Genomic DNA, 72,089 nt, shown 5'->3' on the forward strand with positions numbered 1-72,089 from the left:
AAAAGATAGAAGGTTTTGGGACAATAACTCATTATGGGACCAAAACTGTTGGGAAAAATGGAAAGTAGTATGGTAGAAACTGGGGATAGACCAACATCTCACACTGTATGCCAAGATAAGGTCAAATGGTTACATGATTTAGAGATATCATAACCAAATTAATGGGGTATGGAATAGTTTACATTAGCTCTGTGGCTAAGGGAAGAATTTATAACCAAATAAGAGAGAGAGCATTCTAAGATATGAAATGGATAATTTTTATTATATTAATTTTTTCTATTTGTTAATTTCTCTTTATAGTTTTATTTAAGCATTCTTTAAATTTTTTTTGTTTCCAATTCTTTTTGTCCCCCAAATCCCTCCCCTAGACATCAAGAAGAAAAGTAATATATTGATTATAGAAAGAAGTCATGCAAAATGTATTAATTTTGATTATATTAAAGTAAAAATTTGTGTACAAACAAAATCAGTGCAACCAAAATTAGAAGGAAAGCAGAAAGATAGGAAAAACTTTTTATAGCAAATATCTCTGAGAAAGGTCTAATTTCTCAAATACATAGAGAACCAATCTCCAATTGATAAATGGTCAGAGGATATGAACAGGCAATTTTCAGATGTAGAAATCAAAGCTCTCTATAATCATATGCTAAATGTTGGAGGGGATATGGAAAAATTGGGACACTAATGTACTATTGTTGGAGAGCAATTTGGAACTCTGCCCAAAGGGCTCTAAAACTGTGCACAATCCTTGATCCAGCAATACTAGTACTAGGTCTGTATCCCAAAGAAAATTTTTTTAAAAAAGGAAAAGGACCTATTTATATATAAAAAATTATCACAGCTCTTTTTATGGTAGCAAAGAATTGGAAATCAAGGGGTTATTCATCAATTGGGGAATAGCTGAACAAGATGTGGTATATGATTGTAATGGAATATTATTGTGTTATAAGGAATGATGAACAGGATGATTTCAAAAAACCTGGAAAGACTTAACATGAACAGATGCAAAACAAAGTGAGCAGACCAGAAGAACATCGTATACAGTGTCAGCAGTAGTTATTCTCAGTAATACAGTCGTCCAAGACAATCCCAGACACTGATGAAAAATGCCATCTACCTTTAGAGAAAGAACTGATGGCATATGAATGTAGACCAAAACATATTTTTTTCTTTTTCTTTTTCTTTTTCTTTTTTTTTGCAATCTCTTCCACAAAATATCAGTGAAGGGAGAGGTTTGGGAGGAAGAGAGAGTGAGAAAATAGGAGAGAACTTGGAAATAACATTTTTAAAGTTTATTCACTTAATTAATTTAGAATATTTTCCCATAGTTACATGAATCATGTTCTTTCCCTCCCCTCCTGCCATCCCCTTCCTATAGTGAACAAGCAATTCCACTGGGTTTTACATGTGTCATTGATCAAGACTTATTTCCATATTACTAGTATTTGCATTGGGGTGATCATTTAGAGTCTACATCTCCAATCATATCCCCGTTGAACTATGTGATCAAGCAGTTGTTTTTCTTCTGTGTTTCTACTCCCACAGTTCTTCCTCTGGATGTGGATAGTTTTCTTTCTCATAAGTCCCTCAGAATTATCCTGGGTCATTGCATTGCTGCTAATAGAGAAGTCTGTTATATTCAATTGTGCTACAAAGTCTCTGTGTCTAATGTTTTCCTGGTTCTGCTCCTTTCACTTGGCATCAGTTCCTGGAGGTCTTTCCAGTTCACATGGAATTCCTCCAGTTCATTATTCTTTTCAGCACAATAGTATTCCATCACCAACAGATACCACAATTTGTTCAGCCATTCCCCAATTGAAGGGCATCCCCTCATGGAAATGAAAATTTTAAAAAGAATGTAAAAAACATTTTTACATGTAATTGAGGAAAATAAAATATTAAAAAAATAAATGCATCTTGGGCTAAGAAAAAAACCACCTCTCTCATAGGACAGTTGGGAGGATCAAAATAAATAATAAAAATAGCATTTTGCCAACCCTCAGGCATTACAGAAATGCTGGTTATTATTAGCAATAATAACTATGTAGCAGAAATCTACAAATCTTGATGCAAAGGAGACACAGGTTTAGGGGAAGAGTATCCATACCTGGGCTCATTCACCTTTTACCCCAATCCCACACTTCTTTGGGACTCAGGAAGAGGGATTCTCTCTGTCATGTTCTTTGCTCAGAGTTCACAATGGCGAGGTCTAACCCTCTCATTGTCCACAATCTCCCTAAAAACATCTGTTTGGAAGCCACAGGTACCCTTGGTATCCTGTGTCCCTGTGACAGTCTGCATTTTATGGTTAGCCAGAAGGTCACATATAAAGACTTCTCAAATTTGTGCAATACAAACAGTGCAATAGAGCAACCAAAATAATCTAAGGTGATATCATCTTGCATCCAGAGGGACGTCTGTCTTTGTCCCCTCCCCTAATCTCAAGGAAAGAAAGGTGAGAGTCCTTTAGCCTGACTGTGTTCTGTCTGGGGGGGACCCTCCTGGGTGCTGTTTTTGGGGAAGGACATTGACAGAGGAGGAGGACAACCAAGAGAGTGAAGGCTTAAGGATTCCTTGAAAGAACTGCTAAAGTGTTTGAGGTGGGAAAGGAATCAGATTTTATCTAGCTGGGCTCTGAGACCAGCTAGAAAAAGGGTGGAGTTTGCAGAGAGAGGTTTTAGCCCCATCTAAGGAAAAATATTTTTACTCTTAGAGTTGTCCTAAAATGGAACTAGCTGGGTCTGGAGGAAATCGGTTCTGTTTCACTGGAGATCCTCATTAGGGCTCTTGTGGAGGGTACTGGAGTGGATTCCTGTACGGGCACAGATTGGACTAGATAGGTTAGGGTTGGCTCAGTGGTGCTTGTGTTCACAGCCTCCTCACTCCTTTTCTTCCTTCTACCCTCTCCTCTTTTTTTCACTTAAAACAAAACGAAACCCTAACCAGTACTGTGCATTGGCTCCAAGGCCGAAGAGCTGTAAGGCAGTGGGGGCTTGCTAAGTGACTTGCCCAGGGTCACACAGCTGGGATGAGTCTGAGGTCACATTTGAACCCAGGGCCTCCTGTCTCTAGGCCTGGCTCTCCGTCCATTGAGCCCCCCTAGTTGCCCCCTTGTCCCTTTCCTATTCCACAGACCTCCTCTCTCTCGGCAGCCCAGCTCCCTAGGGGACAAAGCCCCAGGCTGGCCCCCAGTTTAGTGGCAGGGGCCACAGAGATCCTGGCAGGCTGGTTCCCGCTCGTTTTGTTTTCTCGGGGAGGAGGGGGAGCCCTGGCTACCAGAGCAGTCTGGGGAGTGGGGGCTTGCCTGGAAGCCTGCTTCTTTCCTAGGAAAGCCCGGTCCTGTGTCAGGGTAAGCTAGGGCCCAGGCGAACTCGGAGGAGGACGGGACTGGGGAAGGATGCTTGGAACCCAGGGACCAGGGAGGGAGCTGACCAGACCTTCTAGGGAGCTTGGAAGTTGGTGTGGGGGGTGGGGGACGAAGGGAAGGGCTGAGAGGGAGCAAAAAAAGGTCAAGGCTTAGAAAGAGCGACAAACCGAGGAGAAGGAGGGGCAGGAGGAGGAAGAGAAGGACACGAGGAGAGGGAGGAGCAGGAGGAGGGGAGGAGGAGGAAGAGAAGGAACTAGGCGGAGAGGGAGGAGCAAGGGGAGGAGGAGCAAAGGGTGGAGTAAGGCGAGGAGGCGGCCGAAGAGAAGGAGCGGGAGGAGCCGGGCGGCCGGAGGAGGAGAGAGAAGGAGGGGCCTCGGCGGATCCTCCCGCTTGACCCTGGGCCTGGAGCTGCGCCTCCTCCCTCCCCTCCACTTCTCTCCCCTCCCCCCGGGCGGAGCCAAAGCCGCGGAGCCCTTCCCCGCCCCATCCCGGCCGGGCCGGTGCGGGGAGGGCTGTGGCCCGTGGCTGCCCCGTGCGGGCGCTCGGCCATGTCGGCGGAGGAGACGGTGCAGATCGTGCTGGAGGGCCGCTGTTACCCCGTGAGCAAGAAGAAGCTCCTCGAGCAGAGTGACTACTTTCGCGCCCTGTACCGCTCCGGCATGCGGGAGGCCGGACGCCCGGCCTCGGGGGGCCCCGAGGTGCAGCAGCTGCGGGGGCTCAGCGCCCCCGGCCTGCAGCTCGTGTTGGATTTCATCAACAGCGGAGGGGCTGGGTCCGGCTGGGTCCTGGGCCGGCCCGGAGAGGAGGAGGCCGACGAAGGCAGCCTGCTGGAGGAGCTGGTGGAAGCGGCCTCCTTCCTGCAGGTCACCCCTTTGCTGCAGCTGCTGCTCTCCCAGGTGCGGCTGGAGAACTGCCTGGAGCTGCACCGCCTGGCCCAGGTGTACGGGCTGCCGGACCTCCAGGGGGCCTGCCTGAGCTTCATGGCCGCCCACTACCACCAGGTGCTGCGCAGCCCCCAGTTCCCCCTGTTGGCCGCCCCTCCGCAGGCTCCGGGGGAGGCCAGCCTCCAGCAGAAGCTGAGGGAGGGCAGGATGAAGGGGAAGGCCGTCCTCCTGGCCCTGGGAGACTTCCTGGGTGGGCCCCTGGCCCCGCACCCACACCAGGGAGAGCCCAGGTCCATGCTTCGGTATGACGAGGCCGCCCAGCGCTGGCTGCCTCTGGCCAACCAGCTGCCCCCCGACCTGGTGAACGTGCGGGGCTATGGGTCTGCCATCCTGGACAACTACCTGTTCATAGTGGGAGGTTATAGGATCACGAGCCAGGAGATCTCTGCCGCCCACTGCTATAACCCTTGCAGAAATGAGTGGAGTCAGGTGGCCTCCATGAACCAGAAGAGGTAAGCACCGATGCACGCGTGCCCATCCTCCACTCGGGGCAGTGCCCAGAGTGGGGGGCCCGGAGAGGCGCCCCCTCCCCGCCCCCCCACCCCCCAGGACATGGCACCGACTCCTCAGGCCCAAGATGATCCCACCCAGGAGGCCTCAGAAAGGCCTTCTAGGGATGTCAGAAGGAGGGACTCATTTCATAAAAAAAGTTTAGTTTTTCCCTTTGGTTTAGGTTCTTAGAGCCACTGCAGCCACCCATCAGGGCCTGAACTTTCTGCCTTTCCCCTTCTGAGACCTCTAAAGGCCTGCAGTCAAAGCCTTCCTCCTTAGGCCTCTAGATCCCCATCCTGGCCAGGTAGCTGGAGAAAGCTTGGACCGGGCTGGAGGGAGAGCACCAGCCCCGCCCTCCAGGGGGTTCCCCCAATAGAGGGAGGTAGAACCCTTTAGGGCTCCCAAGACATGTTGGGACAAGGAGGAGGAGGGAGAGAAGGGAAGGTGGGGCCTCCTCCTCGTGGGGTCTTTGCAGGCTGGGACTCACCCACTGGTGAGTGGGCCTCGTCATCCTCCAGTGGGACGGAAGGGACTAAAGGAAAAGGAGCCCTTTTTACCGAGGATGGCCAGCTTGGGCCTGGAGAGGTTTACTGCCTTCCCCAAGTAAGTGGCCCAAGAGATTGAAGTCCAGGTCGTCTCACTCACTGCCACAGGCCACACTGTTGTTCTGTCCCCAAATTCCTCCTTGGAGTTTTCTCAACGAAGATACTACAGTGGTTTGTCACTTCCTTCTCCAGGCATTTTACTCCTAAGGAAACTGAGGCAGACAGGGTTAAGGGACTTGCCCAGGGTCACACAGGTAGGAAGTGTCAGAGGCTAGATTGGAACTGAGGAAGATGAGTCTTTTTGACATCTAGGCCTGTGCCACCAAACTGCTCCACATATACCTCGCTGCTTTCTAGGAAATACGTTGGGAATTTTATTACTGTTACCTATAAGTGAACTTAAAAAAATTAAGTTTATATGGATGGCTTTGGTTTTTTATATCATTATAGTTATCCCTAAGATTTCTCCTCAGAGAGCCACCCCTTAGGAAAAATAGTCATTTTTGAGAAAGAGAGAGAAGAGAGAATCAGAAAAACATCAGCAGAATGGATGAATAAATTGAAAAAGTCCCCAAACATGTGCGATGTGTAATACCTATGGACCCCCCCCCCCCCATCTCCATCAAGCGGCCTGTTGGGGATGGTTTCACATCTCATTGGAATCTTGCTTAGTGTTTATAATTTTGTTATATTCACATTGGCTTTGTGTGTATGTGTGTGTGTTTCTTTTCTTTTATATTGTAGTCATATATGTTGCTTTCTTGACTCTTCTTACTTGGCATTAGTTTTTGTATTTCTTAACATATTTCACTGTTTTCATCACATACATCATTTCTTAGAGCACAGTAATATTCCATTACATCCATGTACCACAGTTTATTTAGCCTTTCAGTAAACCCAGTAATGGAGTCTTTGGTTCATAGCATTTAGACATTTTAATCCTTTTATTTGCATTTTGCATTCTAAATGACTTTCCAAAATAAATGTACCATTTCATAGCTCCACTAACAATGCATTAGTTTGCCAATCATTCTGTGACTTTTTAACATGGACTATTGCCATTTACTTAAGATCTTTGCCAATTTGCTAAGTGTAAATTGAAACCTCATGGTTGTTTTGATTTGCCTTTCTCTTAATATTAATGATCTGGAGGATTCTTTCAAATAGTTGTGAATACTTCTCAATCAAAAAAAAGCCGCTTATTGCCTTTGACCATTTATCTATCCGGGAATGGCTGTTAGTCTCATATGTATTTATTAAATATCTTGGATACCAAAGCCTTAGAGGAGAAATTTTATACAAAGATTTTTTTTAATTTGACCTCTTCCTTTCTTATCCTAAGTACATTAATTTTGTTCATACAAAAGCTTTTCAGTTTCATATAATCAAGGTTTCTATTTTATCCTGTAATTGCTTCTGACTTAGTTGTGAGAAGTATATGTTCCCACTTCTCTTCTAATTTTTATGGTGTGATCTTTAATAATATTGCGTATTCACTCAGAATGTATTGTGGAATATGGTGTAAAAGTATTGGTCTCAGCCTAATTTTTGCCAGCTTGCTTTCCAGTTTTCTTAGTGATTTTTATCAAATGAGAATTTTTTCCTAGTTAATTTATGTTTTCCACTATATCAGACACTAGAGTTCTTTTGAGCTATTTCTCCATTTTTAAGCTAATACTAAATGATTTCCATGTGTATTATTTTATAATAATAGTTTGAGGTGGGAAAGTGCTTAACCTCCCCGTATCTCTACTTTTTTTCCCCCTTAATATTCTAGATCTTTTATTTTTTCAAATGAGTTTCATTATTTTATTAAGTTCTTTAAGATGTCCCTATGGTACTTGATTGGATAGCATTAAAGATATAGATGAACTGTGGTTGTTTTGTTATTTATGTGTTGACACAAGCTAGCCATGAGTACTGAATCTTCCTCCAGCTATTTAGATTGTTTTCTTTTGTACTTTATTTCTTTTTGAAAAATAACCCTTACTTTCTATCTCAGTAACAATTATAAGACAGAAGGACAAGGGTTAGGCAACTGGAGTTAGGTGATTTGCCCAGAGTTGCACGACTAGGACCTCTCTGAGACTAGATTTGAACCAAGGTCCTCCCAATTCCAGGCCTGGTGTGTCCTTTTTTTATTTAAGGAGAAGGTTATAATTGAATCTATATAAATCGTTTGTATACTTTGATAGATCAAATTCCCAGAGATTTTACTAATTTTTTAGTTCTTTAGAATGAAATTTCCCTGTATGTTATTGCTTCTGGTGCCTTGTTATCATATGGAAATGCTGTTAATTTTGGGGAGCTTATTCTGTATTCAGCTTTTATTTTGGCCGAAGTTATTGTCTCAATCAGTCTCTTTCTGGGTTCTCAAGGATTGCCCAAGTATACTGGCATATCAGCAGGTAAGGATAGTTTTGTCTATTTTTTGCTTTATTTTTATTTCTTTAATTTCTTTCTCTTATTGCTATTGCTAGCGTTTCCTGAACTTTAGCAAACAATAGTGGGGAGAATGGGTACCCTTACCTTACTCCCATATTTATTGGGAAAGGTTCTAGTGTATTCTCATTGTATATGATACTTTTGGTTTTACAAAGGTACTTTTTATGTTGTTAAAAAAATAATATTTATACCTATATTTTGTGGTTTTTTAAAAAACAGAAATCAGTATTGCACATTGTCTATGGCTGTTTTTGTATCTATTGAGATAATGATGTGGTTTGGGGTGTTTTGGTTTTTAATATGATTAATTATATTGATTGTATTCCTAATGTTGAATCCTCTTTGCTTCTCTGGTACAAATCCCATTTCATCCTAATGAATGATGTCCTACATGAATATCTATAGTTTGTTTAATGGGATTTTGAGTTAAAAAATTGAGTTAAATTTTGAGTCAATATTCATTAATAATACTGACCTATAGTTTTTCTTATATGTTTTATCTTTCCCTATTATTTTAATTTCCTACCCTTTTAAACCAAATTAGCTAAAGGCTTATCAGTTTTCATTAATGTTTTAAAAGAACCAGCTTTTAGTATTATTTATTATTTCTAAGTTTTAAAAAATAGTTTATTTCTTTTCTAATTTCAATACTTCCTCTTTTATGCTTATTTTAGGTTTGTTTCTCTGTTTGCTTTCTAATTTAAAGAAATGCATTGGGGACATAGCTAGGTGGCTCAGTAGATTGAGGTCTAGGCCTAGAGATGGGCGGCCCTAGGTTCAAATTTGACCTCAGACATTTCTCAGCTGTGTGACCTTGGGCAAGTCACTTAACTCCCATTGCTTAGCCCTTACTGCTCTTCTGCCTTGGAAGCAATATTGGAAACAAGTATTGATTCTAAGATGGAAGGTAAGGGTTTAAAAAAATAAAAAAGAAATGCATTAATTCAGTTCATTAATTACTTTTTCATAAATTTTGTTATGTTTGGTCTATTGCTTCATCATTATATTTTCTTTCACATAATGTTTAATTATTCCTATGATTTGTTCTTTGGTTTACTCATTATTAAGTCTCCTTTTGGGTCTGTGTGTTTTGTTTGTGATCCCTAAACCAATGACTATTTTTATTGGCTTATGGTCTGTAAAGGAAGCATTTACTGATTCTGCCTTTTCACATTCGTTTGCAACATCTCTATGGCCTAATATGTCAGATTTGGTGAAAGTTCCATATAGTCCTGAGAAATATTTATATTCTTTTGCAGTTCCATTTAGAATATGCCATAAGTCTTTTAGCTCTAGTTTTCTATCAATATATTTATTTTCATATTTTCCCTTTTGTTTATCTTTCTGTTAGGTTTCCAAAACTGAGAGAGGTATATTGAAGCCTCCCCTCACTATTGTTATTTGTTTTATGTCTTATTCATTTAATGTTTCCTTTATGACTTTTGTTGCTAAGATGTTTGCAGCATATATATTTATTTCTGATATTGGTTTGCTCTCTGTGGCTTTTTTTAGTGTAATGTTATTTCCTTGTTTATTCCTTGATATATTTTTGAATTTTTTTTGGCTTTGTCATATAGCATGAGCGCAACTTCTGCTTTTTTGGAATCATCTAATATTCCATACAGTTTTATTTGAGGATGTATTTATTTTAAAAAGTATTTTTTGTAAACAAATGATTATAGGGTTTAAAGATTTTTAATCCAATCTGTCACTTAAAAAAATGGATTATTGTATTCATTCACATTTAAAGTTATGAGAATTTAAATTTATATGTAAATATATATGTTATTATTTTAGATATGTTATACTTATTTATTTACTTTTATAAGTACATATTTATATTTGTCTATATTTATACATATATTGTAATATAATATCATTTATATTTATTCCTAATATTGGTTTTTCCAAGATGTTTTTTTCTCTCTTCCACTATAGAGTACTATGTCTTTTCAGTAACTTTAGCTTAATCTTTTTTAAGGTGGCTTTATTTTCACTAATACGGTTCATTATCTGCCCCACTCCCCACTCCCCTTCTCCTGGACTTTCATTTGTTTCCCTCTTCCCTTTGGAGTTTTGCGTTTTAGTTCCTTTTCCTTTCTTGCTATTACCTGGTTAATTCTTCCCTTCTTTTTCCCTTTTCAATCAGGTAGATACCTCTTTTTCTCTTCAACTTCAACTAGTCTTGTTCATTAGTTTAACATTTTTTTATGTGTGTGCCCCTTTCCAAAGAGGACTCTCACTCTCTATTTCCTATCTTCTGTCTACTCTATGCTTTCATTCTCAGGTTCATGCCCTGTGCATAATTATTTAGTCTCTGTATTTTCTACATTCCTCCTGTAACTAGAGTTTCTGAGATATCCAGTCTAGTCTTTCTTCTCTAGACAGTTGCTGCCCTTGCCTGATTTTTAGAGCTTGCCCCATAGGTTCCCCTTTTTCATTGTACCTCATTTTCAGACCCTTGCATATTCCTGCAGTGGACTGAGAGGACCCTAACTGCCTGATTATACTATCTACCATTATTGATATCTTCCTTTTGGTTACTTTCTTTCTCCATTTGCTTCCAAATAACACCCCCCACGCCAACAGCTCCATTCCATCCTATTCTCCCAGGTGCCATTACCCCCAGGAATCCCAGCTTCTTCCCCTCCTACCAAATCTAGACAGCGTTCATGAACTCCCTTAATCAAGAACATCTCTTTTTACCCATTGGAGCCTTCATCAATGGCGCCTCCTACCACCATTCCTTTTTACCTGCCCTCCCCTTTGGATTCTTCCCCTTTCTCCTTACCCATTCCCTTGAGTGCCCTTCTCTTCTTAAAAGACCCCAAGGATGCTCTTCCCTTTATTGCTATGTTCCAGGCACATCCTCCTCCCCGCTTTCCTGCACTCTTCCATTTCATAATATGGCCCCTTAAAAAGCAGTGATTCACCTGTAGGGAGGGCATCACTAGGTTCTGTCCCAATTGTCCCAGGCCTGCCTCTGTCATCTCCACCTGTCTTCTGCCTTCACCCATGTCTCCTTGGACGCATTTAGAAAGAAGTCTCTTACCAGTCTCTTTGCTCTCTCTTTCTGCGCCTGACTGCTGCATTAGTGTTCTTCTGTTGGCTTTATTTTCTATATTCCTCCTGTAGCCAGAGTTTCTGAGACATTTTGTCCAAGTGTTGGATCATTTCCCTTAGTCTTGTAGTATTTATTCATGGATCCCTGAACTCATTGAATAGATCTGGAGGCCATATTTTCTTCTGTAGTTAATGTTTTTCCCTTGAGAAGCAAATGTCTTCAGATCTGATTTTCTTTCTAAGAGATTTTCAAATGCTCATTTCAGGGTAGGCCTCCCCCCGGCTCCATTGCCCTTTAAAACACATTTGTTCCTTATTGCATTTTTTGTTAAGTGCACATTATTTGAATGTTCTTTCCTTTATATTTTGAAGGCCTTTATTCTGGTTGCTTACAGAACTTTGTTTCTGAATTGAATTGTTAAATTTAACCACTAGTGTGTCTTGGAGTTTTGCAGTCTTGGTTTTTTTCTGGAGTTGACAAATGATTCTTTGAATTGATAATTCATTTCCTGTGTTTAGAAGTTCTAGACAGTTGTCTTCTATTATTTCCTGCATTATAATGTTAAGGTTTTTGTCCTGCCATGTTCTTCTAGGAGAGTTATAATTCTTAGGTTGTGTCTACACAAACTCTCTTTGAGCTCAGTATGCTTTGCTTGCATAGTGAACATATTTTTTCCCCAATGTTATTATTTTTTGCCTCTCTTCCTTTTGTGATAGTCCTTTACTTCTGTATTTTCATTCCCAATCAATTGTTCTCCATTTTGTTTTTTTTGGGGGGGGGGGTAAACTTGCTAGCATAGATTCAAGTTTTAAAATTCTGCTAATTATTTTTACTGTTGAAGTTATAAATTCTCCTTCCTCTCTCTGTTCCTCCATCCCTCTTTCCCTCCCTCCCTCTCTCCCTCTCTCTCTCCCCTATTTCTCCCTCTCACCTTCTCTCTCTCCCCCCTCTCTCTTTCTCCCTCTCTCCTCTCTCCCTCTCTCTCCTTCTCTCTCTCCCTCTCCCCCCCTTCTCCTCTTCTCTCCCTCCTTCTGTCTTAGAATTGATATAGGTATGGGTTATAAGGCAGAAGAGTGGTAAGGGTTAGGCTGGTGTCACACAGCTAGGAAGTGTCTAAGGCCGGATTTGAACCCTGGTTCCCTATTCACTGAGCCATCCAACTGCTCCTCTCATTTTTTTTTTTAAACCACTGAGAAATATTGTGATGTGGTTTCTTTCAGGTTCTCCTCAAATTTCCCAGAGTCCTTTGTCTCTTCAAGAGTAGGATCTTTTTCCTTTGTTTTTTGGTATTTATTGATAGATTCCTGAACTCATTTAACAGATTTGGAGGCCATGTTTTCTTCTGTTGTTAATGTTTTTCCTTTTGACTGATCCACTTAAAAAAACCCCAATAAACCCTTACCTTCTGTCTTAGAAGTTCTATTAGTTCCAAAGCGGAAGAAGAGCCATAAGGGCTGGACAATGAGGGTTAAATGACTTGCCCAAGATCACCCAGCTATGGAAGTCTCTGAGGAACCCAGGACCTTTCATCTCCAGGCCTGGTGTTCCATCCCTGAGCCACCTCACTGACCCTATCCACTGATTTTTAAGGTCCTTGAGTTTTCTTCTTCCCAAGATCTTTAGTAATTTCATTCCCCCCCCCCACCCTTTGATTTTTCCCAGGGGCACATTTTCTGAGTCCTTTCCCAGCTCAGTGATTTTCCTGGGGGCTGAATCTTGAAGCATCTCAGCTTCCTCTGATGCTGGACAGTTCACCAGTCTAGGTTTCTGCCCAGGAAGAGGCAACAAAGTAGGAAAAATAGAAATAAGAGAGTGGAGTGAAGCGAAAGGCACATACAATTGATGAGCAGAAGAGAGGGCAGAAAAGGGCCTGCCTCAAAGGAGAGAATTCAGGCCATCAGAGTCGTTTGGCCGGTGGCACCCATCCTTGGTGACCCCTTCGTCCTTCCTGGAAGCCGGGGGTGTGAGTGTGGCAGGAGTCGGGGAGCCTTCTGCCCTCTCAGTGTCCTTGGGCAGGCCCCACTTGGAACAGGGTTTCTTTCTGTCAAACTACAAATTAGACCCTTTGAAGAGTTCTCTTTAAACTTACGTGCTAATACCTCAGTGGAAGCAATAAAAATGCATGAAATAGTCTCATGTTTTGAGTCTAGAGTTCTACTCCCAAACAAAGGTAATGGACTACAAAGGTATTTTCTTGATGATGAAGGTCTATATTGAGTAGAGCTTGGATCCTCGTTAACCAATAATTCAATAATTCAATAGGTCAATAACTCAAAGAAGCAAGAAATCACTTGGTGCTTTATCATTATCTTGGTGTGGAGGGTTAGCGAACTCGAGAGTGGCTGCTTTTCCCAGGTGTTGGACATGTTGCCGAAATCCTAGGAATCTTAGAGTGACCAGGTTGGTTGGGCCATAAAATAAAGTGACTTTCATCAACTCCTTTGCACCCTGGAAAAAAAGTTAGTAGGAAGCATACTTTTGCAGGCATGCTTGGCCAATTCCTTGATTTGTTTTGCTTGTACTTAATATGTCACGAGGAGGGAGGGCTTCCTGTCAGAGGGGGAAAGACAGCAGCTTATTGGGAAGTGACAGTGGAAAGAAAGAATATCCACCAAACAAAAATGTGTCACGTAACTAGCAATGAAGAAAGGTTTCTGGGCTACGGAAATTCACGTTCAAAATCGGGATTGTAAGTGTGGGGCTCCCTTGGAAAAGAATAAAAGAATTCTGTTCTAGCTGAAAGCTTCAGAGAATAGGGAGGCAGCGCAGCCTAGTGGCCTGAATGTGGATCCAAACTCAGAAAAGCAGAGACTTTTGTGTTTGCTTTGTGATCACCAAGCTTTCCTTCTTACTGCTTTAATTGGGAATAATAACCTTCGCAGCTGGTGTCATTTCCACACCACCACAGAATCTCAGAGCTGTACCTGTTCCTGGATCTGAAACCTCTCTGCAACGTCACCAGCCTTGACTTGAATCCGCCCATTGAGGGGGATCCTACTCTCTCCCAGGATAGAAAACTGTCCTAGGGACACTGAGGTGGCTCAGTGGATAGAGCACCAGGCTTAGAAATGGAAGACCTCAGACACTTTCTAGCTGTGTGATTCTGTGCAAGTCACTTAACCCCCAACTGCCCAGTTCTTACTACTCTTCTTTTTTCTTTTCTTTTCTTTTTTTAAACCCTTAACTTCTGTGTATTGGCTCCTTGGTGGAAGAGTGGTAAGGGTGGGCAATGAGGCTCAAACCCTAACCCTGACTCTCAATCCACTGAGCTACCCAGCTGCCCCCTACTTACTACTCTTTTGAAATTGGAATTCTTTGGAAATTGATATAGTATTTTGATTCCAAAGACAGAAGATAATGGCTTTAAAAAAAAAAAAGAAAACTTCTTGCTTAAAATACGCCTTTCTGCAACTTCCACTCATTGTCATGGTTGCAGTTCTTGGGGCCAAATCCTCATGCTGGCCCTTCAGATAATAGGAGACAGTTGTCCTGGGCCACTTAAATCCTCTCTGGGTTGAGCATCTCTAGTTATTTCAAATGATACTGGAAAAGCATGGTCACTATCCGCATTGTCCTGGTCATCTTCCGCTAATGAATATACAACTTTTTTTAAGATTAATTTTTTAAAATAAAAAGCGTTTATTTTCTTTCTTTCCTTCACTTCTTCTGACTGACAAAAACAAAACAAAGAAAACCAAAACCTTTTAAAAATAAATATTCATATTCAAGCAAACTAAATTAACTAAATTCCTACATTGGTTATTTCTAAAAACGTGCCTCATTTACCCCCTCCTTTCTCCGTCAGGAAAGGTGATCTTTTGTGTTCATCAGTTATGAATCAGGAAAACATACACACTGTTTTTTAATTCTTTATCCCTGGGGCTTTGACCTTGCTAGGCCATCACTATCATTATTATTGCCAAGAACATTTGACCTCAGACACTTTCTAGCTGTGTGATTCTGGGCAAGTCACTTAACCCCAGCTGCCCAGCTCTTACTGCTCTTCTGTTTTGGAAATGGATAGTATTTTGATTCTAAAGAGAAGATATTACACGGTTCTTCAGATATATTATGCTAAAAAATGAAAGCACGCACATATAATCCTTGCCTTATTGTCTAAGACCCCAGACCCCAAGGGACTGAGAATTCCTATTGCATCTCCAATTTTTCCCGTTATTCTGCACTGTAATGTTTTTGGTATTAGGGTCAGAGCTCAGTAAATAAATTTAGGCATACTCTTACTCTCCCCATTAGAGAATGACTGCCTAATTATACAGACTATTTTCATACGGTGAAGTTCATCTTAAATCAAATTTGACAACTTGAAAAAACATTTCATAAGAGGCCAAAGTGCATTTGAGCATTTTAGGGGCTAGGCAGAAAGATTGTTTACCTTTTGGCTGCCTTTTAGTTCGGCTTTGAAAATAACTACTTACCTGTTTGCCCAGGGCAAGTGATTCTGCTGGATGAGTAATAAAATGTCTGCTAATTTTATTTACTTTACTGCCAGTGTACCTTTGGGGAGCAGAGAGTAAAAACAAATTGTGGGCTGGTAAAGTCTTAAGCTTATTTACAAGACTGCCTTAATTCTTTCAGTTCACTATTTTTCATGGGCAAAAATGACATCATGATCAGGTTTTATGAATCACTGGTATTAGAAAAATATGACCAAAATGATGCCAAGGGACCCCCTACTAACTCAACCACCCAGGTGAAGTCTGATGACATGCAAAATTGTTCTTGGGGTCTAAAGTACAATATGCAGTTCCCAATTAAGGAAATGTTCTCACTGATTTCTAGGAAACTTAACCCTATTTACATTTCAACATTAACTGTCCCTAAGTCTACTTAATAATTTTCAACAGTGCCCTTTTACCCACATGCCTAGTTGAGAGCTAGTTCGGCTGCGTGTGTTTGTGTGTATATACACACACATCTATAAAAATGAATGTGTCTATATATTTATATGTCTATATATTTAAACTGGTCTGAATAAAGACAATGGTTTGAAGAGGAAAGAAATTTTTTCCCTTCTGACACATGCACTAGTGGGAATGGGGAGAACTTAGCTCAGTTAGTTCTAAAATGTTAATGAGAGTGTGCCTTCAGTGGAGCAGAAAGACTGCCAAATTTAGAGGCAGAAGACCAGGGTTCAGCTTCTGACTATTTCTTACCATGTATGTGACACTGGGAAAATCATTTAAATTCTTAGTATCATGTAGATGACAGGTAGGCATCAAGGTGGTGCCTTGATAGAGTGTGGGATTTAGCGTTAGGAAGATTGGAGGTCCAATATTGCCTCAGATACTTATTTGCTGTGCCACAATCCAGGGCAAATTACTTAACTTTGCCCCAATGTCCTCATCTGTAAAATAGGGATAATAATAGCATCTACTTTACAGATTTTTGCAAGGATCAAATGAGTTAACATGTGTAAAGCACTGTGTAAATATCTCTCAGTAGTTTCCTCTTCTCTTTTTCTTTCTTTCTTTTTGATTATACATATGTATGTTTGTATATAATTGCATATTATTATTTGTAAAATGTCAGAGAAAGAATAGATGTCCTCTAAGGTCACTTCCATCTCTAAATTTATGACATTATGGCCCCACAATTCTAGTACAGTGCTGAAGACATACAAATGTTCAATAAATTCTTGTTGAAATGATGTCTTCAAATGTTATCTTGTTCAATGTTTTCAGAACCATTACTTTGGAAATGTTCCTTTCCTGTAGAAATAGAGGACAGGAAAGGAGCATAAGAAAGCATCCAGTTCTCCTTTCTCTTTTGAGGTAGGATGATCCTCAATCCATGGCAAGAAAAATATCCTTTTCTTAAAATCCCAAGAGGAGATCGCAGATTTTTCTTAGCCAAACGTAGATGCCTGTGTATCATAGGTCTTTCATGTCTCTTTTCAGGTCCAGCTTCAAGCTTCTGGCTGTGAGTGGAAAACTGTATGCCATTGGTGGGCAGTCTGTTTCCAACGTGGAGTGTTACAATCCTGAGCAGGACTGGTGGAACTTTGTGGCCCCTTTACCCAACCCTCTGGCCGAATTCTCTGCCTGTGAGTGTAAGGGAAAAATTTATGTCATAGGAGGATACACCACCAGAGGTAAGTCAACTGAGCCAGGTGGTTTAAAATAAAAATCATGTGTAAGAAACTGCAGCTTAGAGAGGGACAAAGGATGCTAGCAAGAAGTGTCCGCATGTGCCCAAATGTTTGGGCCAGTCAGATACAAAGCAGAAAGAATTAATCAAAAAGTATCGATTACAGAGAGTCGGACTCATAAAATCTCTGAGTTTGAGACCCAACTCTATATTTCATCTTTTCCTTTCATCCTTCATCAGAAGACTAAATATATTTTGTATTTAAGTTCCCAAAAGTGGATGTCCCCCTGAGGCTCTGTCCTGTGCCCTCTTTTCTTCTTCTTCTCCCTCTAGGTGACTTCATATGTCTCCATGGGTTTAATAATCCCCTAATGCCCATGATTCCCTTTAAATCCTTCTCTAGTTTCCCTCCTTCTAGTGATTGATTGCTCATTGGACATTTTGAACTGGATGATCCATAGGCATTTCAAATTCACCATGTCCAAAACAAACATTATCTTTCTTCCAAATCTACCCTTCTTTAGAACTTCTTTCTCATTGCTTGGCATTGGAAGACAAAGCTCATTGAAAACGAACAAATGGACTGAAAGGGCATTCAGAATTCTGGACACAGAGGCGAGAGAACAGAACCCCTTCTTCAGTGTATAGAATAGGCGGAAGAGAAATGCCATCTTCGTGGCTTATCTTGGTGTTGGGTATGTGATGTGATGTGAGTGACTTGGTTAATTTGCAGTCTTCTTGGTGGGTCGTTAGCAAGTACTTATTGAGCCTTCTGTGTGTAGAATACGGTCTTATGTATTTATATTTCACTAAATAGGTGGGAGAAATTATGCTGCTTGCCTTAGGAAGTAAAATTTTTTGTGGGGGTGTTGTTTTTTTTTAAAGAGGAAAAAATATCTATTTTGTGAGTTTCTTTTCTGAGCTGGATTGCCATTTCTCGGTTATGGAGAAGTAATCCTCTGAAGTAAGATTCCTGGAAGAGCTTAAAATGGTTTAGTTGTGTGAATATGCAAATGTTTGTGTGTCTTGGGGAGGAGAGTGGGATGTGTATATGTGTATTTGTGTACTGCAGGGAGGTGGGTGTCAAAGGCAGTATATTAGCTGCAAAATTGTTTCCTCTCTAGTTTATCAACAGTGTGGTCCAGGTGTGTTGCATTAGAGGGAGTGTGTCTGCACTGTAGAGGAGAAAATTTCCAGTTTTCCCTTTATATTTAATTCTAAAAGATGATGCCCAGCACTCAGTCATTTTATTTTAATAGAGCTTTAGTTAGGGGTTAAAGTTGCCAGTAGTCATCTCTGTATTCTAAAAACAGTCCATAGCTCCCAAAGGGTTCCTGCAGATGTGTTTTCATGGGAAAGGGAATACTCAGAATCATGCATGTAAGTGAATTTCCAAGAATTCTAATTCCTTTCAAGCTGGGCACCAGCCGGCAGTGCATCATATGTGAATTGGAAGAATGCAAACATTGACACTTAATCTACATTTTCCTAAAGTGATGTCAAATAATCTTCTTTCCTTTGGCTCAATATGCCCATAAAAATATAAGATGGTAGGCTAGCACTAAAAGTAGGCAAATGATCCACTGAGAAATTTTCTTTTCTTTCTTTTTTTTTTTTTTCCACCACCCTGGCTGAGCAAATGTCCTTTAAATTTGACCTGGAAAACACTTGCTAGTGTGTTTCTAGCTTCACACTGCTCCTGCCAATGTACCTTTAGCTTCCCCTGGGCCACCCACTATGATTTTGGTTTTGGAAATTCCAAGCCAGAACACCCATTGTGGGCTGGTTTGGTACTGCGGATAAATATGTGGGGGTTTGAATACCAGTTTGCAAAGATGACAGAGTGGGGGGTATATTCTTATACTCCTTCAGAAATCCCTTTGTTTGGTTGTTCTTCCTAGCAGTTGCTGATAGTTATGTGCATTTAAACAAGAATTATCTTAATTCACTTAAGTCCTTCATACGAGATCAAAACTATTAGACTCTGGGAGTTTGGTTAATGACTGTCTGTCTTCTTAAGTTAAGATTTTTCAGCAAATAATCAATAAATAATCCAGTCTCTTTTACAATATGTGTTTAATTTTTTCAAAACATCTTTTTGGAGACTCCACATTTTGCCAGGTCAGATCTCTTTTTCAGACTAACATTAAGTTCTACAAGTGACATGCATGATGTTCCTTTGGGATCGTCCTTCTTCTGAGAAACAATTTTATTAATTAAGGAGACCTTTTGGGTACATTAACGTAATCTACTTAACATGAGCTCCCAGAGAGAGCTATTTTATACTGAATTTTAAAATTATATACTCAGAAGTAGGCAGGAAAGATAGCTATAGTTTAAAAAGCTGGATCCACTGGAAAGTTTCCACATTGAATTTTATCTAATTCCTGACATCATCGAAACACTTATTCAATGACTTGGTCTCTTTTTGTTTCTCTCTCTACCATTTTAGGATATACTTCCCTGGAGTCTGGAACTCAGAGAGTTCTAGAAGGATCTATCTATCTGTCTGTCTGTCTGTCTCTATCCCTCTATGTGTATATCCCTCTCTCTATGTATATACTATAATATGTATATACTATTTTCTAATAGTTGGAGGGATTACCATATCTCAGAAGTAAGCCCTAGTATAATTTCCACACACATTGTTACCCATTGAATCAACAAGCACATAGAAATGTGCTTATTTTAGGCAGCAGGAATACAAAAGAAAGAAACAGTTTCCACCTTCAAGAAGCTTACATTTGATCAGGATATAAATAACATACACAGATAAATGCATACAAAAATAAATCCAAATTCAAGCTAAGTTTTTTTTGGAGTGGGGAAGGCACTAGCTGCTCGGATAAGGGCATCTGTAAACACGCTTGATTCTGAGTATTGAAGGAAGCTAGTGATTCTGGGAGACGGAGACAAAGAGGGTATGCACCAGTGCTTTCCAGACAGGAGAGGTAGCCAGTGCAGAAGTACCGAGACAGAAGATGGAACGCTGTGCCAGTGAAGGCCAGTTTGGCCGCACCGTGGAATGCATGAAGGGGACTAATGTATAACAAGGCTGGAAAGGTTAAGCTAGAGCCAGGTAGTGAAGGGATTTTAATGCCCAAACAGAAGAATTTGTCTTTGTTCCATTTGGAATAGGGAGCCAGTGGCATTTATTGAGCAGGGGAATTGTAGTTGTCATAGAAGGCATGTGAATAGTGAGAAGACCCAAGAGATTTTGTGGAGGTGGAATGGACAAGACCAGGGAATTGATTGATTGTATGGGTCGAAAGAGAGGGAATCATTCTAGGAGTGTCCTGCCTGAGGTTATAAACTTTTGTGAACTTGAAGGAGAGCGATGCCCATGATCGAAATAGGGAAGGTCATCGGAGGAAATAGCACATAAAGAAAGGCTTCACGGTCCTTAGGAAGCACTGGCAAAGAAGTGCAAAAATTAGTATTACAACTAATTCCTTGGAGTCGGGAGGCCCTGGGTTCATATCTGACCTCAGATACTTCCTAGCTTGGGCAAGTCACTTAACCCTGATGGCCTAGCCCTTGCCATTCTTCTGTCTTAGAACTGAAACTAAGACAGGAGGTATGGGTTTAAAAAAAAAAAAAAACTCCTTTGATGTGCACCTGAGGTTTAAAAGTTGGCTTCTTTTTTCTTTTTCTTTTTTTATTTTCAAGTAATTAGTTCAAGTAAGCCTCCACTAAAGCCCTACTCTGATAACTCATCTTGGCATGGAAGTGTCCCTGGGTTCTTGGAAAGTGTGTCAGAAGGGTTCAAAGTCTGGTACGGCCCATCCTGCAGTTGTGGGTGCTAGGCTGGTAACAGGAACAGTAATCTTGGGGGAGAGGTTAGGGGAGGAAAGACTGGTTTTCCCAGGGCTCTTGGGCTCAGGGTCCTTGGCTGTTTACATTGGAATCTAAGAAGTAGTAGTCAAAGTGGTGGTGTCGTGCCCCCAACTTTAGATGAACCCCTAAACTCTATCCTCGACTCTCTTCTTTTTCTCTCCCTGGGTGAATTCATCTGCTCCCATGGGTTTAATTTTTAAAATTTATTTAATTTAATTAATTTTAATTAAATTTAATTAATTTTAATTAATTTAAGCAAAGTACTCTTAGAATCTCTCCTGAGCTGTAGAGCACTGTGCAAAGGCTGGATGGTGAGAGAGGCGAGAAGGGATTGGACCCTTCCTTAAAGTGGTAGTTCTGGGAGAAACTCACCAATGGGAGAATTGAGTGCTTTGAGCCTTGCTTTATTGTTTGTACCCCCGGTGCTTCAGAGGGCAAGTGCTTATTAATACAAGCTTTTCATTCATTCATAATATGGATGATGGCTGGCCAAAGGAGACTGAGGAGTCTTCAGACAGTGTCAGAAAAATATAGAGAGGAAAAAGTCTCCAGAAAAGGGAGGTCCACATTGCAGAGAGATCAAGAAGACATAAGTATTGGGAAAAGGGTATATTGGGCTTGGTATAAAGAACTATTTACATTAATTGAGATCAGAAGTCCATGGGTTCAGAAGTAAATAAGAGGGGGCAGCTAAGTGGCTTAGTGGATAGAGAGCAAGGTCTGGTGATGGAGGTCCAGGGTTCAAAACTGGCCTCAGACACATCCTAGCTGTGGGATGAGAAGAGAAATGGACGTCAGTTGGTAAATGGAGATCTCACCTCCATTTACATCCTTTTTTTGGGGGAGAATAATAAATCTTTAAACTTATCCAGTGTCTTCGTAAGTACTTGTGATTTCTTTGTCATCATATAAATCTTAACATCCATCTCTTGTGAGATAGGCAATGGTTATGGGATGTATCCAAAGTTTTACAATCAGTTTTGTGAAAATCATCTTCTGATTTCTCATCAAGTGCTCTTCCTCTGTCTAAATCACTGAAAGCTGTGCTTCGCATGCTGTCCCCATCACGGGAGACTGACTCTCTTAGAAGAATAACTCTAGGCAGTCTAAGCTTGCCTTAAGTGAGAAGTCTTCTGATCCAAAGAGACTTAAATGAAAAGAATATAATAGCTATTTTCAAGTGATTGAAGGGGTATTTGTAGAAGAGGGGTTAGATTTTTTTCCCCCCTGCTTGGTCTAGAGGTAGAATTGTAGAGAGCAGATTTATATTTAGTTTAAAAAATATTTCCTAACAATTTTGTGGTTATTGTTCAGTGCTTCCAGCCCTTTAGAGCTCAGAGAGTTGTTTTTATCTCTGTGTCCAGCAGGAAGGAAAGAGTCCATTTCTCCTCTGAGCCCTTTTGTGTTTGCCTCTAATCACTTGGCAGCCAACCAAAAAACCTTTTCTTCACCATTGTTGTAAGAGGACACAAACAAGTCACAGAATACCCATTGTGCTTTGAATTGGAGAGCTTGGACCTTCCATTCCAAGTTGTTTCACATTTCCAGAACTAGATGTGTGTGCTCCTAGGAATTAGCTCGGATGTCCAGACTTCTCCCCTCTTCCCCTTACAGCCATCCATCCATAAGATATATTCCCCAGTTTATGAAATGATCAAATATTACAAACAGGCAGTTTTCAAAAGAAGTGCAGGCTGTTAAGTAATTGAAAGCCTTCTTCAAATCACTGAAAACAAGAAGAAGGTGAGAAATGCGGTTCAGTCCTTCTCAGCAACTAGTCTTTGAGATTGCCTAGAGTGTTGAGAAGTTAAGAGATTTGCCCAGGGTCAAACAGCCAGTGTGTGTCAGAGGCAGAACTGGAATCCAGGTCATCTATCATTTTGCTATACTTCCTCTAAGTTATAAAACAAATGCAAATTAAAATAGCTGAGGTTTTATCTAATGTCTATTAAACGAGCAAAGATGAGAATAGCAAATATTGGAGGGCCTGTGGCAGGACAGATAAACTAATTAGTTGTTGATAGAGTTGTGAATTGGTTCAGCTGTTTTGGAAAACAATTTGGAGCAATGCCCAAAGAACCCCTAAATTGTATGTGCCCTTTAGCCTAGTGATACAGCTGCCCAGTACACAAGGAACTCAAAGATTGAGGGAAAGAACACATGTACAAACATTTTTTGTGGTAGCAAAGAACTGGAAATAAAGTGGGTGCCCATAATTTGGGGAATGACTGAATAAATTTGGTATGTGAATTTAATGGAATATTAAGAGAATGTTAAGAAATGATGACTGTAGAGGCAGGGCCAAGATGGCAGATTAGGGGCAGCCCTCCAAACAACTTTAAAATAGTACCCTAGATAAAATTTTGGAATGGCAGAGGCAACAAAAAGTCAGAGTGAGACATTTTTCCAGCCTAAAAAACTTAAAGAGATGGCAGGAGAAGTCTCTGATACTGGAGTAGAGGCCTGTCTGGAACCCACACACAACCATTGTGAAGAATAATTTGGAGGTATGCTCAGAGGATTACAATATCCTTTGAACTCACATCCCAAAGAGATCAAAGAAGGAAAAGGACCTATATAGTTAAAAATATTAATAGCTCTTTTTGTGGTGGCAAAGAATTGGAAATTGAGGATTGGAATTGGCTGAACAAATTGTGGCATATGATTGTGAAGGATGCTGTTTATTGTACTATAAGAAATGACAGTGTGGAAGATGTCAGAAAACTGTGATAAGACTTATATGAACTGATGCAAAGTGAAGTGAGAAGAACCAGGATATCTTTTTGCCCGTTAACAGCATTATTGTAATGATGATCAACTTTGACTACTCTAAGCAATACAATGATCCAAGGCAATTCCAAGAGACTCAAGATGAAAAAAATACTATCTACTTCTAGGGAGAGAACTAATAAACTCTGAATTGCAAATTGAAGTATAATTTTTTGTCTTTATTTTTCTTGATATTTTGGGGGAAATATGGCTAATATGGAAATGTGTTCTGTGTGATTTCCCATTCATAGGTATCATGCCTTTTTAGTAGGTTGGAAGGGAAAAAGGGAGAGAATTTGGAATTCTGTGAAGATTAAAATTAATATATAAGAACTATTATAACACCAGAGTTGCCAAAATGTGGGTTTCAAATTAATATCCAATAACTATTATATTTTATAAATGTTATTAATAATAACTAAGGTAAAAAAAGCTAAATAAAAAGGTGATAACCCAGCCTGGTCCTGAGAGAAGATGGCGAGAGGGAAGAGTTACAGAGCTTATAAACAATTATGTGAAGATGCAAATGTGGACAAAGGGAAAAGTATTCTGGGTAATACAGAAAGGAGTTTCGGGTAATGTAGTTTCAGGGGTTCAACATATTTCTAACTATACAGGGAGAGAATTTGGAATTCAAATTTTAAAAATAAAAGAGAATTTAAAAAGATAATAAAACTTAAAAACTTAAAATATAAATTATGAATTTGATTAAGAGCCATCCAGGAAAACATGAACTCATGCAGAATGCAGTAAGTGGAATCAAGGGAACCATTAGAAGAGGGCCACAATAATATAGATAGTATCTTTGAAGGACTTCAGAACTCTGAACCTCATAGTGATCAGTCATGATTTCACATGACCAGAAATGCAGGATGAGACATCCAGTTCATATTCCCAATGCACTGATATCTTTTCCTTGACTTGACTTATTCGAGACAAAGAAGGGTTCCTATGGGGATTGATGAAAAGAGTATCAAGAAAAAAGAAAAAAAGTACCTAGAAAAAAACTCAAAAATTCAGAAAGGAACACAAACGCCAATTTTGTTACTAGTTTAATGGTTTAAAAAAACAATGCAATAATAGTACGTAACAAATTCAAAAAGTTTCAAGTAAAACCCTCTTTTTACATATAAAATATTGAAATGCTTATGCTGATCATGTTCATAATGAAAAGAAAAAAATAGAATTCTTGGTCTCATTTCTTCTGGGCATTGCAGTTCTCAACTATCTAGGGATATGGCTATTCCTTTCTGAAAATCAGATCTTTCAGAGAAACACAGTCATTCCAATTCCAAATTGCTTATTTAAACTTATTTTCATTGAGAGGCAGAGGCAGGCTTATACTCTCTCGCAAATACAGAGAGCAAAGTGGCTGGAATTAGTGCAGTTATACTCCAGCTCTCCATGGAGGCCCCAGAAATCAATGCCATTGTCTTCAGGGTGCTTCCCTTCTGCCCCCCAACTCTGCTCCCCTAACTAGCCCTTTAGTACTGGGCATTAGTGATGCTCTGGATGGATGCTCTTCCCAGACCAGTGGCTCTTCTAGGTGGAGTAATTGACAAAGCTCCATGATTGAGGGGATTTGGGGTACCTGTATTCTATGCTAAGCAGCCAAATTTGAATTTAGCTACTTCAAACCTTGGAAAAAAAAGAAAAATTGCTCTTGGAGATTTTTGAGCAGCACAAAGGAGTAGCTTTACAGTAATGGGCCCAGAGGGTTTGTTCCTGGCACTTGTTTGTGCTTTATAGAAATGGCAATAACTTTATGGAATTATTTTTATATTCAGCCACTTTACTGAATTGAATTTCTTCCTGATTGCTAACATTTTCAAAATATGTAAGTATATCATATAAGAATAATCTTACGCAGTGCTTATGCCTTTAATATTTTTCTCCATATGTTCAATACTAATGGTGAGTAGACAGCCTTACTTTACTGCTGTTTATACTAGTAAAACATTTAATGTTTCTGCATCACAAATAATGCTAGTTCTTGGTATTATATGTGTGCTTTTGATCATTATTACAGAAGGTTCCTTATATGTTTATGCTTTGGGGGGGCTTTTAAGCTAAATATTATATTGTGTTAAAGGTCTTTCCTGGATCTATTAAAATAATCATGGTTTTTGTTATTTTTATAGATTATATGATGAATTATGATTGCTAATTAATGTTGAACCACTTGTAAATCCATCTGTTTCAGAGTTTGTGCCCTGGGTAGTTCATAAATAGCTTGCTTTATTTCCTTTTCTAAGTTTGAGTTAAGATTTATATTTCTTGTTTTGTTACTTTGAGTATTCAACACATAATAATTTCCTTTGAATTTTGAGTTTTGTTGGCATATAATTGTATATAATGCTTTCTGATGATTTTCTTTATTGTTTCTTTGTTCTGAATTCACATTTTTATTTATTTTTTTAAATTTGGTTTTCCTTTTTCTTAATCATAAGTTTAATTGGTTAGATCTGGTCTTTCCTTGTCAAGTTTTTCTAGTTCTCTGATTTTCAAAATTCCTTTCTTTGTGATTACTTTAGGGTTGCTAATTTATTTATTTTTGGTCTTTAAAACTATATGCTAGGGGGCAGCTGAGTGGCTCAGTGGATTGAGAACCAGGCCTAGTGATGGGAGGTCCTAGGTTCAAATCTTGGCCGCTGACACTTACTGGCTGTGTGACCCTGGGCAAGTCACTTGATCCCCATTGCCTAGCCCTTACCACTCTTCTGCCTTGGAACCAATACACAGTATTGATTCTAAGATGGAAGGTAAGGGTTTTTAAAAAACAAATGAACAAAAAACTATATGCAGGGAGTAACTAGGTGACTCAGTGGATTGAGGGCCAGGCTTAGAGATGGGAAGTTCTGGGTTCAAATCTGCACTCAGATACTTCCTAGCTGTGTGTCCATGGGCAAGTTACTTGACCCTAATTGCCTACCCCTTATCACTCTTCTGCTTTTGAACAAGTGCACAGTATTGATTTTAAGATGAAAGGTAAGGCTTTTTAAAAAAATGTATGTTGAGTTAATTGATGCTTTCTTTTATTGGTAAATAAGTTTTCAGAGAAACAAGGTTTCTTCTGAACACTGCTGTAGCTATGAACCATAAATTTCAGTGTGCTGTCTCATAGTTTAAGTTATCTCTAATATAATATCATTCCTTGTTACCTATTCATAATTCAGGATGTCTTTATTTAGTCTCCAAGTTCATCTTTTGTTCATCTTTCCTTTTTATTTTTCTTTTTATTGTCTCTAAAAACATTTTATTTATGCCTTTTTTTTTTACATTTGCTAATGATTCCTTTTTGCTCTATCTTGTGGTCAGGTTTTGTAAAGGTACTATGGGTTTCTGAGTAATATATGTATTTTGAAAAATGTTTCTATTCATTAATCACCATAAATCAGTCAAATCTAATTTTACCATTATATTCTACTCTATAAATTTCTTTATCTTATAGATTTGTCTAGTTCTGAGAAATAGAGTTTCTTTTACTTTTAAAACTTATGATCCATTGGGGAGACTGGTCTCCCAAAGGATCACAGGGGGGAAAATGAATAAATACTCCTGATATTTTAAATTAAAGAATTTAATAATAACAAAAAAAATGAAAGGGAAAGGGATTTCTTCAGCCAAGTGAGCAGAGCACAGAGCCAGAGACCCACACCTGCCACACTTTAACCAAAGCAAAGCCCCAAAAGAGGCCCACAGGGTGGGTCTCAGCCAAATTTATTTCCCAAGCCCCTGTACATCAAATGAGGATGTACTTAAAAGGATGCTGGGAATGCAGCTCAGGTGTGGCAAATTTTCCACCTGCACAAACTGGAGGTATATTTAGACTCAATAAACTTACCTATAATTACTTTAAGTGGGGAAATGGGGATATGTCGTGGGTGGTGAGCCATACCTATAGTGTTTACAATGTTGCTCATTTTTTAAATTTTAGACAGGAATATGAACATTTTGCAGTACTGTCCCACCTCTGACGCCTGGACTATTTTTGAAGTCTGCGAGGTCCACATTCGCAAACAACAGATGCTGTCCGTGGAGGAGACCATCTACTTGGTGGGAGGTTGTCTCCATGAATTTGGACCCAACAAAAGGACCAACCCAAGCGAGGACCTGCTAACCGTGCAGTCTTATAATACCATTACCCGGGAATGGCTCTATCTCAAGGAGAACACGTCCAAATCAGGTCTTAACTTGACTTGCACACTTCATAACGATGGAATCTATATTATGAGCAGAGACATTACTCTCTCCACTAGCCTGGAACACAGGGTTTTTCTCAAGTATAATATCTTTTCAGAGAGTTGGGAGCCATTTAGACGTTTTCCGGCCTTTGGACAGAACTTACTGATTTGTTCTCTGTATCTGCCAAGTGAAACAGAAATATAACTGCATTTAATTTAGGATATTGAAAGAGCCCAATTAGACAGAAGAAGTAAAGTCCCATTATAAGAATGATTGGCATTGGCCCAGTTTGCCAATATGTTAGGCCACGTATTTAGCCTTTATAAATAACCTTACTACTCGCTCAAATTTATTTCACTATTTCAAAAGATTTGTGACTTTCATGATACTGGTACTCTCTCAACCCATACCAATAATCCACACCTTAGTAAATAAGTTTTTCATGAGTTGCTGTGGCCAAAAAAATTTGATCAGCAGCCCCTAAAAAGTTTAAGTGGCAAAATATGAGTCACTCTGAACTGAACTGGAGTATTGGGCTGCTACCTTCCTGGTACTCCACGCTGTGGGACCATCCTGGAGATTCCAAAGTGAGTTGGAGATGCCTTGGGCTCCCTTCAACATTTTTTAAGCGCTTACTGTGTGTTAGGCACTGTGCTGGTCTCTGGGAATCTAATACAAAAGATGTAACAATGCCCTCATGGCACGGTGAGCTTCTTGGGGAAAGGAACTTTCTTTGTTATCCATATCAGTGCCTGGCACAAAGTAAGTGCTTAACTTGATTAACTGAGGGGGAAATAAAAAAGATTCCAGGAGTTCTCCTGTCTAGAATTTCATTCTAGGTCTTTTATTTGTTAATAAATGACATCAATCCCTTTTATGAAGGGATAGGAAGAAGAAGGAAAGACAGTGGGGACAGTACAAGAGTATGAACATAAGCATGAGGGAAGAAAGTGTCCAAGCCTGTACAATAGTTTTTTCCCCTAGAAAAGGGTTACCCAGAATTATAAGGGGCCCCTGGGTGGGGGGGGGACGCCAATATCTCCATCTGCCACAATTAGGTGCCAAGAGCTTTAGATTCAGACTTTGTTAAAGGATGCTTTAGGGGCATCATTCTTCCTGGTCAATAATAGTTTTTGCTGGTCTACCAGTGCCAAGTTTACAAACCAGAGAAGATCACTGTTAAAAGATGAGAAGTTCAGAGGTTAGCTGAAAGGCAGAACAATTAATTCAGATCATTAAATCTGCGCCTTATTGGGTTTTGCTTTTTGGTAATGGGAAGGGGGCATGTTTTAGTTTTCAAACAGTGAAAGGAATAGTAAGACCTTAGTTGTGAGGATCAGGAAAAGAAAGAGCACTTTTCACATATTTATATATGAAGACATTAATTATATTGACCTAATACATATCCTTTGTGGGGGCATTGCCATGCTTGTGTCCAGAGTCTTTCCTGAAGGATGGGACCCACCAGACTTTGAATCCTTCTGACATAGCTTCCAAGAACCCAGGGACACTTCCATGCCAAGATGAGTTATCAGAGTAGGGCTTTAGTGGAGGCTTACTTGAACTAATTACTTGAAAATGAAAAAGAAAAAGAAAAAAAAAGAGGCCAACGTTTTAAACCTCAGGCGCACATTTCCTGAAAGTATTTTTTATCCAAACATGACACCTGTCATCCAATATATTTTAAGGAATGGGACTAACCAACAATGACTAGCTGCATGTTTTTTGCTTGATTAAGGACCAAAGTCAATAAATAATACAAATGACATGATATTTAGATTCTTCTTAAGGCATCTAAAATATTACTAGTATCTATGAATAATAATTTTTTGACATTTTAAATATTTAAATAATTTAATTCAATAGGAAATTATTGCCTCCTTTGTACCTGGGAACTTTGCTAAGTGCTAGGAATACAAACACTTAAGAGAAATAGTCCCAGTTTTCAAGCAGCTTTAAATGAAAAATGTATTTGTAGTCCCTCAAACATTAAGTCCACCTAAAAGCTTGCCTTTAAAATTCTTGGCTCTATTCTTTGGGTTGTTTTTCCCTTCCTTCCTTCCTTCCTTCCTTCCTTCCTTCCTTCCTTCCTTCCTTCCTTCCTTCCTTCCTTCCTTCCTTCCTTCCTTCCTTCCTTCCTTCCTTTCTTTCTAAAATGATGTAAATTTTGGTTTAATTCACATAGCAAAACCCTGTCTGTCAGAGAAACTGTATCATAAGGTGATTTTTATTATAAAATAAAAATGGATTTATTAAAGAAGGGTTTGTGTGTTTGAACTTTGCCCTTAAACTTAACATGAGAAGTGGGTAAAAAAATCCTCCAAATAGAAAAAAAACTTGCCTTGAAATCTTATCATTTTACTTAGTGTATTTGATGTGGTTTTTATTTTAAAGTTAAAAAAAAAACCCTGATGTGTAATTCAGGCAGCTTGATGATTTGACCTTTTCCTTCTTAATTGATTCTTTATTCTTGTTGGCTAAAGTGAGGACAGCTGCAAAACACATGTGCTATTGAAAAGTAGAAAGGAAACTGTTGCATAAAAATAATAGTCTCTAATGGAGTTTTCAGTAATAGGAAAGGTGCTAAATTCTTTCCTTGGTTATCTCAGATGGAACATATCTTAATTTAATCAGATTCCTAGACAGTCATTTATTTTTCCTGTGAGAATTCAATTATAAGTTCAAACTTCAGCCAAAGATAGCATCATGTTCTCAAAAATTAGACCACACATAAGTTTTATGTAAACTGGATTTTGATTGACTAAAGGTCTTCAGGAAGATTGTCCTTTGACATGCTCTAAGGGAAACAATAAATTAATAATAGTGATTGAACAGCTAACCGCTATCCCTTGCCTTCACAGATGAAACTGTTCTAACAGCTGTGGCTTACTTTTAAGAAAACCCAATTATGTCTGTTAAAATATTGTGAGTCAATCTATCTACCAGGGTACATTCTAGACCTGTACAGATACAATTAATCTTTAAAGAAATAAAGTATGACAAGTAAGTGGAGAGATATTTAGTGTTCATGGCTTGACCGCAGTAATGTAATGAAAGTGACAAACTGCTTAAATTAATTTACAGCTGTAGTGCAATAGCCATCAAAATACCAAGGGAATACTTAATAGTGTTAAAGGAAAAAAACTTCATTTTGAGAAACAAAAAATCTAAAATTTCAAGGGAAATTTTTTTAAAAAGTAAAAATGAAGGGGTAACAGCACTTCTAAATCTCAAATTGTACCATAAAACAGCAGTAATTGCAAAAAAAAACCCCAGTTTGATACTGATAAAAAAATAGAAAAGTAGTTCAGTAGAACAGTTTTGAGAAGGAAGAATTAGAAACAATTGAATTCAACCCAGTTTTTGATAAACCAGAGAACATAAACTGGGGAAGAATTCTCCATTTGATAACTGCTGGGAAAGATAGAAGTAGTCTGGCAAAGTATTTTTAGACCAATGCTTTTACCATATATCACAATAAGTTAAAATGGATATATGGCCAAAATTAAAGAACACATCAGTAAATAAGTTAGAAGAGAATTAGATCAGATATCTTTCAGAACTGTGATTAGGATGGAAATTCTTAACCAAACAGAGATGGAGGCCATCACAAAATATAAAACAGCTTATTCTGGGGCATGAAATGGAAAAGCTTTTGTATGAACAAAATCGATACAACTAGAATAAGATGGAAAATGGCCAATTGGGGGTGGAAATCTTTACATCAAACATCTCTGATAAGAGACTACCAAGATACATATACATAGGACTAAAAATTATTCCCTAATGGATAACTGGACAAAAGGTGTGAACAAATAATTTTCAGAAGAATTGCAAATTATTAACAACCAATCTGAAAGATTATTCCAAATCACTAATAAAAAGAAAATGCAAATGAAAAACTGGCAAAAATGATAGAAGATAGAAATAGTGTTGCAGCGTTTATGCGAACGACAAGGACAGTGTTGGTAGAGTTGTGAATTGGTCTAGCAGTTTTGGAATGTAATGCTAAGAAAGTTACTAAAATTTACATATCTTTTGACCTAGAGATAGATACCTCTGCTTGTATACTTTGAAGAGATCAAAAAAAGAAAAAAAAAAGACTCGGCACACACCAAAGTATTTGTAGCAGTACTTTTTGCAAGATGTTGGCAATAAAGAAGTTTACCCATTGATTAGTGAAATATATAAGTTAAATTGAGAACTGATAGTTAATAAATATTTAGTAAATGCTACTGTGTGCCAAACACTGTGCTGAGTGCTGGATAAATGAATGTAATGGAATATTATTGCACTAGAAAAATGACCAATATGAAGACTAGAGAGAGAAGCATGGGAAAACTTATATGAACTCATGGAAAGCCCAAGCAGGGAAACAATATGTACAGGGACTACAATAATGTAAATTGAAATAACAACAAAAATTCAAAACTGAATTTTGTGTAATTATAATGATCAACCTTGGTTCCAAAGGAGAGATCTGGCAATGTCTTCCTCTCTTCTTTGTAGAGGTGAGAATCTCTTAATATGAAACATTTCATGTAATGTTGAATTTGCTTGAGATAGTAACTAAGTACGTTTTTCTTCTTATGATAGTCTTATGAGGGATGGCCCACTTGCTAGATAATATAAAAACAAAATAAAAAAACAAAAACCTTGTGCCATTATAAATTTACAAAACCACAGGAAGTGTAAGAGGGGGCTGTTTACATTATAAAATGATTTTTTCATTATGTAAAAGGTTTTACTGCATATTTTTTTATTTAAAAAAGTTCTAGAATGCTTAGAGTATCACTCATAAAATTCAGTATTCAAGAAGTGATGTATTTATATATTTATTTTAGAAGTTGCATCATTGTAATTTATTGTCTGAGAAATCCCATTTGTAGCCTGTTTCTGATATTTGTTGAAGGTTTTTTTTAATTGCTTTTATTTCTAATAGCTGTTCTTTCTTTTCTTAAATTAGCAAAGATACATCATTATGAAACCTTCCTTGAAATGCATTTTAATAATGGATATGGGTGTGTGTGTTTATCCATCCACTGGAGAATCAAATTCCCTGTAATTTGTCATAGATAGTATTCTATTTAATAATCTAATGTACCATCATTATTATAATTTTATTAATAACAATAATAGTAATAGTTACCTTGCTATAAAGTCTATCTATTTCTGTCCTTCAAGTAAGATATTGAATATCCTCAAAGAATCTGAGTAGTGGAGAACTAGTCTTGGAAAACAAATCAGAGAGTAAATTATAAGTACTAATGTGAGGATAAAATTCAGTAGCATCCTTTTAAATTGTTTCTCATCCTTTGTTGCATTGAAATTTCTATTTTTTGGTGGTAATTCTACCAATATTGAGAATTAGTTGGTGCTACAAGGCAAAGATGTATGTAGAATTGACTTGTTTTGATCTCATCCCACTTTACAAACAATGTTTGATTATAATAATGTGTTTGTAATAGAACAATGTGTATACTTATGTGTTTATATACCTACATATGTATATTTCTAGGCATTTATATAGACATTCACTAATATGACTTTTTTATGACTGAACCATCCAATGTGTATGAATTCATGTTTGTGAATTTAGATATAGATTCTCAGATTTTGCTATAATTGAGATATATTTTGGGGTAAAATTAATTTAGCTGTGATTTACTGTTCACCTCGCTGAAGGAAGATATTTGATTAACCATATACTTTCCTATTTCGTGAAATCTGCTTCTCCTGTTGAGTAGAACTCTTATAATCTTTCTATGAATCTATATCTATATCTAAATTCTATATCTATATCTAATATAATCAAACATTTTCATCACGGTATTTTTCTGTACTGCTCTAGCATTTCTGAAAAGGGATCTCCTGCCAGTCACGTTCTTACCATGTTAGGGACAATTGATGAAAGAGCCTCCTTTGGAGGCTGGGTTTTCTTTTCTGAAGATTCAGATCATTTTACTCAGACTACCTGGAGAAGGATACCGTGACTAGTGTTGGAGATAGAATTGGGAGGTTCTTCTGTATGTCTCCGTTTAATGGAACAATTCCATTTAGGGAACATTAAGTGCCAGTGATGTTCTAGTCCCTAGAGATAGCAAGACAAAAACAGAACGGTCTCTGCTGTCAAGGAACTTGCAGTCTCCTGGGGGGACAAAACACACACATAGAGAAGTAAATACAAAGTATTGAGTTATATATACATAATGTGTATATAAAACTATATATATACATATATATACACATATATATAAACATATATAATATATACATCAATATAAAAACATTAAATCTATTGTTAATCATTTTCATTATTAAATAACAAAATGACTGATTAAATAATAAATCAAACCAACCAAATAACTAATTAAATAATGATTGGATTAATCATTTATTAAGAAAATAAAAATATGATATATAATATATAATATAAATATATGTGATATAAATATATATACATATGCATAATGGATAATAAATGAAAAAGTATTTATGAAGCACTTACTTTGTAGCAAGCTCTAGAAAAGACATATATATGCCCTAAACCACATACTGAGCGGAATATATAACCTGGAGCCAGGGCCCAAAACTCATCTGTGTAAGCGGGAAAAGGGGGGCTTTTTTTGGGTTCAGTATATTAAAAGGTGGTCGCCAGGGAAAATCTCCCCCATTTAGGAATAACCTCAAGTCAAAATTGACTTTATGGAAGTTTATTTACAATTGAGAAGAGAGAGAGGAAATAAGGAAATAAGATTCTAACACAGTAGGTAAATTACTACAATCCTCTAATTAATCCAGGTAGATCTAATTAACCCTTAGCAGAGAGTCAGAGGGCCAGAGGCCCGGAGGTGAATGAAGCAAAGTCTATTAAAAGAAGTTCCTTAAGAGAAGTTTAGGAAGATTCAGTCTTTAAACTCACTACTTCCATGGACCAGAAGAGCTGGAAGACTTCCTTCCCCAGCCACCCTCTTCACCAGAAGCCTCTCACTCACTCAACTCCCTCTTTTTAAAGGGGTCACTTATGCGTCACTTCCTGTGCCTCCCTCCTACTTTACATGTCCAATCACAATAGACACTTCTTATTAGGACTCCTAGGGGGCGATCAGTTGATTCTGATTTATCACCCACTCTAGCACTCGTGGGTTAAGAACCTCCCAGAATTGGAAGGTGCTCTCACCTTTGGTGACTAATTCTAAAGATGGGCAGTGTAGACTTAATCTAATTATCACATCTGTGAAAGTAGAAGTTGAGATATGGGTCTTCAGGGCTTATATGTGATCCATACATTTTAAATTCTTTTTTACTTCCCATGTACCTGCCTTGCTTCTCTAACTTGCAGGCTACCTGAGGGTAAGAACCATATTTTACACTTCTTTTTTTATTCCTCATAAGAGGGTTTATCACAATTCTAGTTAAAGCACAAGGATGCTGCCTTCTTATGACTGATAGAAAAAACCATCTGGGGCCATTTTGGTGGAGATTTTTCATTTAGTTTTATCTGCAGAAACAAGGAGATGTGTTTATACAACATGATCTTATTTTTAGTTCATTATGTCTTACTAGATAATGAATGAAAAAGTATTTATGAAGCACTTATTTTGTAGCAAGCTCTAGGAAAGATGTTCTAGTGGGGGAGATAACACTCAAAGGGGAATGGTGACTAGGTTGGGGTTCTTTGCCAAGCATGGACTCATAGGGTTGTAGATGGACAGACACATCCAAGAACATTGGTGGAATAGATGTGACTATGGTTCGTGGTTCTAGAACTGGGGGATGTGGATGGTCGGGGTTAGCAGGGGGAATGGTATAGCATGGGGAAGATAACTACAGCAGGGAGTAAATTAAGTAAAGCATGGCTGGGATTTTTCCTGAGATTGTGATCCAGGAGAGTAGTCACTCATTAAAGTGTGTTTCTAAGGCAGAAGAAAGGAAATACCCATACAAGGAAGTGACAGTTAATAGGAAAATAGAAGCCATTTTAGGAATAATTAAAGAGCTCCTGGTTGCTGGAAGTCTTTTTCTTCAATTTTTCTGGGAGCTCAGTTTTTTTCTCCTTATATAGGATGGATTTGTATCCAGGCTTTCCTTTGTTTCTAGTTCAGATACTGCTACCAGATGATGTTTTCCTGAGGAGTCAATGCTAGAAGGCTAATGGGAAGTCCATAATTCTTCAGATCCTTTGAATGTGGAAAGGTCTTCCTCTAGTCAAAAGGGGTTGGGGTGAGAAAGAAGACTCAAAGAAGAAACCAAGAACTCTTCTTCCCTAACAAATTGTTCATTTCAGTGGTTTTAGTTAGAACACGACACTCGTTCTACTCTCTGAAACTTCCCAATTCCAGCTAACTTAATATATTTATATACAAAAGATCCAGAGGACATAAAATCTCTCAGCCATTTAGAATAAACTTCCTATCCAGGTGCATTTCATTTTATCCAATGGCTTTAAAAGATTTTTCATACGTGGTTTAAAGCCTATGTTTGAATAAGTAATTTCTCATCTCGTTAAGCAAGGTTAAAATAAAGTGGGGTTGGTTTTAGTGGTATTTAATAAGTAGAGGGTGATACAACCTATATCATATTACCTGCCTTCTTGGGGAAGAGAAGAAGAGGGGAGGAAAAAGAATGAGACATGGGCTTTTGCACATAGCTAATGTGAGAATTTGTTTCTCTTGGATAAACAAATTTAATATAATTTATTACACATTTATAATAAAACCCTATGAATACTGCAAAATTATAATAATCCAGTATGGCCCCAAAAAAAGAAATGTGAGAAGGCATCCCTAATTCTTTGCAGAGGTAGGGGGATATAGGCAGGGAATACTGTATATAATGTTGTATAATGTTAGAATTTTTCAACATGTTGTTTAATTTTGCTAAATGGTTTCCTCTTTTTCATTCTTTGTTGTAAGGGATGACTCTGGGAAGAAGAGAAAAGTTATACTGGGAAATATAGATGATATAAAAATAAAAGATATCAATTCCAACACCCCGTCTCCCAAATAAGTAGTAGGTGATTTAGAGCATAGTTGGAGGGAGAGGGAGGGGAGAAGTAGCAAGGAGAGGCAATTGATTAAAAACGAAATTATTTGGGAGAAGTGGATAGGACATCTTCTCTTGCTTTCTGATCAATTTTTCTCTCATACCCAAAGTCCTAGTTGTGGACTAGATTTCTAGTGAAGATGGTGACATGAAAGGTCTTAGAGAAGGCCAATTTTCCCACAAAACACTCTCAAAATATTTGAGAAGAGCCACAGAAACACTAATGGTAAAGAAATCTGAAAAAAAAAAACCACCACCCCAAACTAAAAACATGTAAATTCTTTAATTCAGAACTACACAAAAGATGGTCAGAAGATGTCAGAGTCTGGTAGAACATTCATAGTAAGGAAAATGGTGCCAATTTAGGTAAATGAGAGGGGCAGAGGAAAGAAGTGAGGGGGAGTGCCTGCAACTACATCTGAAGACAACCACTATTCAAAAGCCAGTGTTTTGAACAAGATCAGTCAGTATCAGCTCCACTAACTGGAAAGAATATAAACAGAAAATAGAACCAGTGCCCTCAATTCGCAGGGAGGCAAGGGCTGACTAGGTATTTCCCAGAGCACTGGGAGTAATGGCAGGAGATAAGGACAACTCAGTGTCTGGGTGCAACTGCTGTAAAAACTCAAGTCTCCTCCAAGACTAATAAAATCTCCCATGTTGGCCTTTTGGGGCATAGTGGACCTTTAACCAACTCCTGATTGAGGATCATGATCAAAGATAAGGGGGAGACCAGTTGAGGCCCAAACTCTTGGTAATCCATCAGGAAACTGGGGCAGAAACCAAGGATGGAATACTAGCCACCCCATCCAAGAATGGCAGTGGCTATAACATCCAGATTATAAGGGATAAAACTAAACACTGCCCACCCAAAGCATCCAAGAATGCCAGAATTGACTCCAGAAAAAATAAATCCCAACCCAAGAATTTAGACTGAAAATATGAGTAAACAAAAAATAACAAATATAATGAATCTCAGAGTAAGAGAAACTTGAGAGGTGAACCCAGAAGAACAGAGGAACCTCAAAATAACTGAGCAGGAGCCTCAGAGAGAAAAAGTGTCTTGACAATAAGGACCATAAGAGTGGTTGGAAGGAATTAAGCAGGGGATTTTAAAAAGTGAAGCTAGTAATAAAATGATAGTGATAGAGAAAAAAATTGAAAGGAGGATAAAATGATTAGAATAGAAGTGGAAAAAAGACAAGTAACAGACTTTCTGAAAAATTGAGCAAACTGAACTCAGTGATACTGTGATTAAACAAGAAATGTCAAAACAAAATTAAAAGATTGAAAAAATGTAGGATACCTGCTATCAAAAACAATTGACTTGGAAACTAATCATGGAGAGATGATTTAGGACTTAAAAAAAATATGACCAAACAAAAGTCCTGGACACAATATATGAAGAAATCATCAAAGAAAACTGCCTAGATCTATGAGAACCTGAGAGTTAAGTGAGGGCAGAAAGAATTTACCTGTCACTTCATGAAATTAAAATCAAACTGAAACCACCCTGGAATATGACAGCTAAAATCCAGAAATTCCAAGATAAAATAAAAAGTATGGCAGGCAACCAGAAAGAAAGAGTTCAAGTACCAAAGAGACACATAATCAGAATTTTGCAAAACTTAACAGGAATAAAGGAAGCAGTCTCTTAAAAGGTTTAAAACCAGCAATTACCTTGCAAAACTGAATAGTCATGTAAAGGGGGGAAATGGATCTTTCATCAAACAGAGGACTTTCAAGAATTTCTGGTGGACATAATAAAGTGCAAATAGATCAAGGCAAGAGAAAGGAGAAGAGGTAAGTTCTTTTTAATCATAATGCTTTCCAAAGTCACAGGAGTTAAATAGGGCAAACACAATGTCTGGATGTGGATTTGTTTTTTTGCTGGCCTAAAGATAGAAAAGAAAAGAAAAAGGAATATACTAGGAAAGATATTAGGAAAATAGGGAAGAACTTAATATTTCTCAATTCCTCATCAATGCCCTAAGGAGCAAGGATTTATCTTCAAGAGTAATAGGCCAATGGATAGGCTAATTGGTAGGACCTAGACCAATGGAAGCCAAGAAAAGGACTGAGACAAATGGTAATGCCACATCAGTAGGAGTAATGCCACAAAGGGACTGAGTTAAGTGTAACCTACTTTCCTCAGAGACTGACGTGTTTTAGGGGAGACTTTTACCTCTGAAGAATTTTGAGAAATGCTTGTATTTTTATTCTTGCTATATCTTTGAAGTAAATATCTCTTTGTAAAAGCTAATCTATGTTTAAATTGTTTAATGGAATTGATGTGTTAGTCTTTGGTCTGTAATGTGGGGGGAGGTTTGGGGAAAGCATACACACAGTCTTTGGGAGTTTAAGCCAGTGACAGTAGAGAAGAAATACATAGCTCCTCAGGATATTATCATTTTGGGATAAATATAGCCTATCTGGCTGTAGGAGAATGAGTGAGAACATACTTGCTGTTATGTATATGTAAAGAATTTAAGATAGATGTACAACAAATTCAGCAGAGAAAGGAGAGAGGAAAGCATAAGAGGGAGAGAAGAGGTGATGAAGGAATAGTCCTGAGAAAAATGAACTTCACCTTTGAAGGGAAGAGTATAAGAGAGGGTATTAAAAAGAAAGTATTAGAAAAAGATTGGGGGGGGGTCAGCTGGGTAGCTCAATGGATTGAGAGTCAGGCCTAGAGACGGGAGGTCCTAGGTTCAAATCCGGCCTCAGACACTTCCGAGCTGTGTGACCCTGGGCAAGTCACTTGACCCTCATTGTCCACCCTTACCACTCTTCCACCTAGGAACCAATACACAGAAGTTAAGGGTTTAAAAAAAAAGAAAGAAAAAGATTGGTGCGTGGGTTTGTTGAAGAAAAGAGGGGCAAAGGAGTAGAACAGACCACTTTAATTATACATTTTGTATTGTTCTCATTCCTTTTCTAAAACTAAAGAACAAAAGTAAATTAGAATAGCATCCATTAAAAAAGTACCAAATAAACACAAAAAATAAATTCTATAAGAAATTATCCAAGAAAACTGCACTCAGATCATAATGAAATAAAAATAATAATTAGTAAGAGTGCATAGAGAGGCAAATAAAAAATTAATTGGAAATTAAATAATATGATTCTCCAAAGTTGGTTGGTTAGAGAACAAATCATAGAAACAATAATTTAATTGAAAAGAATGACAATGATGAGATATATCAAAAATTTATGGGATGCAGCCAAAGCAGTACTCTGGGAAAAATTTATATTAACAAATCAGGGAGGGAAGAGGGCAATGAATTGGGCATACAAATTAAAAAACTAAAAAGAACAAACTAAAAATCCCCAGATGAAAACTAAATTAGAAATCCTAAAAATTAAAGGAGAAATTAATAAAATTGAAAGTGAAAGAACTATCAGATCAATAAAAAAGACTAGAAGCTGGCACTTTGAAAAAATAAAAGAGATAAAGTACTGGTTAATCTAATAAAAAAAAGGAAAGAAGAAAACCAAATCAGCAATATCAAAGATAAAAAGGGTGACCTCACCTCTAATGAAGAGGAAATTAAGGTAATTATTAAGAACTATTTTGCCCAACTATATGGCAAACTAGGTGATATGGATGATTATTTACAAAAATAGAAATCTCCTAGATTAACAGAAGAAATAGAATACTTAAATAATCCAATATCAGAAAAAGAAATTGAACAAGCCATCAAAGAACTCCCTAAGGAAAAAAATCGCCAGGGCCTCATGGATTCACGAGTGAATTCTATCAGACATTCAAAGAGCAACTAATCCCAATACTATACAAATTATTTGATATTATAAGCAAAGAAGGAGCCCTACCAAATTCCTTTTATGAAACAAATATGGTACTGATTCCAAAGCCAGGCAGATCAAAAACAGATAAAGAAAACTACAGACCAATCTCCTTAATGAACATAGATGCAAAAATCTTAACTAGAATACTAGCAAAAAGACTCCAACAAATGATCACGAGGATTATTCACTATGATCAGGTGGGATTTACACCAGGAATGAGAGGATGGTTTAATATTAGGAAAACCATCCACATAAATGACCATATTAACAACTAAACCAACAGTAATCACATGATTATCTCAATAGATGCAGAAAAAGCCTTTGACGACATACAACACTCATTCCTATTGAAAACATTAGAAAGTATAGGAATAGAAGGGCTTTTCCTAAAAATAATAAACAGTATATATTTAAAAACATCAGCAAGCATCATCTGCAATGAGGATAAATTAGAAGCCTTCCCAATAAGATCAGGTGGGAAACAAAACATTATTATCTTTATTATTTAACACTGTACTAGAAACACTAGCAGTAGCAATCAGAGAAGAAAAAGAAATTGAAGGTATTAAAATAGGCAACGAGGAGACTAAACTATCACTCTTTACAGATGATATGATGGTCCACTTAAAGAATCCTAAAGAACTGACAAAGATAGTGGAAATAATGAACAAGTTTAGCAAAGTTGCAGGATACAAAATAAACCCACATAAATCATAAGCATTTCTATATATTTCCAACACATCTCAGCAGCAAGAGTTAGAAAGAAAAATTCCATTTAAATTACCCTATGTAATATAAAATATTTTTGAATCTATTTGCTAAGACAAACATAGGAACTATATGAACACAACTACAAAGCACATACCACACAATTAAAACTAGATCTAAACAATTGGAAAAACATTAATTGCTCACGGGTAGGATGAGCTAACTATTATGTTAATTTACTTATTCAGTGATATACCTATCAAGCTACCAAGAAACTTCTTTACTGAATTAGAAATTATAACAAAGTTCATTTGGAAGAACAAAAGATCAAAAATATAAAGGGAAATAATGAAAAAAATGTGAAGGGGGGTGCCTACCAGTACCAGATCTTAAACTATACTATAAAGCAGCGGTCATCAAAACAATATGGTACTGGCTAAGAGATAGAAGGGAGGATCAGTGGAATAGGCTTGGGGTAAATGACCTCAGCAAGATAGTATTCAATAAACTCAAAGATCCCAGCTTTTGAGACAAAAACACACTATTTGACAAAAACTGCTGGGAAAACTGGAAAACAGTATGGGAGAAATTAGGTTTAGATCAACATCTTATACTCTATACCAAGATAAATTTAGAATGGGTGAATGACTTAAGTATAAAGAAGGAACCTATAAATAAATTAGGTGAACATAGAATAGTTTACCTGTCAGATCTATGGGAAAGGAAAGATTTTAAGGCTAAGCAAGAGATAAAAAATGTTACATAATGTAAAATGAATAAGTTTGATTCTGTTAAATTAAAAAAGGTTTTGGGGGCAGCTGGGTAGCTCAGTGGATTGAGAGCCAGGCCTAGAGACAGGAGGTCCTAGGTTCAAATCTGGCCTCAGACACTTCCCAGCTGTGTGACCCTGGGCAAGTCACTTGACCCCCATTGCCTACCCTTACCACTCTTCCACCAAGGAACTAATACACAGAAGTTAAGGGTTTAAAAATATATATTAAAAAAAAGGTTTTGTACAAACAAAACCAGTACAACCAAAATTAGAAGGGAAGCAACAAATTGGGAAAAAAAATCTTTATAACAAAAACCTCTGACAAAGGTCTAATTACTCAAATTTATAAGGAGCTAAATCAGTTGTACAAAAAATCAAACTATTCCCCAATTGATAGATGGGCAAGGGACACGAATAGGCAATTTTCAGATAAAGAAATCCAAACTATCAATAAACACATAAAATCAGAGAAATGCAAATCAAAACAACTCTGAGATACCACCTCACACCTAGCAGATTGGCTAATATGGCAGCAAAGGAAAGTAATAAATCTTGGAGGGGTTGTTGCAAAATTGGGACATTGATGCACTGCTGGTGGAGTTGGGAACTGATGCAACCATTCTGGCTGGCAATTTAGCTATAAAAGGATGCCTGCCCTTTGATCCAACCATACCATTGCTGGGCTTATACCTCAAAGAGATCATAGGGGAAAAGACATGTACAGAAATATTTATAGCTGTGCTCTTTGTGGTGGCAAAAATCTGGAAAACGAGGTTATGCCCTTCAATTGGAGAATGGCTGAACAAATTGTGGTATCTGATGGTGATGGAATACTGTTGTGCTAAAAGGAATAATAAACTGGAGGAATTCCATGTGAACTGGGACGACCTCCAGGAACTGATGCAGAGCGAAAGGAGCAGAACCAGAACATTGTACAGAGATGGATACATTGTGGCACAATAGAATGTAATGGACTTCTGTACTAGCAGCAACACAATGATCCAGGACAATTCTGAGGAACTTATGAGAAAAAACACTATCCACATCCAGAGAAGGAACTGTGGGAGCAGAAACACAAAAGTAAAACAACTGCTTGATCATATGGGTTGATGGGGATATAGACTCTATGATCACCCTAGTGCAAATATTAACAATATGGAAATAGGTCTTGATCAATGATTCACGTAAAACCCAGTGGAATTGCTTGTTTGTTATGGGAGGTGGGTTGGAGGAAGGGAGGGAAAGAACATGAATCATGGAACCATGAAAAACATTCTAAATTAATTAAATAAATACTTAAATTCTTAAAAAAAAATAAAAATAAAAATACAAAGAAGAGGGTGCAGCCAAGAGATAGAGCCAGAGATGGGAGGTCTTAGGTTCAAATTGCACTTCAATTACTTCCTAGCTAGGTGACTCTGGGCAAGTCAAAACTCCCATTTCCTAATCCTTGTCACTCTTCTGCCTTGGAATCCATTGATTCTAAGATAGAAGGTAAGGGTTTTAAAAAATACATAGAAGAAAGCAGAAGGAGGTTCAGGAGGAAATACAGACAGGTATGTGATGGGGGTACTGTTATGTTAATGTTAACATTAAACATTTAAATTTAAATCCAAGGTGCATGTATTACAGGGGTCGGCAACCTTTTTGGCCGTGAGAGCCATAAATGCCACATTTTTTAAAATGTAATTTCGTGAGAGCCATACAGTGCTCACAGTGCAGCTCCTGTAATAGCACCTGAAAAAAAAAAAGGACTTTATGGCTCCTGCAGAAAGAGCCATATCTGGCCCTCAAAAGAGCCAGATATGGCTCGAGAGCCATACATTGTCGACCTCTAATGTATTAGATTCATACTGTCAATTTATCTTCTCTACAGTTATTTGTTTTCCTTTGTAAGGAAAAGGGTTATATACCCTCACTGCAGCCGATCAACAAAGTTAAGTTCTTTTAAATGTATAAAGAAGTATTTATTAAGTTCTTACTATTCTCCAGGCACTCTGCTAGGCATTGGGAAGTGACTTCACAAGTGACATCCTTTTCTTTTCTTTTTTGAACATGGAAACATTTCTATTTGTTGGCAATTTTCTAGATCATCTTTTTTACTCTCCAGGTCACCCGAAGCAGAGGATCCAAACATGGGATCCTGTAGGGATTCTGGGGAGTGTTTCCAAGGCTGAGTTTTTGTATTAATTAGAAATTTTGTACTTTTAGACTCCATCTCCCAGAATTCTTTCCCTGTCCCCAAATTCCTTTTTCTCTTTCCGTTTATGTGTGTCTTTATTCTTACTTTTTATAGAGTTCTGTAAATTCTTCTCTCACCCTCTCTTCCACATGTGTGGCTTTGGGTGAGCTCCCTCTTGACTCTAGCCTCTTAGTTTCCCTTTTGCTTCAAGTTAATATTTAATAAATCTTATTAACTATAATACACGGACCATTTAGAATATTAATTTTTAATCTACTGTTTCTATAAGGCTGCTTTCAATTATTACTATTATTTTCCATCTTAGAACCAACATTGGGTATTGGTTCCAAGGCAGAAGAGTGGTAAAGATTAAGCAATGGCAGTTAAGGAAATTTTGTTTGAGAAACTTGTCTAGCAGAAACTGCTTGGAAGTGTCTGAGACCAGATTTAAACCCAGGACGTCCCGTCTCCAGGCTTAATTCTCGATTCCCTGGATCACTTAGCCGCCCCCCAATTTCAGTTATTTGAAACCCAACTTGCTTTTTAGACTTGTCTCATCTCCCTTTCCTTTTATATTTAGTTTCTACAGACACTTGTGTTGGTAGGGAAACTCGAGCATTCCGTATTGGCAAACCACCTTGGGAGGCTTTGGATGGAGGGGTGACAGGTTCCATCGAGGCTGTCATTGAGGACAGAGGCCTGTGTTATTTGGGCTCCTCTGCCTCTGGTGAGTCCAAATTTGTCCCAGATCAACTGATTTAACAGAATTTAGGTAAAAGATTTGACTGCTTTCTGGGAGAAAAGTGCCGTGTACTTTATCTCGACTTCCAAATAAAGGCCCTTGACAGAGCCTTGAAAGGCAGGCAGAATCCCAGCTTGGGAGCATTAAAGAGGAGCCAGGACGCGGATTGTGTTGTATAAGGGATTTCTGTTCAGGTGTGGGCTCCACGGGATGGCCTCAGACTGTGAGTCCACAAACAACATGTCTGTGGGTACCTCTCTCTCGGTGTCCAGCCTCCTCCTCAGGCCCGAGTCCTGCTAGCTGGAAGAACCAGAGGCTAGAGAGAAGCCCTGTAGCTCAGGTGGTTTGTGGTTGGAGGTATTTTTCCTTTTAAATCTGTCTGGTGGATGGGGCAGTGTGTTTGCCTGTCTTGTTTTACCTAACACTCTAAAAGGCAATTATTTTGGGAGCCAAGAAATGTGTTCGCTGAAAGGAGTAGGGGGTGGGGAGAGACTGAAGCTTGTTTAAGAAACTTTATAAACCTACTACACAGGGTTGCTCCTTTAAACGGGCTCTGTTACATTAAATGGGGCCCATTTTGACTCGGCCTGCCTAAATAATGTGGTGCAGTTTAACACTTTCCATGTGGCTGGGGGAACAGCGTAGATGAATTCTGCTTTTCTGCATGAGTCATCACACCTGTGATTTATGGCTGTCCAGTGAAATACAGGTTTCTTTCCCCCCGAGCACCTGTAGTTTGCAGCATTCCTTAGATAACGATTCTGAAGCCAGAAATCAGGACACGCCATTGTGGAAGGAGTTCTTTTCATTCTGCCTTTAGAGTGTCTTTTGCCGGAGTGTCGAGCATCCCTCTGATCCCACAGACAATTGCAGGGAACTTCTATTTGTTTTCTCTTCCTCCAGCTCTTCCCCTCTCAGGTCTATCCTCCATGCAGCTGCCAATGGGATGCTCTTAAAAGCGGAAATCTGGCTTTATCCCACCCTTGTCCAGGAACCTTTAGTGGTTCTCTGTTGCATCTGGGATCAAATCCATCTAGAGTCTGTCAAACTCTGTCTCTGGTCTGTCTTTCTAAATTTTTTTACTTTTTGGGTAAATTGGGCCAACATAAAACCTTTCAATTCTTACCTCCATGTGCTCCCCAAAGCCCAGAGTGCACATCTCCATTGCTTGGAATTTCTTGGTCCTCCTTCAAGATTCCTCCAGCTATCAGTGTTCCTTAACCCTAAATTAGTTTAAATGTTCTATGTTTCCTTATTTGTTAATACCTTACCTCCAGGAGAATGTCAGATCTTGGGGGGCAAGGACAGTTTTAATTTTCGTTTTTGTGTTTGGCACATAGCAGGCATTTAATTTTTAAAAAAATCCATTTATTTAATTTATAATATTTTCCCATGGTTCCATGATTCATGTTCTTTCCCTCCTCTCCTCCCTCCCCATCCCAAAGCCGACACGCAATTCCACTGGGTTTTATATGTATCATCGATCAAGACTTATTGCCATATTATTAATGTTTGCAATAGAGTGATCATTTAGAGATTACAGCTAGAGATTACATTAGAGATTACAGTGATCAAGCAGTCGCTTTTCTTCTGTGTTTCTGCTCCAAATGTGGATAGCGTTCTTCCTTAGAAGTCCCTCTGGATTGTCCTGGATCGTTGCATTACTGCTAGTAGAGAAGTCCATTACGTTCGATTGTGTCACAGTCTCTGTGTATAATGTTCTCCTGGTTCTGCTCCTTAGTAGCCATTCAATAAATTATTGTGGAATTGAAGATGCTGGCCCTTAGGGGCTGTCCCTGTTGAAATAGCATCTCCTAAGGCACATGCATCATGAGGAGAGCATGGTGTAATGGATAAAGTTGGAATCAGGAAATCTGTAGGTTTAAATCCCACCCCTTATACTTGTTAGTTATGTGATCCTGGGTAGTTCACTTAACCTCTATTATCTTCAGTTTCCTCATCTGTAAAATGGGAATAATAAGAGCACCTACTTTATAGGGTGGCTGTAAGGATCAAATGTACAATGTATATAAAGTGTTTTACAAGACTCCAAGCATCATATAAATATCAGTTATTATAATAAAATTATTATAATATATTATATTTTAAATATATTATTATTATATATGATATTGGTTTGTAGACCAATTTATTGAACTTTTAAAATTTCCCCCTTCAAAACAAATTTAGTCAATTTTTGTCACATTTCTGATCCTCAATGTGGCCTTATACTTACTGGTTATGTAATTTAGCAAAAAAAAAAAAAAGCCTGTTATATAAATACTAAGGGAAAAGAGAGACTTAATTTACTGAAGGACAAAGTCAACTCTGTTGATCTCAATTCACTTTATTTTCTGTGTGCTAAGGAGTCCTGAGGAAGCCATTTTAAAATAATTCAGTAATAACAATGAAGAAGAATGTTGGTTTCCCAGGAGCATTTATCCCAATAGTGACAGAGAACTTTTCAAGACTTTACAAATTAGCTGGGTGTGGGGGCTCATTCCTCTGGGCTTCATTACGGAATAGATAGAAGCTAGCAGCTTGGTTGAGTTTGAGAGTTTAGCACAGTAGAGGGCTAAAACCTACTGGGATCAATAATATAATGAGCAAAGAGCAACCAGGTTGCCTAAGTGTTAGGTTTAAAATGGGAAACTGTGTATCTTCTTTTAGGCTCTAGTTTTGTTGCTGTAAATGGCAGTTGAGCTGAGGTACTGTGTGACAAGTTTTGGGCTTACTATAGGAAGATTGATTGATACTTCTTAGAGGCAGATTGTATAAAACAAAACTTCTATTTATTAAGTATTGAAGGTTTAAGGAAAGGTAAGGATAGGTAATAAATGTTGAGGATAGGATCTCTAAATCTAAGGGGTCTAAGCTTTTTTCCAATTTCCCTCTGATTCGCGAGAATTTGCTTCTTGCTCAGGTTTCCCTGAGCCTAACTTATAACTCCTTATCACTGAACTAAATCCTCAGAGTCTAGGATAAATAATCTATGCTAAATAGTATCCTTACATATATTTTAAAATTCATTGCATTCTTAGTCTCAAAAGGAACAAACAACAAAACCAAAAATCCATCTGTCAAACAAGATAATTATGTCCCACTTCTGGTAATTTATATGGGCACAAGTGATAGTGCCTGAAAATCATGTCAAAATATTAAGTCCTAGGAGAGAAACTGAAGATGTTAGGGCATATTTCATCACTGCTACTGAGCAAAGTAAGGACTTCAGGGGGGAAAAAAAGATATTTATAGCTAGTTAAGAAGAAAGTATCTGAGAAAAGGATTTTGATTTCTCGAATAGGGTTTAAAACATATGAATGACATGCTTCTGGTTAGAAAAAGGATATGCCTAGCAAGGACTACAGTAAGAATGTATTGACCAGGTTTCATGCAAATCTAATCAAAAGAGTTTTAAATTTAAAAAAGGAAGAAAAGATCAGAAATCGCTTTTGCTAGGTACCATAAAGAAAATCTAAAATGTAAGAAGGAAAATAGCAGAAGACGTGCCAAGAAAGAAGTCTCCAAAACCCCCATGGCATCAATTTTCTGTACATAATGCACAAAGAATGGTTAGGAAGCAAAGGGAACTAGAGAGCCTGATGGAAAGAGGCAAAATTGACCTTGAGACTTGGTAGAAATATGAACCTGGAAGGCTATGCCATTTTTAAAAGGAACAGAATAGCATGGCATATTAAGATATATGAGAAAGAGGGGGAAAAACATAGCATGGAAAGTATTTGGATGAAGATCAACAGAGGCAAAAACAGAAGCAGCATTATCATCAGAGTTACTGTGGACCACCAGGACAGAAAGGGAATAGATGAGGAGTTTGGGAAACATCACAATCCTGGACTCGTGCCATTATGTAGTAGTTATGGGGGAACTTCAACTATACATACATCTGTTGGAACTTTTTCTCTGGCCAAAGCAGATCAGCTAAAAATTTCTTAGTTTGCCTTAATATATATAATATATATTTAATAATATAATACATAAGGGAAAATTTTGTTCCTGAAGAGGTGGAAGAATCGACAAGAGTACATATGCCAGATAGAAGTTAGGACAAGTCATGGACAAGGATGAAAATGAATATGTTGCACAGCCCTAGAAAAACATAGTTTCAGTATTGAAGCTCATAATATTTTGAGGCTGATGAAGAAAATGAAGAATAACAAAAAGTTCTTTTAATTTGTAGTAAAAAGATGAGAACTAAAGAAAAAGTAGGACTGCTACTTAAGGTTAAGGAGACAATGACAGAATGAAAAAGGGAAATCAGAACTATTCAATTGTCATTGTGGTTTGTTTTAATCTGTCAAGGAGACTGAAGAAGACTTTACAAAAATAGCTAATGGGGAATTTATATCCAAGATAAGTAAGGGCACAGAAAAAGACTACCTCCTACCTATCCTTGATGAGTTCACTGGCCATAGTAAAGGATTATTGCACAAACAGCATAAGGAAAAGTAGGCAGAATATTTGGCAGACATACAACTAATTTTAAAAAGATTGGATCAATCCAATATGGATATCTGGTAAGGGGGAATACAGACAAGCCAAAGGTTAAACAGCATCCTTTAGGATCTCAGATTAGTTCTCCTGTTTAAGTATGGGTACAAAGATCAAATGGGTATTTTTTTTTCATTTCACTTAAAAACATTAAAAAAACCTTTCCCCCCCCCCCAATGAACAAAGATCCATTTTCTCTCTTTACTTTCTCCCACCACAACTGGAAAAGAAAAACAAAATTTTTGTAATAAATATGCATAGTCAAGTAAAATAAATTCTGATATTGTCCATTTCCAAAAAACATATATCACCTTTACATTGAGTCTATCACCTCTCTGTCAGAAGGTGAGTAGCATGTTTCATTAGGAGTCCTTCAAAATTGTAATTGTTTCTTTTTGTTGATTAGAGGTCTTAAGTGTCTCTGTTGGTCCGTCTATCTCTCTCCCTCTCCCCCACTGCCTCTTTTTGTCTCTTCAACATACATTTTATTTTTTCTTTATTAATTTATCCATCTCAGTACCTCTAATCCCATTCAGCATAAAAACAAATAAAACATTAAGCCTTTAATAACATACATTTGTTCTTGTAGAACAAATTTCACATTGGTCATATAAAAAATCCATTTTTAGTTCATTACATTTCTCACACACAAGGCTCTATCTCCTCACTCTGTGCATTTTCATAGACTGTGCCTTGTGCTTGGAATTCTCTCCATTCTCATCTCTACTTCCTGGCTTTTTTAGATTCCTTTATATCTCAGTTAAAATTTCACTTGCTGCTACCTCCTCAGAACTATCAGATAGAAAAGGAAAATGACAAATACTGGAGGTGATTCAGAGAAATTGGGACTCTAATGCACTGTTGTTGGAGCTATAAACTTGTCTAGCTATTCTGGAGAACAATTTGGAACAATAATCAAAGGTTTATAAAAGTATTCATGCCCTTTGACCTAGCAATGCCACTTACTAGGTCTGTATCCCAAATAAATCAAAGAAAAAGGAAAAAGACTTATATGTACAATAATATTTATAGTATTCCTTTTTGGTGGTGGCTAAGAATTGGAAATTGGAAAATCAATTAGGGAATGACTGGACAAGTTGTAGTATATGATTGTATTGGAAGTCTGTTGGGCTTTTAGAAGTGATGAGCTGGATGGTTTCAGAAAAACCCAGGAAGACCTATATGAACTGATTCAAAGTGAAGTAAGCAAAACCAGTGGAACATTGTATACAGTAATAGCAAGGATGTAATGATGATCAACTGTGAAAGACTTAGCTCCTGTGATCAGTTTAATGATCTAAGCTAGTACTGAAGGACTCCTGATGAAAATGTTATCTTCCTTTAGCAATTCTGAATTCAGTTTGAAGTATAATTTTTTCATTTTGTTTTTCTTGCTTTTTTTTGCAACATGACTAATATGGAAATAGGTTTTGTTTGGTTTCACATCTATAATTGATCTCCTATTTCTTGCCTTCTCAATGGGTAAGAGAGGGACTGGAGGGAAGGAGAGAGTTCAGAACTAGAAATAAAAATAAAAAAGAATGTCAGAAATAAATAAATAATGAATTTATTTGGAAAAAGTTAAATTTTGGATACTGCAAGAAACCTTTCCTAATCTTTTTTATGTTAATACTCTCACTCTGAGTTATTTCAGATTTATTCTGTTTTTATCTTGTTTGTACATATTCATTTGCATGTTTTCCCTTCCATTAGATTATATGAGCTCCTTCAGAATGGGGACTGTTTTTGTCTTTCTCTTTATCTCCAGAACTCAGCACAGTACCTGGCATATAGGTAACTTAATAATTATTTATTGAATTGACTTGTTGACTCTCTTGTGGAAAATAATGGTACTTACATTCTTCTGGAATTACAGTTTATTCTTGTATTGATCAGAGTTTCAAAGTTCTAAAGTCTTTTAAAGTTGTTTTTCTCTTTAATAACATTGTATGAATTTCTCTTGTAGTCCTACTCACTTTGCTCTGTTTTTTATTTAGTTTCCTCTGAAACTGTCCTCTGCATTATTTTTTCTAGCACAATAATATTCCATTACATTAATTTACCATAATTTGTTTAGCCATTCCCCAATAGGACCCCATTTAGTTTCAATTTTTTTGGCCATGATGAAAAGAACTACTTTGATTTTTTTTTTTTTACATATAAACCCTTTCCCTCTTCATTTAATTTCTTTGGAATGTACGCCTTGTATTGGCATAGCCTAGTTAAAGGGTATAAACATTTTAATAACTTTTAGGGGATAGTTCCTAAATGCTTTCCAGAATGACTGAACCAATTCATAGTTCTACCAACAATACAATAATGTACCTGTTTTCCCATTGCCCCTCCAATATTTGCCTCTTAATTCTTTTGTCATATTTGACAGTCTAGTGGGTGTGATATGGAACTTCAAAATTCTTTTGTTTACATTTCTCTAATTATTAGTGATTTAGAGGAGTTTTCATATGGTTGTTGATAGCTTGGATTTTTGGCTTTGAAAAAAAATATACTCTGACCATTTGTCTATTGGGAAGTAACCTTTATTCTTATAAGTTTGAATCAGTTCCTTAGAAGTTCCTTCTACATCTTGGAAATGAGATCTTTACCAGAGAAACTTGCTTCAAAGATTTGTCCTACTTAACCAATTTCCTTTATGATTTCAACTATATTTGATTTGTTTGTGCAAAATGTTTTGAATTTTATATAATCAAAATTTTCCATTTTTCTTGTGTGGTCCTCTCTACTTCTTGTTTAGTCATGTACTCTTCCACTATCCTTATGCCTGAAAAGTATTTTATTTCTTTCTTCTCCAATTTGTTTATGATGTAACATTTATATCTAAGCAATATAATCCATCTTGAGCTTCTTTTGGAATATGGTGGGAAGTGTTTGTCTAAACCTTATTTCTAGCAAAGTTGTTGTCAAGTTTTCCCAGGAGTTTTGGTCAAATAATGTATAAATTTACCACTAACCGGGTCTTCGGATTTAACACTGCTATTGTGTTTTCTTTTTTCCTGAATGTTGCTTGCTATCGGTTCCACTGATCAATCTGTCTCTTTTTTAACTTAGGTCCAAATTGTTTTCATGATTATTACTTTTTATTATATTTGGGATTTGGTACCAATGGACTACACTTCATTCTCTCAAGTTTTTTCATTATTTTCCTTGGCATTTTTGATCCTTTGTTTTTTCCATAGAATCCCCGTATTATTTTTTTCTAGCTCTATAAAATATTCCTTTGGTAGTTTGATTGGTATAATACTGAATGAATAAATTAATTTAGGTAGTATTATCATTTTAATTACATTAGTGCAAACTTATCCTGAGCAACTAATGTTTCTTAAAATCTGTCTTTAGTTCTGCAGTGTTTTATAGTTGGATTCATATAGTCCCTGGGTGATTATTAGTGGATACATGCTAAAGTCTTTTATAACTTCTGCAGTTATTTTGAATTGAATTTCTTTTTCTATCTCTTCTTCTGAGTTTTGTTTTTCTATATAAGAATTCTGATAATGTGTAGCTTTATTTTACAATTTGGAACTTTTTGAAGTTATCAATTATTTTAATTTTTTAGCTGACTCCAGGCTTCTTTAAGTACACCATTACATCATCTACAAAAATGATAATTTTGTCTCCTCTTTGCCTATGATTATTCTTTTAATTTCTTTTTCTTGTCTTATTATTCTATCTAGTCTTTTTAGTACTGTGTTAAATAGTAGTGGTGATAATGGACATTTATCTTTTATCCCTGATTTTGCTGGAAAGCAAACATTAACTTTTCCCCATTATATATAGTATTTGCTCTTGGGTTTAGATGGGTGAAAACTCTATTTATTCCTATGATTTTTGGAGTATCTAATAGAAACATGTATTGGATATTGTGGGAAACCTTTTCAGCATCTACTGATCTAAACATGTGGCTTTTATTATTTATATTGTTAAGATGACTTATTACATTTAAAATCTTCCTTATGTCGAGCCAAAGCTACATTTCTATTATAAATCCAATCTAGTCATAGTGTAAAGTCTTTTTAATATGTTGTCGTAGGCTAATTGCCCATATTTTGACTATTTACTAGGGATAATTGATCTGATTGGTTTTTTCCTGATTTAGGTATTAAGGCCATATTTACATGAAAGAAATGAAAAGATCCTTAACGTCTATTTATGTAGCATTGAAGCTAATTGTTCTTTCGGTGTTTGATACAATTCACTTGTAAATCCATCTCATTCTGATGTTTTATTTCTTTGAGAGTTCGTTTATTATTTGTTCAATTTCTCTTCCTAATATTGTCTGATCTTTTGTTAATTTTGTTATCTTATATTTTTGGAAATTTCCATATTTTTCCTATAAGTTATAAGTTTTGCTAGCAAAATAGTTCCTGATAATTTCTTTTATTCTTTAATTTTTGTTTCAATAACTTATTTAGCTGGGCAAACAAATCATACAAACATAAGATCTTTAGTGAGTGATAGCGATTCTTTGACAGCATTAGATATACTTTCATAACAGAGAACTAAATTGTGCAGTAGAGAAAATTAGAGAACATGACAATATATAACATGCTACTTGTATGTTACAGATAAAAAGTCTAAATGGAGTTAGAGAAAGGGCGGGGATGAAGACTGGGATTGTCAGTGAAAGCTTCACAGAAGAAGTGCGATTGTTTTGAAGGATGAATTTGGGATAGATAAAAGGAGAGGACAGAACACTTGCCAAGTTGGGGGAATAAATAACATGAGTTAAACTCATAGGTGGGAACGAGTGTTGGGGCTTAGAGCAGACAGGAAGGAGACTGGTCCACTAGTCTTGACGTTGATATGTAGAGGAAAATGAATTTGGAAAGATAAGGTGGGGCCAGATTTTGGAAATATTTGAAAGCAAGGCTGAGGAATTTGGAGTTAATGCTGTAGGCAATAGGGTATTATTGTAGGTGCTTGAGTAGGGGAATAGCATGCTTGAAGGGGTATTTTAAAAAAAGATTAATTCTGTAGTAAGTGAAATAATGTAGGGAGACAGACTGATGAGGAAGGAATCAATTACACTAGTCCCCATGTAACCTGACCTCTGGATCAGGTCTCTTTTCCCCCCAGACCTGAAGGAAGGATTTGCTTAGCTAGACTCTAGGGAACTTGGATTTGTTGCTCAGCCTCCAAGCCAAGACCTTGAGACTGTGAAGGATTTACTCAGCCCAGAATGAGAATGACTGAGAAATTGGAAGGAGGAAAAGGCTTTTTTGAAAGCATGGTAAATGTGAAAAGCGGAGAGGACACTGGCATTTGGGACTGTAAACTTCAAAGTTAAAGGCTGGTCACTAACCTTGGACTCCTAATGTAAAGTGAAGGAATTCTGAGTGTGTTTGCAAAGACTTTGGAGAAAGCCTGCCTGATATTTCTCCAATTTCCTTTTTCTCTGAAACAATCTGTTTATTGGGTCAAGCAAATATTTAACAATCTATTTTCTGATCATCTTTTGGCTGGCTTTTATCTCCAATGACTTTTCCTAGAAACATTTGTGGATGATCTCAGGTAAGTGCATTTCATCATGTGCAATTTAAAATGTAGGGATTTAACTCCTCAGGTGGGAAATGATGGAATCTTCTTTTCTCTGGCATTGGATGTTTATAGCAATCACCTGGGGGCAATATTGAGCCAGCTTTGATTTTGCTCTGCTCTTATTAACTGGCAGTTAATAGTCTGGTAGATCTCATAAAGAAATTGAAAATCTGAAAATGAGGTCCAGGACCTTTTCTTCCTAAATGGAGCACTGTTAGCAATCTCTAGCACTGTTGGGTGCTGGTAGCTGAGCATTTCCCATCCATGTTTCTTCCAGACTCTCAGACTCTGGAAGGAGAAGGTTCCATGAAGGGAGAAGGAGAGAAGGTATGGCACTAGAAAAGGATATCCTGCTCCAGCCTGAGCAGGAGGGAAAGCTAGGATTGTTTGTGGGGTTTTATGTTCCTGTTCTTTTTGCTTAGAGTGGGAGTGAGGAGGATCTAGGCTGCTTGGCAGACTACGGGATAGCTAGAGATTTCATAGGTGTCTATCAATCCACAAGCATTTACTAATCACTTAATATGTGCTAGTCTCTGTGCAAAGTCTTGGGGATACAAAGAAGGACAAAAAAACCAGTTCTGCCTTCAAGGAGCAGAAATTCCAATGTGGAAGATGACAGGTAAATAGGTTATGCAGGATATGTATAGAATAGATGAAAGTTACCTAAAAGGGGCAGGCTGGACTTGATCAGAGTGAGTCTGGGCAGGAAGACATAAATCTGGAAGGTCATGAAAGAAGGAGTGAGGAAAAGAGTTAAAGAGAGAAACTAAGAGTGGTACGATTAGTAGAAATGGGGGAATTGGGAAGGGCTGTTTTTTTGGATGGTGAAAGTTCACTTTTTGGTGTCTTGTGGAAGAAAAACTGTTCTCTGGATTTTTAGTTAATGTTCGTCAGAAATAATTTATTGTTAACCAAACATTTCTGTTTGAAAAAAGATCAAAATGGGCAGACTATCCCCCTAAATCTCTCTGTCTCATTCAATGTGTACTTATAATAAAGAAACAAAATATAAAATTCTACAGAAAGATAAAACCCAGGTAAAAATTCACATATGAGGTGAAAAACAGTTCCTATCCTTAAGGAGTATATGTTCTAATGGGGAAGACATGAAAATAACTAGTTAGTACAAGATATGTACAATAGATGAAAGTAACATCAAAGGGAAAGGGATTATCAAGGTTTCAACTTATTTAAACAGAACAATAATCATGTCGCTATCGGAGAAAACTTGAAGAAATATTTTCCCTGAAATACTGTCCCCCTTACAATTTCCCCTTTAATCTGGTTAAAGGTTAACTAAAAGGTATCTCTCTCTGTCTCTCTCTCTCTCTCCTTTACTTCTAAGACAGAAGGGCAAGGACTACACAAATGGAGTTAAATGACTTACCCAGGGTCACACAGCTATGAAGCATCTGAGGCCAGATTTGAGTCAAGGTGCTTCTGATTCCAAGCCCGGCCATGGTCAAATCCATTGAACCACCCAAAGAAAACATACCTAACTCTTTCTAAAGATGTCTATCTCTTAGTTTCAGGGAATCAAATTCCCTTCCTTTAACTTATTAAATCTTCCTTTAGAAACTGATCAGGTCTTTAAGTGAAAACCAAAAATTTCAGAGCAGGACGCTGTAATAATATTATTTCTTAATATTTTCCTCAAAGACCAAAAGGCTGTAGCACAGTGATGGTGAACCTTTTAGAGACTGTGTGCTGTGTCCCTCCTCCCCCAGAGAGCGTGTGCTGTGTGCCTTGCCCCCCACCCCCCAGCCTTACCCCAGATCGGAAGGAAGTGTTCCCATTGGGCTACTGGGCAGAGGGGTGGGTGAAGTGAAAAAATGTCCTCAACGCAGTGAGGAGGGGGAAGGGTACAGTTCCCCCTACTCCCTCTGCCTTTCTAGTAACAAACTCTGGCAGGTGACAGCTAATGCGCCCACAGAGAGGGTTTTGGGTGCCCTTTTTGGCACATGTGCCATGGGTTCATCATCACAGTCTTAGTGGATATGCTTCCACAGTTTGAGAATTTTTTTTTTCTTTACAAGTTGGAGTAACCTGTTACATGGACAAAGGTAATCAACAAACATTTGTTAAGATCTTACCATATTATTGGCAATATAATGATCCGGGACAATTTCGGGAAACTTATGACAAAGGATCCTACCCATCTGCAGAGAAAGAACTGTTGGAGTCATAATAGAGATGAAAGGATACGATTTTTCAATTGTTTATCTGGGTTTATAGCCTCGGGTTTTGAACAATATAGAAATATGTTTTGTATGGATAATACATATATAATCAAAATGCCTGCCAGTTCTGGAAGGGGAAAGGGAAGGGAGGGAGATAAGTTTGATCATATAACTTAGGTGGAAATTTGTTAATATCTATAACTGGTAAAAAAAAAATCTTACTACAATGGATACATAGTAAATGCAAGGAAAAAGAAAAACATCTTCTGCCTTCAAGGAACTTATATTGGAATGGGGAAGACAATGCATAGAAAGAAGCTGAAAAGGAGTGGAGGATGACAAAATGGCACCCTCTTTAAATGGAAATTCTGAGAGGGGCCCCCCTACCCACGAAACAGAGGGAAGGAACATTCTCAGGGGTACAGGAGACTTTTAAGGTGTGAGTTCCAGAGTTGAAGAGATCTTCCAGGATGAGGAGACATACCCCACAAGTCCAGAGGCAGTCAGTCTGATGGGAATGGTTGAGGAGAAACCAGTAGAGAGGGAGAAATTGAAGCTGAGTGGGAGAGAATGGATTATCAGAGAGGCAAGGTCCCAGAGGAAGTGAAAATGGAAGGGGCCAAAAATTTAGGTGTTTAGTGAGTACAAGAAAATAATGAAATTCAGACCTTGAGAGGTATCCCTTTGAAACTGGAATGAAGGAATGAAGAGAGAATAGTTCTAAACGTGATGAAATGCAGTTGAGAGTTGTGGAGGGGACCTGAGCCTCTAACTTTAATATTTTCGGTAAAGTTAAGTGGCACATTCATCCATTGGGAGGGAGGGTGAGGAGAGGAGAGAATGAAAGATTGATGAGAAAGGAAAGGATAATTGTTGTGAGAAGAGAATTGGCAGTGTGAGACATGAATAATGGCATGTCCAAACAAGAACTAATGCCAAATTGAAGTTATATAGCATGTTCTTGTAATAATTCAAGTCTGCTCACTTATGTGTCTTCCTCTAATAGTTTTTGGTGGCTCTCTAGCAAAAGAGAAGAAAAGTAGATGATGGCCTTTGGGGATGATGGACGAAGTTAAATTTGGTGGAGGAGGCAAATGGTGAAGACAGACCTCCTGGCATCCACAATTTAGAGTTGCCCTGGTTGTGAGGACAGGACTTGAGACTTTTCATATATCTTTGTTTTCCCATCTGAATTATAAATTCAAATCCCACCCCAGCTCCCTATGACTCATGTGGTTGGGCAAATCTGGGCAAAACTCATTGTGCCTCAGTTTCCTTATTTCAAAAGTGAAGACATTAAAATTTGAGAACCTTTAAACTTCCTTCTGTGTATGTGTGTGTGATATATATGACATAAATATGACATAAAATAATTTTATGTCTTATATTGTCTCTCTTATGTCTTATATTGTCTCTCTTATCATAAGAGAGACAATATAAGACATAAAATTATTTTATGTCATATTTCTTATTTAGTTCAATCAGTTAATAAATAAACATTCTTTAAGGGCTTACTACACATGAATTCTTTTAGGTCATCCTTTACATTATCTACTATGGCTAACCTCTGCTAAAAATGTTTCACTGATGGAGAGCTCACTGCCTTATAGAGTGGGGCATTCCATTTTGTGACAGCTATTATATTAGGAAGTTTTTTTCATTATATTAAACTAAAATCTACATTCCTGTAACTTCTACTTTTTGGACTTAGAGGCCAAACAGGACAAATATTCATGGATTTGAAGACAACTTATCATGAGTCCTTTAAATTACTCTTCTCTTAGAGTCTCTTCAGCGATGCCCAACTCTTTGTGACCCCATTTGGGTTTTTCTTGGCAAAAATTTCCTTGTCCAATTACTTCCCAGATGAGGAAACTGAAGCAAACATTTAAGTGATTTCTGAGGGTCACACATCTAGTGTTTGAGGTTGGATTTGGACTGGTGAAGATAAGTCTTCCTGATTCCAAGCCCAGTGCTCTATCTTCTGCACTCCATAGCTGCTCTAAGCCTTACTAATTTTGAGCTTTCCTATCCCTATTTTTCCTCCAACAGTGCTTGTATAACAGAATTTCAAGTGCTCTCACCTTTCTTGTCATTCTCCTTTAGACATACTCCAAAATGTCAATGACTTTAAAAGTATGATTCCTTTCCTCCCTTTCTATTCTAACACGTGACAAGAACATTTATTCATTCAATCAATAAGCCATTTATTAAGCACCTTATACATGCCAGGCACAATGCTAAGAGTTGGCACAAAAAGACCCTCAGCCAAACAGCCAGTCCCTGTCCTCCAGGAGCTCATCCTCGAATGTGGAAGGTAACACCCAAATAACTTTGTATAAACAAGATATATACAGGATGAATTGGAAATAATCCACAGAGGGGAAAAAACTAGCATTCAGGAAGATCAGAAAAAGCTTCTTACAGAAAGGGGGAATTTTGCTGAGATATAAAAGAACTTGGAGAAGCCAGTTATTTTTTTTCTTTGACGAGAATAAGGACAAACAAGGTTGGATTAAGGTAAAATAATAACATACTCATATAGCAATTAAGACCTGCAAAGTGCTGTCTTGACAACAACCCTATGAGATCGATATTGCAAATATATGTTATTTCCATTTTATCAATGAGGAAACTAATGTTCAAAGAAGCTAAGTAATGTGTATATGCCCACATAGATAGGTAAATATCAGGGTCAAGATTCTTCTAACTCTTTCTAATACACTATACTGACAAATGGATACTTTGCTTTATCATGACAAGTGAAGAAGGAAATAATTTCTTTTTTTAAGGAACTAAACAAGTAAAAATGTTATTTATCTACAGAATGGAGTTAGACATAGATTTATACATATAGACATTACATACATATGCACATGTGCATACATTTCTTATATAAATAAATATAGTATATATGTATATATATAGCATATATGTATATAAATATAGAACTGTGAAAGGTATGCCGAAGAGTGGCCACAGATTTGGGGCAGCCAGGTGGCTCAGAGAGCCAGGCCTGGAGAAGGGAAGACCTGGGTTCAAATTTGACCTTAGATACTTCCTAGTTATTAGGTATCAAAGTAACAGTTTTTAAAAAATTATATTTTACTTTATTCAATGAACAAAAACCAATTTTCTCTATCTGCTACCTTAAATCTCATCATTGAGAAGCTAAATAAATGAATAAAATTATTGTAACAAATATACATGTTCAAGAAAAACAGATTCCCATATTTGACCATGTCCAAAAAACATATGTCTCAGAATTCACTGAATTCAATACCTCTGGGTCATGAGGTCATGAGATGAGTGGCCAAATTCTGATTTATCCAAGGAAAACCCCAGAAGAAAGACTGTACAAGCAGTGACAAGATTGAGGCCCTCTGGTTCAATATGCATCCATATAAAAATCTTATTTGCTTGAAATTATAAAGGCTTAGAAAAAAATAGAGTAATTTTTTTTTATCTTTTCTCATTTACTTTAGAATTTACCCAAATGATTTGATTTCAGAAACAAAAGCTTAAGGGGGTACGATATAAAATATCAAAGGTCTCCCCTTGGTTTCTGTTTTCCTAAAGAATACTTTACCTTGAGTAGCATTCCAATACCACACTGGCTCATGGGTTCACTACTGAGTCAGAGGAAAGGAGGTCACCTTCTGACTCATGGTTCCACTTCCTGAATTTCCTTAGTCACCAACTATAGTCCAGACCAAGCCTAGCCCTATTGAGGGATTTTCATGTTTTGTTTCAAGGTGAGTTTCATTTCCATTATTTTTTTGCTGTTTTTGCATTGGTCTTAGAAGTGTTTGTGTATCTCTGTATTATGTAGTCAGAGTAACACTTGTGTAGTAAGGCTCAACGATAATAACTATAATGGCTCTGGGTATAATAATAATAATAACAATAATACCTGTAGCTTCACTTGCAAGGTCTGATGGGAGGAATGAAGAGGGGTCTGGGTTTTATACTAAAGGATTTTTCAGCTCTAGGGTCAAAGTTGAAAGAGGCACCTCGCTTCAGCTGTACAAAGGCCAGTGGCCGTGGTATCCAATGAATAGCCTCAGTACTAATGCCTTAGGCTAAAATGGCAAACCCCCTAGCAGCTTCAATGCCAGATTGATCAAGCTTTATCTTAATTTTCTTTGTGGATCTTCTCGAATTAGTCCAGGGAAATGCTAACTATTTTTTCTTTCCTGGGGAGATTCAGGGTCCCCCAGTTCTGCACCACCTCACTTTCTCCTGAACAGTAAGAAAACGTCTTTAGAAAAGGCAAAACCTGTACCTTATTATGAGTTATGGCCGTCAAGATTTTAATGGCTACAAGCTCTTCTTTTATATCAGTGGTAATCAGTCTAAAATCAGTGAAAAGAGAAGAGTTCTTTGCAATACTGACCCACTTGGGTTCTTCAATAGGAAACAAGAAAAAGCTTCTCCTTGATTTGGGAGGAGAAAATAGACAGTGAATATTTTGAACATTTGATGGTAGAGTGCTTGCCAGCAAAGGTTAAGGGGGAGATAAGGAAAGTATTAGATACATGGTGTGTGTTACTCTCCTGTCTGCTTGGCATGGCCCAGCAGCTTGTCTTGTGTCTTGTCTACAAGCCCATGAGCTTCTGATATCTTATTTCCTTAGCTCCTGGGAATTGGTAATTTGTCAGTTTTGAGTGTGTGGGGTGCGAAGCACTGAGAGTGGGGAAGGTATCACTGTAACTTGTGTCCATTCCCCAAGCCCTTGTCAAGACTGAGGCTTGATTGTGATGGATTCTCTTGATTCTTTCTTCTTCCCGGGGTCATTAATGCCAAGTTCAACTGTCAGGAGCCCTGTGTGCTCTGGGTATGTCTGCTCACTTGCCACAGATAGTGGTGTCCTGAGTGTCTCCAGCCATGCTCCCCAACTTATGAACTGGTGGCCAGGTGTTCTTCTGAATTTTGGTCACAATGCTTTATTAACTATATTAATTACAAACAACTAACTAGGTTCTAAGCATTGCTGATGCATGTATACGTGCATGAAAGAAGGGGAGGAGAAGTTTCTTTTAGAAAGTTATTTTTATTAGAATCTGGAAGCTTGGAATTCAGCCACCAGCTTCTCCCTAGGAACATATCCTTCCAGATAGGGTTTAGGGCAGACAGGTTATGTGGGAGGCAGGGAGGTAGAATGTTTACTATAAGAGAGAGACAGAGAGAGAGAGAGACAGACAGACAGACAGACAGACAAGGAGAGAGAGAGAGAGAGGCTGAGACTTTAAATTACTCCATGAGTTGAATTAAAAATACATTAGCTTCACAGACCCAAAAACTAAAGTGTTTATAATGAGCTGAGGAAAGGAGTCTTTTTTGGAATAGAAGAATTTGAGAAGACCATTTTGAGCATGAGGAAGATTGGGGCATTGCCAACTTTATGACTAGTCCTTCTGTAGTCAAAACATCATTGGTCACAAGAATGTGTTCATCGTCTCTGCTGTTTTATTTAGTTACTGTTATAGGCTGACTTTGTCAGACATAGGTGGGTGGGCCAACCAACCATTAAAGAGATGGTTCATTTATCCTCAGTATCATGGAAACTGGTTCACAGAAGTCACTTAAAAAAAAAAAATCTGCCTACGCATGCTACCTAACTCAACCTGGACTGTCTGTTACATTGGGTCTGAAAACCCTCCCAGGACCCTAGGATCTGGAGTTGTTAGCATGCTCATCTTCTCCTTTGACTCACTCACATGTCTTTTTGGGTTCTTTTAAGTGGATTGAAATATATTCACTGGTGGCATATGCCAAAAGAGTAAACACAAAATAATAAACATCAGCAGTTCTTTTCAATAATACAGTTGTTCTAGCACCAAAGTGTGTCAATAAGGATGTCTTGCAAGACATTTATTTAACAAAGCCCCAGAGCTAAGGATTTTACCTCCCTGGGAAGAAGAAGCCACTAAGTTCATGTCTTTCTAAAGCTCAGGCCTGTCTTAGAGACTTAAAAGTCATGAAAGTAGCTCCTCTGCTTTTAGGTCCCTTAAATATAAAATGGAGGAATGTGGTAATTTTTTTTAAGTTTAATTTTTTGTCTTTGTTTTTTTAAGTTTAATTTTTTGTCTTTGTTTTTGCATGGAAATGGGATTTAAAAGAACAAATAGGTATTTTAAAATGGCTATCTTTGCCTCGTAAATATTGTTTTCATTGTTAGGAACTTTTCACAAAAGTTTGGCGTTAATTGATTTATAAAACAAGTGAGATGCTTAATCTTGATGATTACATTTTTAATTGAATTGAGAGGGGGAGAAAGAATAGGGGAAAGGTAGATAATGCTTCCTGGAGGCTGTTGCTGAGATAAAGGGTCTTTGCAGAAGAATAAGATAAGCCAATCAGTGCAGAAAGCAATGGGTTCTTAGGCAAGGACACATGACTTAACTGTAGATATTCAAGGGAGCAGAGAGGGAGATCAGGGCAATAAAGGACAAAACTGGGGCAATATTCAGACATAAGGGGTCAAGATCAACAACTTTGAAGTAGGTCTCCTAAGGGACACAACTATGGATGTTATCAGAGAGCTTTGAGTATAATGATCTCCAGTTAATGTTAGGAGGAAGGAATCTATGGAAGCCTTGCAAGAGGTAACTGCTAGCAATTGGTAGATTGTTACCCTCAAAGTCTTTTTTTTTTTTTTAAACCCTTACCTTCTGTCTTAGAATCAATACTAAGAATTGGTTCCAAGGCAGAAGACAGTAAAGGGTAGGCGATTGCAGTTAAATGATTTGCCCAGGGTCGCACAGCTAGGAAGTGGCTGATCTGAAATCAGGGCCTTTCATCTCTACGTCTGACTCTACCTACAGAGCTACCTAGTTGCCCCTTGCCCCCAAACTCTTGCTGAGACCTCTGGTTCCATCTTCACTCAGCAAATCAAGACAATTTAGGGTCACAGCAGATCTCGAATTAGATTAGCTCAGGTTTTTTATAGAGAGGAGTAGAGTCTCTTCAATAGTTCTTATTGGTTCACACTTCTCTGGTCAAAGGCAGGTCAGTGAGAAACCTAACTAGTTTCTAGTATGTAAGGAATTGGTCACTAAAGAATCCATCTAGTAGATTCCCAAAAGAAAGAGCAGAGGGCATAGCTACAATATAAATGGCTTGACTTTTTGGATTAAAAACCACTAGACCGACCCCCCTTCCATGCCCAAATCTAAAGTAAAACAAAACAAAAATAAATGAATAGAACTTCCATCAAGAAACACGAACATTTCTCTACATAAAGAACAGAAAAGATGTTCTATGAAACTGAATCTCTATTATATACAATTTGTATCTTAAAATATGTAATAAATTTATTTTTAAAAGTACATAATAAATTTATTATCAATGCTATTCTATTTTTGTTTTCTTTCCTGAATTTCCTTCTATATATTAAAAGTTTTGTCAAGGCCATTGATGCTCTTTTCTTTCTTTTCTTCATTAAAAAAAACTCCAGACTTTTCTGTCATTCTTTATGAGTCCTTTCTGTAAATGTCCCTGCTCACTCACTCCCTTTTTTTGCAAAAAGGACAAACAAGAACCTTGAAACAAAAGTGTGTAGTCAAGCAAAATAAATTCTAGTATTGACTGGAAAAGAACATTCTGGAGGTGGATAGCATGCACATCCTGCCTCCTCTGTAATTCTGGCTGGTCATTACATTGATCTTAAGTCTTTCAAAGTTGCTTGTTTTCACAATGTTTTTATTGAATAAGTAGTTTTTCTGGTCCTGCTCACTTTAATCTGTGTCACATTATACAAGTCTTCCTAGGTTTCTTGGAAAAACATTCTTTCTTTCTTTCTTTTTTTTTTTTAAACCCTTACCTTCCGTCTTGAAGTCAATACTGTGTATTGGCTCCAAGGCAGAAGAGTGGTAATGGGGGTCAAGTGACTTGCCCAGAGTCACACAAAAAACATTCTTTTTATAATTTCATACTTCACAATAGTCTTCCATAATATCTGCATGTAATGTGTTTAACCATTCCTTAATTGATGGTGTCCTTCCTCTCTTACATAACCCAGCCTAGTTCTTATACTTTTTTTTCTCCTTGTTATGAGCCATTGTCTAAAGTTGATGTTTTGGGTTTTTTTGCGACTTATCTTTTAATACTCCTCCTCCCTTCCATGTCCCCTCCTATTTCTCTGTTGAATTTAATGTGTTTTGAACAGGGGAGGGGGTGATATTGTCACATGTACCCTTTAGACACTTTGGCAATTGTGAGGAGAATGGATTAGAGAAAGGAGAGACCAAAAGCCGGGAAATGAATTAGGAGGGTTTTACAATGGTTTAGGTGAAAGAGGATGAAGACCTCAACTAGCTTGGTAAATGTGTGAGTGAAGGAAAGTAGATGAATTCAAGAGATGTGGTGCAGGTAGATAGAACTGACAAACCTTGGTAACTGATTGGTTATGAGGATAAAGGAGAGCAAAAAACTGAGGATGACTTTGAGGTTTTTAAGTTGGCATTCTTGATGGCAAAATGGAAGTTTACAAGTGGGTTTTGATGTAAAGATAATGAATTGAGTTAAAATAGCATTGTGAAAATTCTTAGACAATCCATCTCCCTCAACAAACACCTCAATAAAGATTTTAAGGGACATCAGTGGAAAATGACCAAGAAAGCTAACAGGTCATAATAGCAGGGACCTTCAATCAATCCCAAACTTCAGAAGGCTAAAGGCCTATAGGCACTTTAATTATACATAACTATATTGATCCAATCCTTTTTCTTTTCCTATATCTTCTTTGGAAAGAGGAGTAGAGGTCAAATTAAGGGAAAGTTGTTAGATTATCGAATGGTGAGGAAAACATAATTAACCATCATAACTGCGAAGGTGAATGGTATGAATTTACCCATAAAATAAATGAGGATAGTAGAATATATTAGAAAGCAGAATCTAGCACAATGTTAATTATAAGAAATATATCTGAAAAATCAAGATTCATATATAGTTAAAATGAGGGAAGAGAAATTATATTATGCTTAAAGGTTATAGATTCCCTGACTTCCTTTATGTCCCAGCTAAAATTTTACCTTCTTCAAGAAGCCTTCTCTTAATCTCTTCTTAATTTTAGTGCTCTCACTCTGTTAATTAGTTTTAATTTCTTCTATATATAACTTGTTTATACATAGTTGCTTGCATATTATTTCCCATTAGATTGTGAGCAGAGACTATCTTTTACCTTTCTTTATGTCCCAGGGCTTAACACAGTGCCTGGCATATAGCAGACATTTAATAAATATTTATTGACTAAGTAATATTAATACTTAATGTATTTTTACTGAATACTATAACATTTAAGTACTTAAGGGAAAAGCTAAGTGAACCACAGGGACAATGTTGGGGACTATTTGCCTTTCAAAATAGACAAATCTAACAGATGATAAATAAGAAGTTAGGTTACTCAGGAGAACATTATACACAGTAATACTGGGCACAGTAATACTATGGAATGATCAAATGTGATAGACTTTGCTACTAATAGCAATACAATGATCCAGGGCAATTCTGAGGGACTTATGAAAAAGAATGCTATCCACCACCAGAAAAAGAACTGTTGGAGTAGGAATGCGGAAGAAAACATGTGATTTATCACTTGTTTATTTAGGTATAAATTTTGGGGTTTTGGTTTTATAAGACTGTTCGCTTACACAAATGAATAGTTTGATAATTTGGAAATAGGTTTTGCACGATAATACATGTATAACTTAGATTGAATTGCTTGTCAGCTCTGGGAGGGGGCAGAGAAGAAGAGAGGGAGGCAATTTGGATCATATAACTTCAAAAAACTTTTATGGAAATTTGTTACTAAAAATAAAAAATAATAAAAAAGACAGGTTTCTGAATAGAATTTTAGAAGCATTAAAAATGATATGTTTCTGTCAATAACAATGGAAATCAAAAGAAAATACATATTTTTTCAACTTTGTATGGCATCTTTATAAAAACAGCATGTGCTAGGGCACAAAAATCTCAGCAAAATGCAGAAAATCTTAAAAAATGGAAATATTAAATGAGTCTTATTTATCATAGCAAATAAAATGGAATCAATAAGGGAAATTTGAAGAAAGAATCCAAACATATGGAAACTAAATAACAAAATCTTTTTTTTTTAAACACTTCTGTCTTGGAGTCAATACTTTATATTGGCTCCAAGGCAGAAGAGTGGTAAGGGTAGGCAATGGGGGTCAAGTGACTTGCCCAGGGTCACACAGCTGGGAAGTGCCTGAGGCCAGATTTGAACCTAGGACTTCCTGTCTCTAGGCCTGGTTCTCAAGCCACTGAGCTACCCAGCTGCCCCCTAAATAACACAATTTTAAAGAATATGCGCATCAAAGAACAAATAGAAACAACAGTGCTATCAAAGAAAATGATAACAATGAAGCAACAAATATCCATCAAAGAGAAAAAAATGGATAAAAAATGAATATGCAATTGTGAGACAATATATCAAAACTTTTGGGAGAGAGCCAAAGAAATGCTTAGGGAAATATTTATACCTTTATGCACTTTATCAAAAAGGAGAGAATGAACAGACCAATCAATTGAAGAGCCAATTAAAAGAAAGCTAGAAAAATGGCCAAATTCCCCGATGAACAAAAAGACAGATATTTTGAAAATTAAAAAAGATAAACACAATTTAAGATGACAAAAAGTCATAGATTTGATAAGATAGTGTCTATTTTTAAAAATGCTAGTAAATTTGACATGATTAGCTAATTTGATTAAAAAAAAAACCAGTTTCTATCCTTTTCCCTTTGTCCCCAAGTTGTGTGCTTACTTTGTTTTTATATAGTTGTGGGTAACTCTGCCTCTTTCTCTCTCTCTCTCTTTTTTCCTGTGTGTCAGGCTGGGTGAGCTCTCTTTTACCCTAGCTTATTTATTTTTCTTCAAGCTATTAACAATAAATATTATTAAATATAATACTTAGAGGTATTGTATATTAATTTTAGTTCTCACACTAGTTTGACTCAGTTTTTTTCCTTTCAATTTTGTTAATCTTATCTTTGATTTTCAGAATTTCTATGTTGGTATTTGAGGTTCTTTAATTTGTTGCTTTTCTAGTTTTTGCTTACATATCCATTTAATTGGTCTGTTTTAAAAATATTTTATCATTGGAAGTGTTTATAGACATAAATTTTGGCCCAAGAGATTATTTTGGCTGCATTCCAAAAGTCTAATACGTTGTCTCATTGTGGTCATTATCTTTGGGAGCTCAAGGCTCCTAGAGGGTGGCAGTGGAAAGTCCCTGATGACCTTTTTTTTTCCAATCTTTTATTTGAACAAATTAACCACTTGGTTTATTTATGATTTTAAGTGATTATTGATTTATCCTAATAAATCAATGAAATTTTAACTTTTTGCTACCACTTTCTTAGTGTGTTCCTTTTTTACTTCCCTTTTTTTAAGACCACCAAAACAGCACAAAGCCACTCGAGGGCTCTCTGTAAGTCTTATTTTTACTGCTTCTGTTACCTTTGAAGACATTACTATTCTTAGGAAACATTTATTTCTTTTCCCTCTATTAGAATAGAAGCATCTCTTTATCTTATAACCCCTTTTAATTGCTCAAATGTATTTACTATTCTCAGTTTCTCTTGACTTCTAATGTTCCTATTTCAAAGTTTCTAGTAGTTCTGGTCTTTACATCAAGAATGCTTGGAATCTTTCCCCCGTAGGCTTATACTCAATTTTTCTAGGTAAGTTATTCATGGGTGTATAGCTTTTGCCTTTTGGAATATATCTTTATAGTAGTAGTTGTTAGTTCTTATGTGACCTTGGCTATAAGTTCCTTGGTACTTGAACTCTTTCTTTCTGGCTATTTGTAGTATTTTTTCTTTGACTTGGAAGCTCAGAGTTTTAGTTACAATGTTCCTGGGAGTTTTATTTTGAGGTTTTCTTCATGAGCTAACAAGTGGATTTTTTCTATTTTTACTTTGCCCTTTGCCTCTTAATAGATATGGATAGTTTTATAATTTCTTAAATGTGGTTTCCAAATACCTAATAGAGAATTAGGTATCCTGGATACTTAATACACAAACCACCTACATAAACAAAGTTTTAAACAAAAACACAGCTTGGCTAAAAGGCAAATTCCTGGAAGAAATGAAGCAAGAGATTTAAAAAATGATGTTATAAATGAAATGAGAGCTCAGAAGGAAGTCTTGGAAGAAGAATTTATAGTTTAGCATAAGAGGTGTAAAACCTTATTTAGATAAGAGACTTTCTGAAAATTAGAATGGCCTAAATAGAAATGAATAATGCAGTGATTCAATAAGAAATATTAAAACAAAGTCAAAAGGCTGAAAAAATTATAAGAAAATGTAATGTATCATATTTTAAAAAACTGACCTAATAGAAAAAAAATTCAAGAACTGTTGGACTTTCTGAAAAACATGACAAAAAAAGAGCCTGAATACAACATTTCAAGAAAACATTTAGATGAAAAGGACCAAGAAGAGTAGGAATGACAAAAATGAAAATATAAGAGTCAAGAGGAACATACAAAATTAATATGCTTAAACAATTGAAAGGACTTAAGGCAAAATACATGAACAGGTATGAGTGTCTCAAAAGAAAGATGCTAAATAAACTGCAGCATTCTATCTTATTGCTATCATCTCAAAATGACCCAAATAAATTTCATTGAGACTCTTCCTGCTATAATCTGGAGGAAGCTATTTGATAGTAAAGATTTCTACCTTATGCCAAATTATCTGAACATTTATGAGGTTGATGAAAAGGTCCCAGGATGAGAAGATCAAGATCATTCAGGTTTGGCTGGGGATGTTGTTTGGTGATAAGGGGACATTTAACTCCCCAGGTTGCCTCCAGATGATGCTACAATTCAGGATCAGTTCGCTCTGAAGGTCTGGTCATTCATCTTCTCCCTAAGGAGTCTGTGGCTCCAGCTTTCTTCTCATTCTTTATGAGGCCCCACAGTCTGCTTCACCCTTTTCCAGGTTTATTCCTGGTGGCAATTGGTCTTCCAAGGTAGGAAAGTATGAATTTGGAACTTTGTGGTTATTTTTATGTAACAATGTTTTAATACATAAGATGTTTGAGTCGAGCTTTCTATGCTTTCCAAATGGTGTCTGTATTTTGATTTTTAATGTGCTCTCCGAACAAGGCTGTCTGCAAGCACAGGCCAAATCTGGTTAAGAAGGACTCTCATAACTGGAAAGGGTCCCTTGAGAAAGTACTTCAAGTCATTTATTCAGAACTGGCTGGTTTTACACTTGGCTTGAAAACTGACGACTTTCCACCAGACCTGCCGCCTAGTATAGCACATCCTCTCTGACATGGTGAGCGAGCCAAAGAATGAGCAGGTTGCAGGAATGAGTGCTATAAAGCAGATGTTATTAGTGGTCTCTGGGTGAGGTTGAGAGGCTGAGTACAGTAGCCTTATTGCTGGCTCTGTGGTGGGCTACGAGACTGTGGCCTAGAAAGAAAGCTACTCCCATTTGGCTCAGCAAAGCATCGTGAAAATCCACATGTGGAGAAGCACTTCTGCATGGTGAGTGTCCTCACAGCTCGTATTTGGAAGAGAGGTGTTGATTAAATGCAGCAGTTTGGGGGACCTCTTTGCTGGCAAATGCTATTTAAAGCCCTGGGCTGACATTGCTTAATGCTGACCACCTTTTATCTTACTCTCAATGTACTGGGGAATATTAAAAAAATAATAACTTTGATAAGAAGAACAAGAAAGATGGCATAAAAGAAGCTTAGGTATAATAACAACCTGGGAAGTCAGTGATGCTACTTTTTAGCAATTTGTTAGTTTGAGCCTCATAAACAATCCAAGTTTTTGGAATATGCCCTAATTTGGATATAAGGTGTATTTCTAACGTCTACTCCAAAGGCCTCCTCAAGGGGACATACCTACCATTCATGGTGATGGTAATGGATCACCCCACATGGCAACCAGCCAATTATCCAGTGCCTTCTAGAGTCTAATCTCCTCTCTCTTTACGCTCTCTCCAAAGATGGAGAGATAGAATAATAACTCATTTTCATATTAGATCACAGATTTATAGCGGAAAAGAGATTTAAAGATTTTTCTACTCCAATTTCCTCATTTTACAGATGAGGACCCAGTCCAGGGAGGTTTAAGATTTACAGAGTGTTTTCTCCAAAACAACACTGTGAAGTGGTAGTGCAAATATTATTATTCTTATTTTGCAGATGCGAACACCGAAGTTTAGAGAAATTAAGTAATTTGTCTACGGCTACAGAGACAGAGTGGTGGAATGAACACAGCTTCCCTTGGACTCAGGAAGACCTGGGTTTAGTTGCTGTTTCTGACATACTGGCTGTGTGACCCCCTAGGCAATTTATTTTATATTTCAATACTCTAGCCAACTGGAAGACCTTCATTTGCAAAGTAGGTACCAATCTGTATTTATTGAGGGAATCTCCTTCCAAGACTTCAATTCACAAGCCTAGTCTTCCCCTGTCCACCAAACCCCTTTCCTGGGTAGTGTCAAAAGGGGGAAAAATATGGTCATTTTATGATTTCATCTGTGGGAATTCTGGACATTCCATGATAATAGTTCTTTCTCTTCAACATCTAATTGGAAGCCAAAGTTAGTTTCAGATCTAGAACTGGCCAACTGTGATAAAAAAAAAAAAGAGAAAGAAGAGATCTTACCTTACCCTAGGTCTGGGTTGGCAAACCTATGGCATGTGTGCTGGAGTGTGCTAGAGGGGCTACTCCCTTCTCCCTCTCCACTTAAGCCTGAGAACATTCCTCACATCATGTGCCCCTCTACCCAGCAGCCCAATGGCAGCACTTCCTCCCTTCCCTGTCTGGGGTAAGGTGAGAGACTT

The 72,089-nt window shown here is 37.5% G+C and overlaps 1 protein-coding gene across 1 annotated transcript; it reads left to right on the forward strand.

Moving 5' to 3' along the window:
- Positions 1-3,915: 3,915 nt before the first annotated feature.
- KLHL42 (kelch like family member 42) lies at positions 3,916-29,511 on the forward strand. Its single transcript, XM_044679909.1, has 3 exons — positions 3,916-4,763; positions 16,776-16,969; positions 27,509-29,511. Exons 1-3 carry the CDS (start codon positions 3,916-3,918, stop codon positions 27,958-27,960), a joined length of 1,494 nt encoding a protein of 497 aa, XP_044535844.1. The 3' UTR covers positions 27,961-29,511.
- Positions 29,512-72,089: the final 42,578 nt, after the last annotated feature.

The sequence above is a fragment of the Gracilinanus agilis genome, chromosome 5 (genome assembly GCF_016433145.1).
Source record: "Gracilinanus agilis isolate LMUSP501 chromosome 5, AgileGrace, whole genome shotgun sequence".
In the NCBI taxonomy this organism is placed as follows: domain Eukaryota; kingdom Metazoa; phylum Chordata; class Mammalia; order Didelphimorphia; family Didelphidae; genus Gracilinanus; species Gracilinanus agilis.

Bases quoted from the DNA above. Each gene is read 5' to 3' on its own strand.
- KLHL42 (XM_044679909.1), top strand. From the start codon at position 3,916: ATGTCGGCGGAGGAGACGGTGCAGATCGTGCTGGAGGGCCGCTGTTAC. The intron at 4,764-16,775 runs GTAAGCACCGAT...GTCTCTTTTCAG, and splicing joins GCCTCCATGAACCAGAAGAG to GTCCAGCTTCAAGCTTCTGG. The intron at 16,970-27,508 runs GTAAGTCAACTG...TTTAAATTTTAG, and splicing joins AGGAGGATACACCACCAGAG to ACAGGAATATGAACATTTTG.